Source organism: Sus scrofa, chromosome 18, assembly GCF_054392235.1.
Source record: "Sus scrofa isolate SSC_HxYL_T2T_F1_AM1 chromosome 18, Sscrofa_HxYL_maternal_Yorkshire_Landrace_v2.0, whole genome shotgun sequence".
NCBI classification, from domain to species: Eukaryota; Metazoa; Chordata; class Mammalia; order Artiodactyla; family Suidae; genus Sus; species Sus scrofa.
In genome coordinates, this window is record NC_139400.1 from 51,636,194 (window position 1) to 51,699,799 (window position 63,606).

The window sequence follows — 63,606 nt, forward strand, 5'->3', positions numbered from 1 at the left end:
TCAAAAGAAGAGATAATCCAGAATACATCACATCTAGCTCTGGAAGGTACTCAGGGCTCCGGTATGTCTTGGGCGCCTAGTCTCACTGGGTCCCCAGCCTTAGAACCTCTTCAAATTCCCTCACACACTCTACAGACAGGAAGAGGCCTTGGTGTCACAGATTATCCCATCCTGGTCAAACCAGCATTGCCTCTGTGCCCTGAAGTCTTTTCATGGTTTGTTTTTAGGTATCAGGATTAAATTGCCAGTCCCCAAATAGCCTTCAACTGACATCAAAATCATATCCCAGATTAAAATATGTGTCCTGGGTTTTATTTTGGGAATTAAGCTGGTGAGTTTAAAAGACCATGGACTTTGGGTTCAGACAAACTGAGTTCAGATTCAGACGTTGCTGGTGAGTAACTCCGGACCTTGACCAAGTGACTTGTCTTTTTCTTTCTTTCTTTTTTTTAAAGGGCCATAGCCGAAGCATAGAGGTTCCAGGCTAGGGATCCAAGCTGCATCAGGGACTCATATCACAGCTCAAGGCAACGCTGGCTCCTTAACCCACTGAGCAAGGCCAGAGATCAAACCTGTGTCCTCATGTATACTAGTCAGATTCCTTTGCACTGAGCCACAATGGGAACCCATGACTTGTCTTGGACCTTCATATTTCTCTCTTTTTTTTTTTTTCCTTTTCTTTTTGGATGCACCCATGGCATGTGGACGTTCCCCGGGGCCAGGGATCGAACTCTCGCCACAGCAGCAACCTGAGCCGCAGCAGTGACAATGCTGGGTCTTTAACCTGCTGAGCCACAGAGGAACTCCCATATTTCTCCCATTTTAAATGGACATAATACCTCCAACTTCATAGAGTTACTAAGAAGCTTTAATGCAATAATGGATATGAAAGCACCAAATGCATTTCCTGGCACACAGTAAACACTCAGTGAATGTTAGTGTCCTTCCACTTAAGAAGCTGGGTAAATTTCCAAGGCTTAGATTATCTCTGCTAGCCAAAGGCAGTTAATCATTGACTGACAAAACCAGGTCACAGAAGATCTAGGCAACAATGACGAGGTTGTGCTTCAGCCTCATGTTTCCAAGCTGACTTTGGAATCTTATGGACGAGGGCATTTTATGGATGTGAAAAACACCAACCTAACTCCGAACGTAGGAAGGTCATTATCGCAGAAGAAAGGACTGGTGGCAACAATACTCACGTCCACACACTCACATACAGACACACCTATACCACATTTACCCTTCTTTTTATCACTGGTAGAAAGACCCCATTAGAGCTGGTCCTTTGGAAAGCCACTGTCCTAGAAGTAGCACCAAATCTGTATCCTCAAGCCACACAACCCCATGAGTGAGCATCTCACTCTAGAAACCATCCTTGACACCCAGCGACAGAGGTGCCACACATCCCTGGCAGGTGCACTGCCCTGAGGTCAGGCCTCTTCATGGAACTGGCCTGGGCACAGCCACTCATTCCAACAGCCTTTGCCAAATTCCTTGGGACATAGACAGGGACAGGTACTCTTGTCATTTCATTTATGAAAAAAATTTAAAAACCTAGACTTTGGAGTTCCTGTCATGGCTCAATGGTTAACAAATCTGACTAGCATCCATGAGGATGCAGGTCCAATTCCTGGCCTTGCTCAGTGGGTTAAGGATCCGGCGTTGTGGTGAGCTGTGGTGTAGGTTGCAGACACAGCTCGGATCCCATGTTTCTGTGGCTGTGTCTGTGGCCAGTGGCTACAGCTCCGATTAGACCCCTAGCCTGGGAACCTCCATATGCTGAGGGTGCAGCCCTAAAAAAGCAACAAACAAACAAACGAACAAACAAAACCCTAGACATAAAGGGGTTAAATGATTTTTCTAATTCACATTGATTTAGTGGTGAAAACAGGATGTACAATCACATTTAAACCTGAGCCAACGTCCAAAGACTTGAGAGCAGTCCACCAGACACTGATCCCTTCTGCAGGCACACAAAAAATAGAAGAAATAGGGCAATTGTAAATCTGCTAGCGTCAATCTGGACAGCCAAAACGACATTAACGCCTTTTTTAATTCCCAAGATTATGGCTGCGCTATAAGTCAATTATTTCGAGAAAAGTTTACATGTATCTTTTAGATCTAAACAGGAAGATTTATTTGGAGACTGTAACAAATGTTTAAAAGCGGAGAAAATCACAAATGTCACAAATCTAAAAAAAACTTTTATGTGGTATGTTAATTAAATACCTGACATACTTCTATTCTTCTTTTTCTTCTTTTTTTTTTTCTAACATGTGAGAGATTTGGGCATTATTGCAGTCAGAAGAGCTGCACTTAAATCCAGGAATTTCAGGGTCCACTGAGGAGTGAAGTGGGGGAAAGAAGTGAATCATCTACAGAGGAAGAAAACAAGACCATAAAGGCAAAGGGCCTTGACTCACAAAGGCTGGATTTTGGTCCTTGTTCTGCCAAAGGGTCCTGGTGAGATGGGAGCAAGTTCCTTGACTTTTCTATCTGAAGCTAATATTCCTAACATCGTGTTTCATATTCTAAGGGCTGAGCTCCCCAACCTGTTTTCCCGAACACACAGTAAAATGCTTTGGATTTATACCAAGCTTTTATCATACGGGAAAGCCTTACTGTTGCAAATAGTTACAGACCATTTGGGAGTCATAACGTTTTCTGCTGCTGGTGTCTGTCTTTCAGGAGCTAGGTGGACAACGCAGACAGAGATGAGACAAGTATTTTCCGTTCAAAAGTGTCTCTCCCTGCTCAGCATGTGCCAGGGCCTGCCATTCCCATCATCTGCCTTGTCTCTGGGTCAAGATAGCACTTTCACTCATTTGATCCTCCATGCGCTTCCCTGAGGGTTATGAACTGAACCCCTGTGTGGGCCAGGCATTGGGAGTTCAGAGGTACAGTTCCCCGGATGTTTATCTTCCCCTCAGGGAGATAGACTTGGAACAATTACAAAATTGTTCTTCTTGGGGCGTTCTCGTCATGGTGCAGTGGAAACGAATCTGACTAGGAACCATGAGGTTGCAGGTTCGATCCCTGGCCTCGCTCAGTGGGTTAAGGATCCGGCGTTGCTGCGAGCTGTGCTGTAGGTCAAAGGTGTGGCTCGGATCCCGTGTTGCTATGGCTGTGGTGTAGGCCGGCAGCTGTAGCTCTGATTAGACCCCTCGCCTGGGAACCTCCATATGCCATGGGAGGGAGCTTGGGGGAAAAAAATGTTCTTCTCGGTAGTGAGATCTAAGAAGGAAAAGAGCAGAGCTCGGACTTCCCTGGGGGAAAGTGACTTTGAGGTTGAGCCTGAAAGGTGGGAAGGAGTTAATAGCCGAGGGGAGGTGGGGTGCTCTCCAGGGCAGTGGCAGCACACCGGCCACAGGCCAAGGTCCAGGGCCATCAAGAGCTTAGTGAGTTTCAGGAATTGCTCTTGAGGCTGAAGCAAAGTATGTGAGAAGGGAGGTTGTAAGAACTAAACTGGAGAATTTACCAGGGTCTGGAATCTCCAAAAATAACTTTACAGTTAAAGAATGTTGCCTTGCATACAAACAAAGCCACTGGGTAATGTGGGGTGGGAGGGAATATCAGGTTGGCCAGCCTCAGTGGGGACATGACAAAGGACAGGCAGAGCTGATGAAGGCAGGTGGTCTGGGAAGGACACTTGGGTGCAGCGCCATCTCACCCCACAGGCCAAGGCCCTGGGTAAAGATGGGTCCAACAAAGGATGGGGGCCCTGCCCAGCGCCACAGCTGAGTCACTCCCTGAGCTGCGGGACTTGCTAAGGCTGCTTGACCAACCACATACCTCCACTGGGCCAGCACTGAGCTGAACTACAGTCAAGGCGTCTTGGAACTGAAGGGACCAGTGTGTGATGATAGTCTAATTCAAGTGGCTCATCTTTTTTTTTTTTTTTTTTTTGCTTTTTATGGCCACACCCTTGGCATGTGGAAGTTCCCAGGCTAGGTGCTGAATCAGAACTACGGCTGCCAGCCACAGCCACAGTCATGGCCACGTGGGATCTGAGCTGTGTCTGCAACCTACACCACAGCTCACAGCAACGCCAGATCCTTAACCCACTGAGCGAGGTCAGGGATCGAACCTGCACCCTCATGTTTCTTAGTCGGGTTTGTTAACCCCTGAGCAAGGAAGGGAACTCCAAGTTGCTCGTCTCACAGGCTGCAGTGCTTTGGCCCAATTCAGTTGAAGCAAAAGCGGCCAACTGGTGGAGAAATTGAGCCCATGTGCCTGACGCTCAGGCACCATACTGCACCCTCAGAGCTTACGATTGATCATGAGTTTCTCCATGTATGTAGAATCAGCTTTCAAGGGAATTGGGCTATATATGTATGGTCAGATAGCAGGTGTTCAAGAAATACTGGTTGAAACAAATTACTTCCCTGCATCAGATTTTTCTTTAGTTTCTTTTCAAGTTCATAAACCAGATAACTCTAGTCCCATACTCCCATGAACTTGCAATTCATCAATATTCTTCTGAAGAACGGCTGTTGTGCCCATATTTTGGGTAGAGAATATTTAAATAAATGAAATACATGAAATGCATCATTATATGCATCAAAGAAAGTGAGTAAAGAGAATTCCTGCTGTGGCATAGTGGGTTAAGAATCAGACTTCAGCGGCTCAGGTCACTGAGAGGGTAGGGGTTCAATCCCCAGCTGGGCATAGTGGGTTAAAGGATCTGCAGCTGAGACTTGAATTCAATCCCTGGCCCAGGGAACTGCCATATGACCAGGCGTGGCCATAAAAAAAATAAGTAAATAAAAAATAAAAGAGAGAGAGAGATTGAGTAAAATCTGAAACAGCTTCCTTTTTAGTTAATAAACTAAACATATTGAGATATACCGTATGTTATTTAAGGGGCAGGAGAAAAGTTGGAGGTAGGTGAAGGACAAATAATAGATTAGTTCACTTCTGAGAGAGATTATGTTGAAGAAAAATCAGAATTTTTAACATCAAAACAGAGGATACAATAGATAACAATTGGATGGTAGGAATTTGTAAAATTTTGGCTCTGAATGTGTCTTTTTAGAAGTATAAAGGACACCAGAAGGAGAAGGCATAGAAAGCATTTCCTTGAGAATATATTAATCTGCTCTGTGTGTGTGTGTGTGTGTGTGTGTGTGTGTGTGTGTGTGTGTGTGAGGGAGAGAGAGAGAGATCTCCTGACACTTGAGCAAGTGCTGTTTCCATGGCAGCAGGGGAGGGGGAGGAAGAGGGAGTATGCTTTGCCAGGAAGCAATCTTTTTAGACTCAGACACACTTGTAAAGATCCATGTGCTAAAAGCTATGGAGGAAGTATTTTGAAACCAAAAGAAAAATTATCATAATATTCTTTGAGATGACCCCCCAAGAGGTCTAGCTGTCATTCCTGACTCCCCCAAATATTCTTGTGTGCTGGACTTAGCTCCTAGCTCCAAACTGAATTTTAGGTATATTTTTAAATGCTGTTCTCCAAATCCAGCCTAGGTGCAACCTTGGTCACTGTATCTCTGTATCATCTACTGTATCTCTTGGGGTTTCTTGAACTTGGCTGTAGGGTAGGACAAAGATCTCATAATCGTTGTGGCTGAATACAAACTCATGGGTTCTTTTCTTATTAAAAGTATGTCACTGATCCTCTGTGTGTGTGTGTGTGTGTGTGTGTGTGTGTGTGTGTGTATGTGTGTGTGTGTAGTAATGGGGGAGAGATACAAAGAGTTATCATGGATTATTATTATTATTATTATTTGTCTTTTTAGGGCCAAACCCACAGCATATGGAGGTTCCCAGGCTAGGGGTTGAATCAGAGCTGTAGCTGGTGGCCTACAACACAGCCACAGCAACGAGGGATCTGAGCTATGTCTGCAACCTACACCACAACTCATGGCAACGCCGGATCCTTAACCCACTGAGTGAGGCCAGGGATCAAACCCACTTCCTCATGGATACTAGTCAGCTTTGTTTCTGCTGAGCCACAATGGGAACTCCAATTTTTTTTTTTTTTTAATGTTAGACATTTGACTATATACCCAGAGTTCCTGCAGCACTAGCCCTTGGTCTGAAATGTTATCCTTTTTTGAGCTATAGTCTGATATTGACCATACAGTTCACCACCACGCAAGGAGGAGTGTGTAGATCTTTCAGCCTAGGTGCTCAGAATTGAATCCAGCGTCAGACTCCACTTTTATTTTTTTATTATTGTTATCATTTTTTTTTTTTTGGTCTTTTTGCCATTTCTTGGGCCGCTCCCGTGGCATATGGAGATTCCCAGGCTAGGGGTCTAATTGGAGCTGCAGCTGCCAGCCTACGCCAGAGCCATAGCAATGGAGACTCCACTTTTAAGACTGAGCTCCGTTGAAACAGTTTGGAGGTTCCTCAAAAAAAACAAAACATAGAGTTGCCGTATGATCCAGCAATCCATTCCTGGACATATACCCAGACAAAACTATAATTTGAAAAGATACATGCACCCTTATGTTCACAGCAGCACTGTTTACAATAGCCAAGACATTGAAGCAACCTAAAGGCCCATCAGCAGAGGAATGGATAAAGATGTGGTACATATATACAAGGGACTATTATTCAGCCATAAAAAAGAATGAAATATGCCATTTGCAGCAACATGGATGGACCTAGAGACTAGCATAAGTCAGAAAAAGGAAGACAAATACCATACATCACTTATATGTGGAATCTAAAAAATGCCACAAGTCAACATGTGTACAAAGAGAAACAGACTTGCAGACGTAGAGAACAGACTTGTGGTTGCTAAGGGGGAGGGGGGAGGGGGGGAGGAAGTTGGTTGGACTGGGAGTTTGGGGTTAGTAGATGCAAACTCGTCTATACAGGATGAGAAACAACAAGGTCCTACTGTATGGCACAGGGAACTGTATTCAATATCCACTGATAAACCATAATGGAAAAGAATATGACAAAAGAAAAAATATACATATGTATGACTGAGTCACTTTGCTGTACAGCAGAAATTAACACTGCATTGTAAATTAACTATACTTCAACAAAATTTAAAAAAAGTGTGAGCTCCATTGAGAATAATGTCACCTTAATACAAGATGATTAAGAGGGGGGAGTTCCCGTCGTGGCACAGCAGAGACGAATCCGACTAGGAACCATGAGGTTGCAGGTTCAATCCCTGACTTCGATCAGTGGGTTAGGGATCCAGCATTGCCGTGAGCTGTGGTGTAAGTCACAGATATGGCTCAGATCCCGTGTTGCTGTGGCTGTGGTGTAGACCGGCAGCTACAGCTCCAATTAGACCCCTAGCCTGGGAACCTCCATATGCCGCAGGTGCGGCCCTAAAAAGACAAAAAAGACAAAAAACAAAATAAAACAAAAAGATGATGAAGAGGGGGGATAAATTAGGAATTTGGGATTAACAGATACACACTAGTACACACAAAATAGATGAGCAACAAGGACCTACTGTATAGCACAGGGCACTATACTCAATATTTTGTAATAACCTATAAGGGAAAATAACCTGAAAAAATAGATACATATACGTACGTATAAGTAAATCACTTGGCTATACCCCTGAAACAAACAGAACATTGTAAATCAACTGTACTTCAAATAAATAAATAAAAATATAAGATGGTTCAGCAGATAACTGAGCGCAAAGCAACCTTCATTCAGCTGTGTGGCCATTAAAGATGGTGTGTGCATCTCAAGAAAGAACACCATCAGGCCGAATTCAAAGCCTGCAAGCTGGGTCTGCAAGGCTGAAGAAGATAGCAGAGGGCTGGCACACAGAAGTCAGCCAGTAAATAGTGCGGCTGCTCGTCCCCCCCTGACACACGCCCGTGATAAGAGATCCGACGATGATCCAGCCCGTCTCAACAGCAACACACTTTCTTTGCTATATTTTGAGAGAGGATAAAAACGCCAGACCACCGGATGATTGCCTTCCTCGCTAAGTACAGTTCATGGTCCTCCTGGGAAACGGATGCTCATCAAATCCCCCTGGTCACTTTCATTTCCTGAATCCGTATCTTACAGATGGAATCTATAGGAAAAGAAAAAACCCAGTCTCCTTTGAATGCTCATCATCACGAGGTGTCCATAGTTACTGGGAAGAGGAACAGTTCACACAGGCATTCTTTTGCTTCCTTTTTCTCTTTTTATTTGCATTTCCCAATGGATTGAAATAGTTAAGAGTTCAGCTTGGAAAACAAAGGCGCAATGGTTCCAAAAATACTGTTTTTCTATGGCCTGTGCTCACAGCACAATCACGAGGATAAAGTCATAAAAGATATGGCTTTGCTAGTAAGGCTTGCTTATGTGCATGACTACACTGAATTGAATGATATAAAGAAAAAAACAAAGACTTTATTATGTTTTCTAGTTTTACAATGGTTGTGCTTTCTGTTGGGTCATTATAAGTATAGTTCATTCCTAGCTGGCACTATTTCTCAGTTTTCTAAAACCACTGTTCACAAGTTCTATGTTCTGTTCCTCCTTTACAAAACAGCTTTCTTTTCACCAGGTTTCAACTGGTCTCAGGATCTGGTAGATCAGCAGGGTGTTTTTACGTTAGAAATACATGCATCTGGCCTCTTCTCACCGTCCCAGGCCGAATCAGCATCAACGCTGATCTGGGCCACTTCAGGGGCATCCTGACAGGTCTCCCTGCCTCCACCCTTGGCCCCTTAGAGTCTGTTCTCAAAACAGCAGCCAGAGAGTTCCCATCATGGCTCAGCAGTTAATGAACCCAACTAGCATCCATGAGGATGCAGGTTTGATCTCTGGCATTGCCCAGTGGGTTAAGGATCTGGCATTGATATGGGCTGTGGTGTATATTGCAGACGAGGCTCGGATCTGGCGTTGCTGTGGCTGTAGCGTAGGTTGGAGGCTACAGCTCCAACTAGACCCCTAGCCTGGGAACCTCCATATGCTGCATGTGCGGCTCTAAAAAGACAAAAAAAAAAAAACAAAACCAAAACCAAAAAATAACCCAAACCCACAGGAACCAGGGTGGTCCTTTAAACACAGAAGCCAGAACGGGCTGTCCCTCCACTCGGAGCCTGACAGGGCTCTCCATTTCACTCCGAGGGAAGGACAAATCTCTACGATGGCCTATGAGGCCCCCCCATGGCTGGGGACCCCACTGTAGGGTGACACACCTCCCAATGCTCCCCACTGCACTCACTGTTCTTGGAATACACCACGCATTGCCTGTTCCCTCTGCCTGGAATGCTCTTCCCCAGGCAAAGGCACGGTTACTTCCCTCACTTCCTTCAAGGTACAGACGTGACTGTCATCGTCTCAAAGAGACTTCCCCTGACCAGCCTATGTGCAAGTGTGTCCTGTCCCTAACTCCCAGTCCAGCGCTCCTGGTCTCCTTATTGTGCCCTCAGATTCCTTTTTTCCATAGAGCTTATCGCTTTCTAATATATTGTCCCCTTAAACACACCATGCTCTTAAAAAATTTTTTAAATGAAAGTATACTCAATTACAATGTGTGTCGATTTCGGCCGTATGGCAAAGCAATCCAGTCATACATATACATACAGTCTTTTTCTGATACTATCTTCCATCATATATTTTTTTAATTTTATTGTAGTTGATTTACAATGTTCTGTCCATTTCTATTGTACAGCAAAGTGACCCAGTTAAATGTATACATACATTTTTTTCTCACATTATCCGCCATCGTGTTCCATCGCAAGTGATGAGGTAGAGTTAGTTCCCTGTGCTACACAGCAGGATCTCATTGCTTATCCACTCCAAATGCAATAGTTTGCATCTACTAACCCCCAACTCCCAGTCCATCCTACTCCCTCCCCCTCCCCCTGGGCAACCACAAGTCTGTTCTCCAAGTCCATGAGTGTGTTTCTTTTCTGTAGGTAGGGTCGTCTGTGCCATATATTAGGTTCCAATTATAAGGGGTATCATATGGTATATGTCCTTCTCTTTCTGACTTACTTCACTCAGTATGAGAGTCTCTGGTTCCATCCCTGTTGCTGTCTTCCACCACCTTCTGTCTCAAGAGACTAGATACAGTTCCTGTGCTACAGCAGGACCTCACTGCATATCGTGATTACTCTCTGCTTGTCCCCGTAGAAATCTATGCTCTGGGAGGGCAGAGAGCTTTGTCCAATGATGTACTCCAAGCACAAAGCAGAGCCACCCAGGAAATATTTGTTGAGTGAATACATGCCTCCCAGTGTCTAGAGCTGTTCTTGGGCTCCAGTGGGCTCTCAATGCTGGTTGAATGTCTCTCCCCAGGAGAGAAATGGGACTCAGTGTCAGCATAGAGAGGACTCAGGCTGCAAAGCATGGGGACTCAGAAGACTCCTGCTTCTCCCTCAGCTGGCTTGGAGCCTTGGCTAGGCCATGTCCTAGTGGGTGTGACCTAGGCAATTCATTCAACCTCTCTGAGCCTCTATTTTCTAGACTGCAAATTGGAGATGACCATAGTACCCCCTTAAAAGGTGCTAATGAGAAGTAAGTGTGCTAATTCAGAAAGTAAGACTGGTAAACACTCAATTCATTTGAGCTATTCTTTTTTTTTTTTTTTTTGCCACACCCTTGGCATGTGGAAGTTCCTGAGCCAGGGACCAAACCCCCACCATAGCAGGGACCCAAGCTGTTGCAGAAACAATGCCAGGTCTTTAACCCATTGCACCAGAAGGGAACTCCGCAATTGAACTATTCTTTTTCTCTCTCTCTCTTTTTAGGCTGCACCTGCCGCATATGGAGGTTCCCAGGCTAGGGGTTGAATTGGAGCTGTAGCTGCTATTCTGCTCCACAGCCACAGCAGCGTGGGATTTGAGCTGTGTCTTCGACCTACATCACAGCTCACAGCAACGCCAGATCCTTTACCCACTGAAGGAGGCCAGGGCTCGAACCTGTGTCCTCATGGCTACTAGTCAGATTTGTTTCTGCTGAGCCAGGACAGGAACTCCTGAACTGTTCTTATTATGAGGTCTTACTCTTTTATTCCTCTTCCAGGGAAATGACTTCCACATTCTTTCTTACCCCTCACGATTACTGGCAAAAATATACAACACTTTTGGTGAAAAACACTTAGGAAACCCTACACTCCCCTGCAGATGCTGGGGATTCTGACTCTTGTGAATCCCCCAGAAGACCTAGCACCATGGTGGACACATAGAGGCGGCTAGGGAGCCCTATAGGCTCCTGAAGACTGTCAGCAATTGGGGAACTGTCTTAAGTCTGAAAAAAAAAAAAAAAAAAAGACTGGCTCTAGTCCATAGCCAGGATCTCTTCTGCAACTCAGCCCCTTCCCCGTGGCGCCCCGGAGGCGGGAGAAGGGCTGTGTCTGTATTTCAAAGCCCTCCTCCTTCTCTTCCCCCTTCCTCCCCAGGCTGCCAGAACTTTCGTTTGCCATGAAAGCGCAGTCGTATGGCTGGAAGTGACATTTGCTCCCTGCCCTATCCGGCGGTTTCTGCACGTGGGCTGTTCCTATGTTCAAAGCATCCAACCGTCTGCAAGTGGATTATTGACAGAGCATCTCTCTTCCCAGAGCCGCTGATCTGTGGCACCTCTGAACCTCTTGGCCCTCATGCGTACTTTTTCTCCCACCTCCCACCGAGACCCTGTGTGTTGCCACCTGCAGCTGGGTACTTACCTCCGCTGGAGTAAGTGTCTCCAGTCCCCGGTAGACACAGCCCTCCCCTACACACCAGGGTGGAAATAAGATTTCTGCTCAAAGCTAGCAAGCTCTCTCTGAGGCACAGTCACACGGAGACAGAAAAGTGATGGGCTCGTGCTTCTTTTAAACAGTGTTGAATGATGAGAAGTCAGTCTTTCAGACAGACTTTTGACACAAGGAGGATCAAGGTATGAGTGCCTTTGAGGATTCCTCGCAGAGAAAACAGCTCCTAATTGGACAAAGGAGGGAAAGGCGCCAGCTGCTGCCTTCATGATTATTTAAACACCCATCTACCATAGAAAAAAATGCCTCATTGTTTCATTACCATTGAAATGCGATTGCCACTCTATTTTCTGCTGGCCTCCCCTCTATGCAAATGGGACACAAGAAAGAAATTCGTAAGGTACTCATTTGGTTTCTGGATGTATTGTTGGCAGCCTGGAAATATCCTAGCCGGGAGTGTCAAAATGACAACACTGTCTGCTTTTCTACTGTTCTCTCTGAAAATACCATTTTTAACATACCCATACAGGCAAGCCCGATTGTGTTTTATCAGAATTTTAGTAAGAGACAAGAAGCTTGGTGGTTCCATTGTGGGCATTGGACATTCAATAAAAGTCATTTCCAAGTGGTTCTGTTTATCAAAGATTAAAAGAATTCATTAACTTGAAAAAAATTGTTTTGTTCTGACCCTGCTTAGAGTTGATGTTTATGCTGGAGGCTGAGGATTATGTAATGATTTGTACAGCACTTTCTAGTTTTCAAAAGCTTTCTGCCTCCCGTATGTCACATGACCCTCTCAAGGACCCTGGGAGGGAGGTAAAGGCAGTTTTCTTTTCCTCATTCTGCAGATGAGAAAACTGGATCTCGAAAAGACGGGGACTTAGAAATTGTCACAGGAGTTCCCATTGTGGCGCAGTGGTTAACGAATCCGACTAGGAACCATGAGGTTGCGGTCCGGTCCCTGCCCTTGCTCAGTGGGTTAACGATCCGGCGTTGCCGTGAGCTGTGGTGTAGGTTGCAGACGCGGCTCGGATCCCGCGTTGCTGTGGCTCTGGCGTAGGCCGGTGGCTACAGCTCCGATTCAACCCCTGGCCTGGGAACCTCCATATGCCGCAGGAGCGGCCCAAGAAATAGCAACAACAACAACAACAACAAAAAGACAAAAGACAAAAAAAAAAAAAAAAAAAAAGAAATTGTCACAGAACCTGCTCCATCCCTCATAGGGGCCTATTTCTACCTTGTCGTGTTGGCAGATTTCTTCTTATCCTTTGAAGCATGAACGAAACGTTTCCTTTTCTCTGAAGTTTTCCTGTGTCGCTCTGCTCACCGCCCCCATCCCATTGCTAATTGGTTTAACCAGTAGCAGTGAGTCACCATGACATGTGTCCCAGGCAGACAGGCGACTCTGTCAACATAATCGTGGGTCCTCTAGCAAGCAGCTTGCAGACTGTCTAGTGACATACAATGTCTAACTCCTGGGGTTCCTCAGGAGGCCAAGAAATAGTACCCCTCTATCTTGACCAAATGCCAAACTTATGGAGAAATAAATCAAAGAGTCTTGGCAAAGGGTGCCCCACTTGTTTATCTGATAAATGTGAAGTAGGAGAATGAGGCTGGGGGAGAGGATGCAGCTATGACCTCAAAGCCAAACCGCACAAACCTTCACCCATTTGCAGGCAGAGCTGGCCCGTGGGATGAGAGGTGGGGTTCCCACTTGGCGCCAGAATGGGTGGCCGCCTGCCCCTGGAGCACGGACAGACAGACAGCTTCCCGCCAGGGGACACTCCAAGAGGCAAGATGAGGGGGCAGCTAAGCAGACCACCTAGCACGCAGCACCCACTTATTCTCCCAGATTTGCCACCCAAATCGCACCAGGAGGAAAGAGTGTCTTCAGGTCAAAATGTCTCCTCGAGGGAGGCAAAGAAGGGGAAGCATGTCTAGCATGGCTCTAACTCTTGCCGACTCTGGGCTCCAACTCAAGCCGCAGGTGGGAGGGGCTCCTCCCACCAGAATCGCCCCGGTTCCCAACTCTGTGATGGCACCTGTGTGCTGTCAGCCTCCCTGGCTACTCCAAAATGTGAGAGATCTCAGGGCAGAGACCGTGTCGCAATCAGAGCCCAGTGCAAGGTCTGGCACAGGGCCATGCTTGTCAAACGCCCACAGCCTGGGGACTCATCCTTGGTCACCAGAGAACAGAGCCAGAGCCCAAACCCAGACTCGTGCCAAGGGGGCCCCACCCTGTGCTGCCTTAATGGCAGCTGTACCATGACCCACACCCCATATCCCCCAACCCAAAATGGAGGGGAGGGCTAACAACACTACTTACTAGCCCGGTGAACAGTAGAGCCCCTGTGTTTACACACACAGACCTCTGACGACCCCCTTGAGCTGGGTACTAATGTCCCCTCATTCCATGGATGAGGAAATTCATGCTTAGAGAGAGAGGTTAGGCACCAGCCCAAGGCCACAGAGCTAGCTAGCAGTGACTCTGCCTCAAACCTGGACTCTTAACTCTCATAGGAATTTAACAAAGACCAAGCAGCCCAGGAGTTCCCACTGTGGCACAGCAGGTTAAGATCTGGCATTGTCTCTACGGCAGTGAGGCTCTCCGGCCTGGCTCAGTGGGTTAAGGAGCCACATGGTGCATATTGTGCTTCAAGGAGATAGACCTCGAAGCCTCCTTCGGCCAAGACAAGAATGACCGCCCCACCCCCTCATTGTAATGCCCCTTCCCCCACCTTGAGCAACCTGGCCTCCTCCTTCCTGCCCCCTACTGGGAAAGGTATGTGGCCCACTCCTCACCCCACCGCTGGGGGGTGCAACCAGCAAGTGTATTCTAAGACCCCTCTTTCCCCAACCAATCAGCAGATCAGCAGGTGTATCCGGAGACCTCGCCTCTCCCTGGGTTATAAAAACAGACACAACCACACACTCACTGCGGGCTCTCCCTGATCATCGGGAAGTCCTCCTGCTGCACTAGCTGTGTCTCTTACCTTAGTAAACTCTGCTTTCTCTCCACCTCACCATACTCAATAAACTTTTCTTTCTGTTCACCCTGATGTGAGTCTGGGAATACTTTTCTGACCCGTGTGCCCAGACCATGACAGTGTAGGTCGCAACCGTGGCTCGGATTTGATCCCTGGCCTGGGAAATTCCACATGCTGTAGGTGAGGGGGAAAAAAAAAAAGGACAAAGCAACCCAAAGGCTAAGCATTTGCTTATAGAAATATCCAGGGATGTTTTCCTGGTCATCTGCCTTTGTTAGAGTCTCTGTATGCGTGATAAGGAGCTACTGGAAGCTGGTCTGAGAACTGTCACAGGATAACAGAATGGAGAGTAGCAGTTTGGAAACCATTGTGGCAACTAGACAGCTGCTCTGGCCAAGTGCTGATCATTTGTCTTGCTGAGGAGGGGGAGACCTTTTGGACAAGAACTTGTGCAATGAGCCACAAGTTGGCTCAAGTCAGGCAATGGCCTGAATTGTGTACCAGTATTTGTTTGCAAACTGTAAAAAACTGGTGCCTTAGCATCGTTTGCAAAGCACAAACATGGTAGTATCATTTCAGTTAGGTCGAGTGTGGGTGATGGAAGAAGGAGTCTAGTTTTACTAGGACTCCCATCTAATTCTCCTTGCTCCCTGGCCAGGTGACCTGGGGCAACTTCCCTTAGGACAGCTAGAAAAAAGGGCTGAGGGGCGTGAGCTCAATTCTGTCTAGGGTCCCTCCTATTCTTAGGCAAGGCTTATGGACTGTATTTGCTGTGGCACAGTGGACAAAGAATGTCATCTGCTGTTTCAGTAAACAAAGGATGTTGCAGCCAACAAGGAAGCCATCAATCACTGCCGCCCCCCCTACAGTGCACCCTGAGGGGATTCATGATGGAGAAAAACAAGATGCTGGCCGTGGATAGTTATGGTGTATATCACAGCAATAATTTCAACAAGCCCGGACTTTTGCATCTTCCCAGACCAGAAAAGCACTAAAGTTAACTTGAGCTGTCTGGTTGTTTTTTCGTTTGTTTTGTGTTTTAACAACTAACAGTAATCTTTTGATGTTCAACTACCTGGTTTATTTGTTGGTTGGTTGGTTGGTTGGTTTGGTTTTGGCCATACGAGTGGCAAGTGGAAGCTCCTGGGCCAGAGATTAAACCTGTGCCACAGCAGTAACCCGAGCCTCAACTGACAACCCCAAATCTTTAACCAGATATTCTGCAAGGGAACCCCATTTTTTTTAATTTAAAAATGCTGTATTTATTGAAAGAGCATCCTTACACATCAACATTATCTTACATCACTCTTGTGCATTTATATATCCAAAAACAGTGAAATAAATTAGTTCGAGTATTCCTAACATTTCCTACTGACAGTATGACTCTCCTAAGTCACTCCTAGTTTTCGGCAGCCTCACCTTCTGCTCTGCCCATAGCACTTTGTTTCAAAAAGCTTGTGGCTCTGACAGCATTTCTTAAAGAGTGCTCCGTTACTGTCACCAGGATTTTCTTCCAAGCTGTTGTTAGGCTTCAGTGGTGACAATCTGTCACGACTGCTCCCTGGCCAATGGTGATTGAGAGATACATTCTGATTTCGGCTAGGTTACAATATGAATAAAGATATACATTTTAGGATTGATGGAATATGGTACTTTGCTCACTTTCCTCTCCCTTCTCCCATCTCGGTTAGTGGTGGCACCAGGGCAGCAAAATGTAATCTAATCGACCAGAGCAAATCATTTCTGACATCCTCCTCCACAGAACAAAATGAATGAATTCTGTCATCATCAGAAGTTGGCACAATCTCCTTGACTTGTTCTTTAATTTAATTTTAATTTTTATTTTTTTTTAGGGCCGCATCTGTGGCATATGGAAGTTCCCAGGCCAGGGGTTGAATCAGAGCTACAGCCACTGGCCTCCGCCACAGCCACAGCAACACCAGATCTGAGCCACATCAGCAACCTACACCACAGCTCACGACAACGCTGAATCCTTCACCCATGAGCGAGGCCAGGGATGAACCCACATCCTCATGGAGCCTAGTGGGGTTCGTTAACCGCTGAGCCACGAAGGGAAGTCCAATTGTTCTTTAATTTTGAAAACAAATAATTTTTAAAAAGTGATTTCACTTTTAAAAAAACCACTCAACTGCAGTAAAGTGTATCATGCGTGACAACTAAAATTCACATCTGCCAAACAATATCACACTTCCCAGTTCACTCTCCATTAGCTGTTTTAACTTTAAGTACACAGACAAATTCCCGGGAGACACAAAGAACTGAAGCAACTCATTTCATTTCTTTGTCTCTCCAGGCCCTGCATTCTCATCCTTGATTCTGAATCCATTGTTTTCACCCAGGAGGGTGAGGGGCTGCAGGGCTTGGAGACAAACTGAAGGGATTCCAAACTGTTAGCTTCTGAGTCTGGGAGAGTCCGAGGTGGCCTGTGCAACCGGAAGTTCTCCGAGAGAATACAGATTTTATTAAAGGCTAACGAATAAAAACATGCCAACTTAAAACTAATTTCAGCCATCCTTTAACTTAGCAAACAAGGGAAAAGGGAGGCTATTTTATCACTTAGGTTGTTTAGAAATGTTGGCACCTGGTGACAATAAAAAGCAGAGCGATTTTTATATTTTACTTGGATTTAAAAAAATTATTCTAAAAAATTCCCTACAGACAGTGGACCCTCTTATTGCTTGAATCCAGGGCAGATCCCCTCGCCCTAATACCTTTCTCTTGATTTACTGCTGTTCCCAGTTATAACAGGGTGTGTGTTTGGGGTGATTGAAGCCTTCGTGATTTTAAAGAGTTACCCTTGTTCTTTGGGTTCAGTAAGTTTTAGCTCTGGGCCAAGGGAGAAAAAGAGAAGCAATCAATATTAATAACAGCCAACACTCCCTGTGTGCATGCCTTGTGCCAGGCACAGTGCCTAGTGTTTTATGTGCACGCTCTTTTCTTCCAAATGCACCCCTAGGAGATATGTTCTATTATTGTCTCTAGTTTACAGATAGGGAAACTGAAGCTCACAGAGGCCAGTAACTTCTCTAAGGTCACACAGTACGTGGTGGAGGATGGGTCTGGACCCAACAGCCTGACCTCAGGGCCCATGCTCTTGACCTTCAAGCTTGACTCCTTTCTACTCTGCATCCACCTACCATGTGTCCATCAAACAGAAGAGAGCACATCACAATAAAATGGTAACCATTTGGGAGTATCTCTCCAGGACTAGAAACTGTAATAACGCTATCAGATGTAATCCTTGCAATAGCCCTGAAAGGGGGTATTTACTACCCTCTTTTACCTGGCAGGAGAAAGACATTCGGTAAAGTCAATAGTTTTTAGATTATAGTTAGTAGATGATGGACTAGGTATTCAGACCTATACTTTTTTTCTGTGTTTTTGTGTTATCTCACACCTCCTGCCTAAGACACCCAATGCTCTATGGTGCATTGACCTAGAAATACTTAGGGCACACATATGAGAAAATTCCTATGCATAAGAAGCAAGATGCTGTCAAGCTAGATGGAGAGCTAGGGACTTGCAGCCTTGCAGTTCAGGTGGCACCATTCAGGCCACAGCAACGTTAAGGGGAAGTTGGCTTGTAGAGGTGGGTGGGTTCTTGAAAGATAGGTCATGAATAAGCAGTTGCTATGAAGCCGTATAAGTCAGGAATAAGCAGAAACCAAGTAGAAAGAAGGAACGTTGGAAAGTAGAGAGTAACCATAGGAGAATCGCAACTATGGCATGGCCTTTAAGGAAGGAAGCCACCAATGGCTGCTACTAAGGGACCAACATGATGGCCAGGCCCCTCCGCTGTTGACCTTCTAGAGCTCTGTGGGGCCACAGGAGCTCTATGTTGACTGATCACTGACCAGCTTTGTGGCTGGTGAAGCCATGTCAACCAACTTACCTCCCCAGGTACCCTTACAACAGCCCCCTGAGATCACATCAGTCCTGTTAGTCTGAAAGAGCTTGAGCAGCAGGTTGGCAATCCAAGGTCGTCACTCCCATCATCCGCTCTCGTGACGTACACAAGAGCCAGGAATTATATGCAGGGTGCCTGTGGGTAGTATTCATCCCAAGTACATAGCTTATTTAGTCTACATGGTGTTTTTTTTTTCCATTATGGCTGCACCTATAGCAAATGAAATTTCCCAGGCTAGGGGTTGAATGGGAGCTGCAGTGCCAGCCTATGTCACAGCTATGGTAACACCAGATCCTAGCTGTATCTGTGTCCTACGCTGCAGCTTGCGGCAACGCCGGATCCCTAATTCACTGAGTGAGGCCACGGATCGAACCCACATCCTCACAGAGACAATGTCGGGTTCACAACCTGCTGAGCCACAAGGGGAACTCAGCCTACAGGGTAGCTTACAAGGACGTTCTCTTGGATGCCTCTGGGGGAGGTGTGGGCTCTTCAATTTGTTATGGTCCCTACGTCGCTCTATTCCTAATACTTGTCCTACTGGGCACATTTACATTAACTCCTCAGTCCCCGTGGGCACCTGAGTTGCAGCCTCTGGCAGACAACTGCAAAGGCGGTCAGGTCGCATATGCTGCCCAAGTGCTCCACGTGGCTGGCTTCCCCTGATAGCAGCAGACCCATGCCCTCAAGGAAAGCCAGGAAGCTGCTGGTTTTCCCCAGAATCTTCCTTGTTGCTAAGGAGGAGAGAGAGAAGGAGAGACAGAGAGACAGAGAGGGAGAGCGAGCTCGTTGCCACCCCCATGGACCACAGATACCTCGAGTCACGTCATCAACGACTTATTTTCCACTGCAGAGTGTCTGCTGCTCATAACTCCCGTCGCCACTTCTAATCACATCCCAGCACCACCTACCACCACAACTTTCACCTGTCTCACTGGGTGTCTGTGTGGTTGATCTTTGTGGTCAAAACCAATTAGTGGGCACTCGTCCTTCTGCCCAGAAAACCATGAATCTGCGCACGCTGTCGGCCTAGGACAGTGGCTCTGGAGGGCAGTGTTCGTGAGCTGGGCCCTTGGGGCTGTGCTTTACTGTCAATCAGTTCTGTTTTTGTTCTCCCCAAGGTTTCTGGAGTCCAGAGGGATTCTAGGAGCCTGCGGGATCAGGAAAAGGCAGCGGAAGTCTGGCTTGTCTCGGAAAAGAACAGCCCATGGAGATAGAGAAAGGAGAGAAAAGTGGGTTTGGTATCTGAGGCAGGAAACAAGTGTTCCTTACAGGATGCGGTAAACCAGAAAAGCAAGGATTACAAAGAACCAAAACTGTGGAGGAGGCAGGAAAGTGTGGGTGAAAGCGCAGGAGATGGTAGACACACACAGGCGAGTGTGCATGTGTCTGTGTGTGTGCTTACACAATTGCACACACACGTGCACATGTGTATGTAGCAGGATTAACCCTGGAGAGCTTTGGAAAATAAAGTTAGGGGACTTCCCGTTGTGGCCCAGTGGAAATGAATCTAAGAACCATGAGGTTGCAGGTTTGATCCCTGGCCTTGCTCAGTGGGTTAAGGACTCGGTGTTGTCGTGAGCTGTGGTGTAGGTTGCAGACGTGGCTTAGATCTGGCGTTGCTGTGGTTGTGGTGTAGGCCAGTGACTGTAGCTCTGATTCAACCCCTGACCTGAGCTGTGGTATAGCTTGCAGACGAGGCTTGGCTCCTGCGTTGCTGTGGCTGTGGTGTAGGCTGGCAGCTATAGCTCCGATTGGACCCCTAGCCTGGGAACCTCCATGTGTGGCAAGTGTGGCCCTAAAAACCAAAAATAAAAATCAAGTTAGGTAAAAACAAATCATGCAGGGTCTTGAAGTTTCTACCGTGGCTCAGTGGTAAAGAACTCGACTAGTATCCATGAGGATGCGGGTTCAATCCTTGGCCTCACTCAGTGGATTAAGGATCCAGTATTGTCGTGACCTGCGGTGTGGGTCACAGATGTGGCTCGGATTTGGTGTTGCTGTGGCTGTGGGGTAGCTTTAATTTGACCCCTAGCCTGGGAACTTCCATATGCCACAGGTGCAGCCCTTAAACAAAAGAGAAAACTGTAGAGGAGGCAGGAAAGTGTGGGTGAGGTGCAGGATGGGGTGCACACCCACGAGAGTGTGTACGCGTCCATGTATGTACTTACACAGTTGCACACACACGTGCACATGTGTATGTAGCAGGACTAGCACTGGGGAGCTTTGGAAAATAAAGTCAGGTGAGAACCAATTAGACAGGGTCTCGAAAGGCAGATGAACACACTGGGACTGACTCTTTGCCGCAGGTGGTTGAGAGCTACTGAAGGGGAGAGACATTTGGGCCCAGGTTCTCCTCTAGCTGATGATCCAACGGCAGAGCATGAATGGAGGAGAAATGACCCTCGGATATTCTGAAGGCATGATGGACAAGCCTGGGGACTGGCTCAATTCGAAGGACCGAAAGGAGGAAACAGACAATGCAGATGCCAAAGTTTTAAGCTCACGGCATATGGGCACAAACCATCACATGGAAGGGCTGAGAGATCTAAAAGGAGGTAACGCCTTCTGCTTTAGAAGTGACATTTTATTTTATTTTATTTTATTGCTTTTTAGGGCCGCACCCATGGCATATGGAGGTTCCCAGGCTAGGGGTCTAATTGGAGCTACAGCTGCCAGCCTACACCACAGCCACAGCAACGAAGGATCCGAGCCACGTCTTTGACCTACACCACAGTTTACGGTGACGCCGGATCCTTAACCCACTGAACAAGGCCAGGGATTGAACCTGCAACCTCATGGTTCCTAGTGGGATTCGTTTCCACTGTGCTACAATGGGAACTCCTAGAAGTGACATTTCAGTCTTCAGCAAGAGATCTCTCTTCCTCCTGTATTTACTTGGCTGCCCAAAGAGATTGGCATCTGCAGTGTCATGGGGAAGCCTGGAGACGGAGGACGAACCTCTCTCTTACATCCCTGGGTTTCTTAGCCCCCAGGACAGCAGGACCAGAAGCTTCCACTCGACTAGCCTCCACCAAACGGCAGCTGGTCTCTCGGGGAGGGCTCTGGCCGGAACGAGACAGACGTAAACCATTTAGTCCAAGACAAGAACTCAGAGGCTCATTACTCGATGTGACTTCAGAGGAATGCTCACATTCTTTGGCTGACAAGTAGGTACTTGTCGAATTTGACCCCGTCAGCACCCTGGCAGGCCGCCACGTTGTTAGATGGAAACGGACCCATCACAGGAAGAACGCGAAGAGCAAACGATGACCCCACTCCACATTCCTTGTCGTAGACCGCACCCCTGCTCCCGGTATTCAGACAATTGGACATATCAGCAACCCCCGATCTACAGTAAGTCACGAGGCCCCCAGGAAAGGCAGTTGTTCTGAGGCTGTCCAAACCTCTGCGGGAGCTTGGGGACCTTTTTGCACCTCAAGGACCTACACGGGGGCTCCCTGGGCAGGTCCTCCTCGGAATAAACGGACTGATTTTCACATCGCAGTCATGCATGGGAGTTTCGAAGTGGCTGTGAATTTTAGAGCATAGATCAACAGCTGCCTGGTGGGCCTATATAAACCTAAATGGTAGCATGGAAACTGTCACAGGACCGCTCAGGTCACTTGGGGACAGCTGGCTTTTCTGGGTCCAGGCATCCTGAAAATCCTAGGTGGTTCCCTGTGGCTCGCAGCACAGTGAGCAGTTGTTCAGTCTGCTGGCTTCACGCACACGGGGCTAAATTGGAGGCCCAGCTTTGCTTCTACCAGCTGCTCTGATCCCAGGAAAATTAACTAACCTTTCTAAGCCTCCTTTTCCCCAGCAGCAAAATGGAGATAATAGTGCTTTTAGGGTGTTGTTGTGATGAATAAATTATAGATAAAGGCTGTGGTAGTTATCTATTGCTGCATAACAAATGAGCCTTAAAGCAACAATAAGCATCTACATACCATCATTTCTGAGGGTCAAGAATTTAGGAGGGGCTTAACTGGGTGGGTCCAGCTTGGGATTTCTCTTTTTCTTTTGTCTTTTTTTTTTTTTTTTTTTTTTTTTCCAGGACTGCTCCCATGACATATGGAAGTTCCCAGGCTAGGGGTCAAATCAGAGGTATAGCTGCTGGCCCACGCCATAGCCACAGCCATGCAGGATCCGAGCTGTGTCAGAGACTTACATTGCAGCTTGCAGCAATGCTGGATCCTTTAACCCACTGAGTGAGGCCAAGGATCAAACCCGCATCCTCATGGATACGAGTCGGGTTCTTACCCCACTGAGCCACATGGGAACTCCCGGGATTTCTCATACAGTTCAGAGATGAGCCGGGGCTGCAGTTATTTGAAGGCCAGACTGGGGCTGGGGGATCCGTGTCTAAGTTTGCTATGTGGCTGATAAATTGGTGCTGGTTCTTAGCAGGGGGGCCCTGGTTCCTCTCCAGGGGGGGGTCTCTCTATAGGACAGCTAGAGTGTCCTCAAAGCATGGCGACTGGCTTCTCCCAGAGCAATCAATCCAAGAGGCTAAGGCAGAAGTCACAGTGCCTGTAATGACAGTCTCAGGAGTGACACATCACCACCTCCCCTGTCTGCTGTTGGTCGTATAGGTCAGCCCTGATGCAGTCTGTGGAAGGGGACTGTGCAAGGGCTTAAATACCAGGAAGCAAGGATCAGCAGGCTATCTGGGATGCTGGCAACTGTAAGGGCTTGCAGAGCACCTAACTAAATAGTAGCTGCTAACAGGATGATTAGTTTTATCCGCTTCTAATCACTCTTATTAGAAAAGACCCATTTGTTTTCCTTTGCTCTTAAGTGGCCAATCATTGCTTTTCTCCTCTCAGATCTAGTGGCCCGACAGTCCCTTGGTGATGTCAAAAGGGCGGCACCCCACAGCCTCAAGAGAGGGACTCAAATACCTTCAGGACGTATTCTGAAACTTTGGCCTCCTCTATTTCTTTCCTCATTGATGTAATTAGAATCCCTCACACGGCTTCTCGGTTTCTCTGATTATCTGGATGCGACAGTCAGCCAGGATCTGCAGGACGGAAGCAATCACTGCAGCAGGAAAAGATGCTGACTTGCAGTTTAGGGTCCAGCTCTGCGAGGCAGAGAGTAGGGACCCGGTCACCCCCAGGGACAATAGCAGAGACTGCACTGGAAATGGAAATGAGCCCTTAGGGGGCAACTGGCAGAGTGTTTATCAGCAGCAGCCCCAAGCGCTTGGTTAATTGTAAGCCACTGGCAGGGTGACTTTCCCTACATTTTCACAGCAGATGCCCTACGTTTGGTGAGACTCAGGTTGGCGATGACGGGATGGCGGAGGACAGGTCAGTGGCAGAAGCTGCCAGTCATTTCCCTATATCAGTTCTTCCTGTCTTCCATAGAAAGACAAGCCCCAATCACTAGCTAGGAGCAAGGCATCCCAGAACAAAAACTGCATTTATCAGGCCCCCTTGACAAAGTCATGGCCGATGGGATGTAAGTGGGAGTCAGGTGTGCACCTTCTGGAAAGGGAACATGTATTTCTTATCCCCTTACTCCTTCCTCCTTGCTGGAATGCTGATGAAATGACTGGAACTCCAGGAGGTATTTTGGACCATGAGGAGACCTTGAGAAAGGAAGCCACTTGTGGCAGAGCAAAAAGATAGAAGAAATGTGATAGCTCCCTTCCAAATCCAAGCTGCCTGCCTCTAGATTTCCGAACATCGGGAAAAAATAAGATTTTGGAGCTCCTGCCATGGTACAGTGGGTTAAGGATTCAAGAATGTATACATGTATGTGTGACTGGGTCACCTTGCTGTACTGCCAAAAAAACTGACAGAACACTGTAAACCAGCTATAATGGAAAAAAATAAAAATCATTAAAAAAAAAGAAAAAAGAATTCAACTGCAGCAGCTCAGGTTGTAGCAGAGGTACAAGTTTGATCCCCAACCCAGCACAGTGGGTTAAAGGATGTAGTGTGGCCACAGCTGTGGCTTGGGTTTCAGGAGCTGCAGCAGCTTGGATTCAATCCCTGGCCCAGGAACTTCCATATGTCACAGGTGCAGTCATGAAAAAAAAAAAAAAAAGAAAGGAAGAAAGAAAAAGAGAGAGAAAGAAACTTTTTTCCCACTACTTTTTAGGCCACACCTGTGGCATATGGAAGTTCCCAGGTTAGGGGTTGAATTTGAGCTGCAGCTGCCAGCCTGCACCACTGTCACAGAAAAAACAGGATCCGAGCCGCGTCTGCGACCTACACCACAGCTCACGGCAACACCAGCCAGATCCAAGCTGCATCTGCAACCTATACTGCAGCTCATGGCAACCCCAGATTCTTAACCCACTGAGCGAGGCCAGGGATCAAACCAGAGTCCTCATGGATACTAGTTGGATACTAGTAGGCTCCTTACCGCTGAGCCACAGTGAGAACTCCAAGAAAGAAACTTTGAATTTTTTAAAAGCCATTTTCACTTTGTTTCTTTCTGTTATTTTATGACAAACCTAACCTTGACCAACACAGCTTCCTATTTTAATGGCCATTATTACAGTTCTTGCACATGATCTGCCCTTGAGGCATGCATTTCCCTGCTGCAGGAAAGTCTGCAGAAATGATCCCAGGAGGAGGAAGATAAACCATCATTCCTAATTTCATGCCACATGTCTTGAGCTCTCCCTACTAAGAGCAAGGCACTGTGAGGAGTTCAGAGATAAATGGGTCTTATTCCCTGGAGCTCAATTACCAAATTATATGGAGGAGGTCAAGCAGTCGTGTAGAGAGCTGGTTGTGAGTTTCTCCCCCATCCTGGGCTTCCTGTCGCCAACTTTTTGCTTGTTCACACATTTGTTCAACCACTCTCATTCATTCATTCAGCAAATACCTATAAAGCGCTCCCACCTGTCAGACACTGTGCCCGGGGCTGAAATCAATAGTGAGGCCCTGGAACAGATGTGCAGTTAGCAGCACAGCAGGCTGCAGTGTGGCCTGGGTATACTTTGGGTGCCTACGCCTTAAAAAATTAAAATTGTGATAATAGGATTAATTTCAAAAGTGACATATGTTCAATAAACAAAGAGAAGAAGATAATCACAGTTCAGGAACAAATATTGACATTTGCTATTTTTCAAAAGTCTTAGTATAGGCAACCTTTCCTTTTTTCACACGGGAATATGTAATTTGGTAACTTGCTTTTTTTCACTGAATATTATATTGGGAAACTTTCACCATGACGATAAATACACTCCCACAACAGCATTTTTATCAGGGATCATGTATTCCATTGAATGGGTCTGATGTAATTTATACAATCCCCTATTGCTGGATATGTAGGTAGGTCTTAATTTTCACTGTTATAAAGAACTACTCTAGTGAATATCCATATGGCTAAACATGACATATACTTATGGTTATTTCTTTGGAATTCATTCTGAAAAGTAGAATTGCTAGGTCAAAATACAGGTACAATCCCACGAGTGTTGATACAAATCTAAAACTAAATCCAAATGTAAGTGGTTAGGCAAATTTAGTCTCCTTGCAACAGGCTCAGGGTGCCACTTAATGTTCTCATTTTCACTTAAAGACTTTGGAAGACTCCCATCACGTGATGCATCGCTTACACCTTTGCATGAATCATTTCTTAGGCTCCCCTCCCCAGAGCCCCAGTAAAAGCAGAGCCCCAGGACAAGGCAGGGCTCTGGCAAAGGGCTGTACAGCGCAGAGAACTCTACTCAATATTCTGTGATCATCTATGTGGGAAAATAATCTTAAAAAGAATAGATGCGTGTACGTGTAAAACTGAATCACTTTCTTGTGCAGGAGAAATCATCACAACATTGTAAATAAACTGTCCTTCAATAAAATTTTTAAAAAATCAAAAAAAAGAGAGAGAGAGAGAGAAAGCAGGCAAGCAAGCAAGAAGGGAAGAAAGAAAAGAAAGAAAGGAAAGAAAGAAAGTTGGGCTAGACCTGGTCACAACAGCCTTAGCAAAAGCCCTGCTCCAAGGATAGACCTGCCTCCTTCCTGCTGAATGTTCCTTGAGCTGATAAAGTAGATGCTATGCACGCGGGGAAGGCAGATGGCTCTGATTCAAGCTCCAGGTCCTGCCGGAGACAGTCAGAGGAGATGACGGTTCCTTCCCTTCTCCAGCTTCGCCTTCTCTCCCTTTGCCTGCCTGTCCTTGTTCTTTGTCCCTAATTATTATTTCCCAAAATGAAAAGAGCTTCGCTGGATTTGCTGTTTATAAAAGGATGTAAACTCTTTGCAATACTTTTAAAGAACTACAGAAAAGGAGAAAGAAATGAAAATTATCCCCAAATTTTGCTGCCCAGTAATACGACTGCTATTAATAAATAGATGAACATCCTTCTAGATGTCTCGCTGCATAGACGACAGCTCTCATTTATTGTTTAACCTTCCAGAAAATTCTGAAATGGGCAACATTCTCTCTCTCTTATAATTATGGAGGCTGAAGTGCTAGAAATGTCGAGTTACTTGCCCAAGGTTACGGAACTAGTAAGTGTGGCACTGGGATTTGAACTTGATTCTCTTACTCCAAAGCCTGCAAATCTTAACCATTCCATGACCTCTCCAACTCTTTTGCTTTCCTCTTTCTGTTTATGAATTTGCACAAATGGTGTCCTTTGATGTCCTTTGTTTCTCTGTCTTACTTCAAAAAGGTGCTGGGGGCATCTTCACAAAGATGCTTAGACAGTGGATTCTAAAGTTTAAGTCTTGACGACGGCCTTGAAGTCTGTGACCCTGGGCCTCCTTAACCTCAGGCCATTTTCCTCATCTACCAAATGAGTAATATAACACCTAATCCGAGGAGGCGTTCTGAGCATCGAATCAGACAATATATGTAAAGCACCTGCCACCTGGTCAACACTCATTAAAAATTGACTCATTATCTTTCCAGGCAAGAAATATGCATCATCACCATTTGAATGGCAGCTCATTATTCTGAAGTGGGGGTGTCTTGTGATCTATTTAACGGATATTAAATAATGTCTTGCCTTGGCAGAACATTTTCGTGTCTCCACGGCTCCCACTTGTCACTCATGTGCATTCCAACACTTCCATCTCGCACACTTGTCCAGCTGCCTCCTTAGGATAAATTCCTTGAAGAATTGGGTCCATGTGGAGGCGCATCACAAAGATGCCCCGCCGAAGGGCTGTACCAGCTTACCTCCAGAGCGAGTGCCTCTAAGAACTAGCAGTGCTGGAGATGGACCAGGAAAGACCCCCACCAGCCCTGGCTTCTTCCCTCCCTATTAGCTCCGAGAGGCAAGTTGCTTTCTCTCTAGAAATGTCGAGTTACTTGCCCAAGGTTACGTCCCAGTTAACCCTGATAAAACCCTTCTTTCCTCCCTTTCTTCCTTCCTTCCTCAGAGTTACAAAGGAAACAAAGATAGAGCCGTTTGGTGTTACAGCCAGGAGCCCCACACCTTCTGCTACAGAAGTAAAATGAAAGGTGCCAAGGTTCTGTTGAAAACAAAACAAAACAAGATTTGCTGAAACCCAGTTTTCTGCTCAGCTCTTGTGTGTGCATGTTTAGTTTAGAGGGCATGTTCACACAAAGGCACACACAGATTTGACTCTTTATATGGGGAAGGCGCATAGCTAAGGGATTTGCACACTTATACACATGCATAAACATGTGCATCTGCATATATGGCATATATAGATGACATGGGACCAAAATTTTACAGCAGAAAAACCTAACCCCTTCTTCTCAAATCCCAGTCTGACATTTCCTACGGAAGTATTGAATGTACTTTTTTTTCATGTTCACATGTTCCAAATGTGTTGGAACACTAAATATTTTCCTGATTTTCACAGACATCACAGATCTCTAGGTGTCATTTTCGTAACAAGGCTGTACCTTAAAACAAGAACAGGTGAGGGCTGCAGTCAGGGGCGGTGGGGGGCCCCAAGGGCACTTCACAGCTGATGATAAGGTGAATACTGGCAGCGGATTTCACTGTTAGGTCTACTCCCCCCACTCCCCCCGCCCCTCAAAAGACCTTCTGAATACAGAAACTCAGCTCCTCCTTTCTTGGACTTCATAGCCATAGGAGAGGTATAAAAAGGTTCCAATTATTTTTTAAAATTCAGTTTTACTCTAAATTTTTTAAGGAAAGGTGCCATGCCGGACTCAAGTTGGGCTGATGAAGCTGTAATCAGGTCATTGGTCGGTTTGCCTCCAGCGAGGCTGGGCTCTTCCCAACAGTATGTTCCCTAGAGTTTTCTGGTTCGAAGTCAAACCCCTGAGACACTGCCTCACGATTAAGGAGACCACACAATTAGGCAAAGGAGCAAGCTCCCCACCCTCTCTGGTTTGTTTTTGTTGTTGTTGTTGTTGTTGTTTTGCAACGAAGTTGCATTTGCACTTTGTGTCAATTCTAATAAGGCTAGTTAGAAGCCAAACTATCCTAGTTAGAAGCCAAACTATCCCACCCTCCAGCCAAACGTTAACAAGGAGATAAGTGGGAGGCCCATATTATTCCCATTTTGAAACACATTGACAATTTGTAGAACTGCAGCTTAAGCTGTGGCAGAAACCCCACCATCCCTAATACTTCACCAGACTCAAGGAAGAGCACAGCCTTATCTGGGAACCTGAGTCCCAGCCCTAAGGCTAACTGGGCCGCTGTGTGAGTGCATCCCCTCTCCCAGGGATGACAATGATACCTGAGCTTCCCATCTAACTCATGGAGTGGCCTCGGTAAGAACCAGTTGAAGTAACATCTAAGTGTTTGGGAAAGAAACACCGCAAGGTGTTCTTTCCAGGTGGCCCGGTGTCTTTGCGTTGCTTGAGAAGATGGAGAGAGAAGGCAAAAGACCGATTTCATTCAGCCGGCTGCTCCTATTGTCCCGAGCAGACGCGAGGCTAATTCTCTCTCTCTGCAAGCCAGTCAGTGCTTTTACCTCCTCCTGCTCGGCTCCAGCTCCAGCTTCCAAACACCTCAAGGGAAGGAGGGAGACTCTATTCCACTCAGGTAACTTCCCCCTCCCCAACCCCGGTTCAGAAATCCTTATGAGGTGGGAGTTCCTGCTAGGTCTACACAGCCCCTTGCACAATCAAGGAAATGAATTGCCTCTTCGATCTCAGAGAAGATAACCTCCTTCTCCCCGGCCTGACCTTGAAGGTTGTTTAGATTCTTCCTCTGCTACTGTGTTTTCTTCCCTCTCTTCCTTGTGGAGGAAAGGCAAGAATTTATTTTGTATGCAGTTAAGAGGAATCTCAAGCATGTATCCCACAGGCCATTCCACAGATAATCCTGCAAGAGCGGAAGACACAGAAGAAGGCTGAGGACAGGCTTCTAGGTAAAAGGACTTTGAGTGTGGTGAAAAATGCAACATACCACAATGTCACTTCCAGGAGTCCCACCTGAGGCCCAGAGAAGAACACAGGGGGAGGGTGGATAGAAGAAAAATTCACAACTGCAGGGACAGAGGCCTTGAATTGGAGCTCTGAACGGTCTCCTCTTGTCACTGGTCCAGCAGGGATAAGGGTCCAGCTGTTTTCTAGAATCTTCCTTTGTAAGACTTGAGAATGCTCTGAAGGCACTCGGCAAACACGACTTACAGGCATGTATTACCACCAGCTGTATTTCACAGAAAGAGAAATTCAAATAGACTCTTGTTCTTTTTTGCATCTTTTTGCTCCTATATAATGAACTCTTTATCACATCTCAGGAGGGTTTCAGTGGTGCTAAACGACAGTATTGAAAAAAGTCCCAGCACTGTGATTTCTACAGCGAAGCTTTTATTCTTTGCTTCCCAGGACAAAGAAGCCACTTTCCAGAAGGTGGGCCATTTTGAGTTTGAGTAAAAATTGGTCAGCTGGGAGGCCGGGGCTGGAATTTGCCGCCCTCACAGTCGAAGTTGGCTTATACCAAGGCAGAGAAAGGACTTCTGAAGATCAGAATCCCACTGGCCTCTTACCACTGCAGTGGCAATGCTTTCCCTGCAGTCACTGTATGTGAGGTGGGGTCTCCAAGCCCAGAGGGACCAGCAAAGTCTTGGAACACAGCCCACCTGCAGCTCCATCAGCCCTTCCATATGCAGGCCTGGGCATCAAGTCTGGGCAGGAGGCCTGCCCCTAACATTAGCGGGGCCCAGACCAAGTATACAAATGGACACCCCCAGCACATGGCCTGCCCATCCCTCTTTCGCCCTGGTTCCATCTTGCCCTGAGAGGGACTTTTGCACCCAAGCTCCATCCATGCCCCCGAAGGGCTGCCTTTAGCCACAACTCAGGTCCGTTGGAGAGAGCTCTCTGGGGTGTAGCCCATCCTTGGGAGGGCTCCAAGGACAAGATCCACAGAGGCATTAGAAATTCTGACCGTGTGAGCAGAGAATTCTGAGTTTCTGCATAACCAGAGCATGTTCTAGAATCTTAAGCCCCAGCCAGACCTGTTGAATCAGAATCTGCATTTCAGCAAGATGCCCAGGTGATCTGGGTAAAAGTTTGAACAGCACTACTGATGGGGAAGCAAAGCCGGAGCTTGTAGGAGGCAGAAGGGAGCTCTCTCTTCCCAGCCTGCTTTTCCCAGTGGCTTTCAGAGGTGCCAGCCCTGGATGCACCGGGGGCCCCTCTAGAGAGCCTTAGAATGTGACACCTGGACCCCACTCCAGAGATCTTGATTTAATTGGCCCAGAGAGGGACTTGGGCAGTAGGTACTGCTTAAGAAGCTCCATAGGTGATACTAACACGCCGCCTGGGCAGAGAGTCACAGGCAAGTCCAAGAACCACCACCGTGGCTTCCCTTTTGTCCTGCCGCGCGGCAGTGTAAACACATCCAAACCCATATCTTTGAGGGCTCTGGAGCAAGTCTGCTCAAACCAGCAGTCAAATCTCTGTCAATTGTACACATAGTCCTAATCTCTCATAAACTCCCAGAAGTTGAGGCCATATGTGAAAATAAGAGAAACTAACGCATTCTTAATTCGGCTGCTGCTGTCCATGGCACTTTGCTGGCTCAGCTGATTTCTCTGCAGGGACTGAAATTTGGGAGGAATATTGGATTCATACATTTATTAAATAATTAATTGTCCTAATAATAGTTCCTATGTGGAATATATTCAGTTGGTCCTTTCCGGTCATTTATTAATAAATAAAGAGATGTTTATCAGGTCCTACTGTGTGTCAGAACTGATGGGGCTGCAAAGATATTTCAGCATGACAGACTCTGCCTTCGAGGATCCCTCCACCTCCTGGGGACCCACCAGTGCCTAGAATTCAGGAGAGTCACTTCCTATCTGTCCTTCCACTTCTGAATCTGTAAAAAATGAAATAAAATCTAAAGTCTTTATGACCAGTGCTTGGGGTGTCTGAGGGATTTCAAACACCATCGCTTTTTTTATATTATAGTTAGCATTTTTTCACCTTAAAAAATAATCTGAACCATATAAATCTAACTCCCTCAAGTCACCCAGTTTCTTGCAAAAGAACAAAGCCGCCCTGCCCCCAACTTTCTGAATGAGGCATACATGTAACTTTAAATCATGGAGGGTCCCACTGTTTTTCCCCACTGTTTTGAAATACTGCATGATGGCGTAATAATGGAATGGACAGAGATAGGAAACTTTTTATTATGCAAATCAAGGGAGAATTTTTTGGCACTCGATTTTCTTCTAGAACGTGGGGGGCGGGGCTGTGGCGAGTGTGTGTGTACTTGTGGCCGTGCTTGCATTTTCTTGCCTGTTAGGGACCAGGGGGAGGCAAGAAGAGAGAGAAGGGGCAAAGGATGCCTGCTCCTGCACAGCCCATCACCTGTGCCTCAGGCTGTACTGGGGCATTTGAATGATTAAATGCTAGTGTAGCCGGCAAAATGTAGTGTACAAAGAGTTTCTTGCAAAGTTAAAGCAGAGTCAGAAAGACAGTGAGAGAGCCAGAGAGTCAGCAGGGAAACACGAGGCAAGATGGCTTTGCAAGGCTGCTCGGGGAGGGCGGGGGGGAGAGCGCAAGGGCTGGAAAGACCAGGAAAGCAGGTGTGGAAGCCAGCCCGTCCCATGTGCTGGAGAGGAACTACTTTTTCTCCAGGAGGGGCCCAGGATGCCTTTGCTGAAACCAACAGGCCTTCTGCCGAAAGAAAAAACAAATTCCAGTGTAAGAACAAATCAATTTGACAGCATCTGAGCCTTTCTATTGCGCCAGGGGTAGCCTTACTGTGGCCACCTTCGGAGCGGTTTAACCGATGTCAGGCGGCCTGCCACAGCCGAAGAGGCTCCGCGACAGAGCATATGGCGGGCACTGGGTGTAGGTGTGGCACCCCTGCCTCCCTGGCACAGGCACTCTCGACCCACCCCTCCATCACCAGGTGCCGGGGGCTTGGCAGGTGTCTCCTCGGCTCTGGTTTGCAATCTTTCATCATGGACCTGCTGCCCACGCCTCATTCTGGGGCTGCAGACAGACGTTTGGCTCATGAGTCTGTAAATACCAGCCTGCCATCCCCCTCTTTCCATACTCATCATCCTGAGAGGCAGAGCTGACCTTCAGCAGACCGCAAGCACCGACATGGCAGGTGAAATGGGTCCTTGAAGCCAGTGGGATGTGAGTAAAAGGCCCACCTCCCTTCTCTCCCCATTTCTGGGCACTGGCCTGCTGAGCCCATCTCCCTGGATAATTAATTGTCTTTGTGACCGTGGGCCTCCTGGGAAAGAATAATGGCACGTTTTCCCAAGTAGCTTCTTTGTGAAAATATAATGTGTCAGGAAGGAGGGAGAGAGACGGAGGCACAGGAGGGAAACTTTGCAGTTGACACCATCAGGAGCTGTTTTCCCATCTTTGGCTGGAGCCGAGGTCAATGAAGCCTTGTGTGGTCGAGCTAAGCTGGGTGGGTGAGCAGCTGGGGCAAGCAGGCAGGGAGCTGGGAGCCTGGCCGGGATTCAGACACACACGGTTTGCTCAACCTGTGTGTTTTATAAGAGGGTGGCAGCAAAGGGAAGTGGGAAGTGAATGACTAATAAGGAAATAATTGTGAAATAGAACCTGCCTGGGTTTGGAAGCCGGTATGACAGCGCCAGGTGGGAGAGGAAGCAAGCCTGCGATCAGGATTGACGAGCTGTGTTACTCCAGGGCGGCACTGACTGTCCCCATCTAAACTCTAGAACAGGTGGCCCTGTGTCGAGTGACCCACATGGGAACAACGTGCTTAGACAGACGTGGGTTTGACACTGCCAGGGCAGGAGCTGAAGGGCCTGACACATAGGTAACCGAATGCGAGCAACATAAAAAGGATCAGGAAGTGAATTCTAAAGAAAATACAGCAACACCATAGCAGAACCTGTAGACAGTTAAAGTGAAAAATCCATGGTATTCTAAAATCCATGTTTTTCTCCCTCCCTAGTGAAGGTATTTTCATCTTGCATATATTTTCTAGCTTGGCACACACATACGCATTTTCACAAAATCCTCAGTGCACCCAGAATTTCATACTGCTCTTTTCATTTGTCCTCGTGTCAAGAGCAATTTCCCAGTGTTACTTCATACTCTTCTCACCACTGATAATTGCTATAAAAGATTCCACCTAACAGCTATCCCATAATTGACTGAAATATTTCTCTCTTCTGTAAGTAGATTGCTTTCTTTTTGAAAAGAGCTTTATGGAGATTATGCTTGGTTTACAATAAATGACACACATTTAAAGTGTACAATTCAAAGTTTGATATGTATGAAGAAATAAAATTTCTATTTTAAAGCAGGACAAGAAAATGTAAACATAAAATTTCCATTTTAAGGCAGGACGCGAACATTTAAACATGAAGTTCTCTCTGCATGCGTTTGTTTGGGCCTCCATCCTCCTTCCCCAGTGTGCATCCATATTACACATGGACCAGGGCTGCTGCTCAAAGATGCCAGTGCCTGCTTGACCATAAAGACCAATTTTCTTTTTCATTCTTCCAACTCACAATGGACCTTCTTAAAATAATACCCTTCCTTACCAACTCTGTAAGGGATCAGGGGTCATGGTGACTCACTACTTGTTTTGTACCTGCTTCCCTGAACTACCTATCCTTGGCAAACTTTACGTAAAATATAAATATGTCATTCTGATGTATGATCCTTTGTCTTGAAAATGTACACGACTATGCCTTGGACTTCTAACAAGTGAGGCAGTTCTCCAGAGCTGAGAATCTGTTTGCTGGGTTATAATCTTCAGGCTGGCTTGAATAAAATTCTTTTTTTTTTTTTCTTCTGGGCTTGAGTGTTTATTGAATATTCATCAACATACATTGCCTATGAAAGCATCACCACTACCCATAAGAAAAGATACCTATCACACCGTAAAATTTCCTCCTGCTCCTCTGTAATTTTTCCCTCCCCTCCAGGTCATTTCCTTGTGGTGGGCTCTTATTTCTGTGGTCCCCACTACTTCCTCATATTCATGTGGTTATGTAGTCCTCTTTCCTTGTATCTGGGATGCCCTGTGATCTGTTTGAAAGGAATGTAGTCTACCAGAAAACTACTAGAGCTCATCAGTGAATTCCATAAAGCTGCCAGATACAAAGTTAGTAATAGAGAAATGTGTTGCATTTCTATACACTACCAATGAACTATAAGAAAGAGAAATTAAGGCAACAATCCCATTTACCACCTCACGATAAATAATAAAATATCTAGGAATAAACCTACCTAAGGAGGCAAAAAGACCTGTACTCCAAAAACGATAAGGCACTGATGGAAGAAATTAAAGATGACACAAACAGATTGAAAGATATACCATGTTCTTGGATTGGAAGAATCAATATTGTTAAAATGACCATACTGACCATAGTGCTCAAGACAATCTACAGAGTCAGTGCTCTCCCTATCAAATTACCAAGGGCATTTTCCACAGCACTAGTACAAGATATTTAAAAAATGTGTATGGAAACACAAGAGACCCTGAATAGCCAAAACAGTTTTGAGAAAGAAGTATGGAGCTAGAGGAATCACCTTCTCTGACTTCAGACTATACAACAAAGCTACATTCATCAAAACAGTATGGTATCAACACAAAAAACAGACAGATAGATTAATGGAATAGTACAGAAAGCCCAGAAGTAAACCCACACACTTATGGTCAACTAATTTAAAACAAAGGATGCAAGACTATACAGTGGATACAAGATAGTCCCTTCAATAAGTGGTGCTGGGAAAACTGGATGGCTACATGTAAATGAATGAAATGAGAATACCCTTTAACACCATATGCAAAAATAAACTCAAAATGGATACTATAAAACTCCTAGAGGAAACTATACTGGATACTATAAAACTTCTAGAGGAAAACATAGGCAGAACACTCTTTGACATAAATCACAGCAATATTTTTTTGGATCTGTCTCCTAGAGTAATGGAAATAAAAACAAAAACAAATGAATTGGACTTAATTAAACTTAAAAATTTTTGCACAGCAAAGAAGACCCTAAACAAAATGAAAAGACAACCTACAGTCTGGGAGACAATATTTGCAAGTGATGTTACCAACAAGGGATTAATTTCCCAAATATACCAACAGTCCATACAGCTTAATATCAAAAACAAACAACCCAATCAAAAAATGGGCAGAAGATCTAAACAGACATATCTCTAAAGAAGAGATACACAGGGCCAAGAGGCACATGAAAAGATGCTTAATGTCACTAATTATTAGAGAAATGCAAATCAAAACTGTGTGAGATACCACCTCACACCAGTCAGAATGGCCATCATCAAAAAGTCTATAAACAATAAACACTGGAGAGGGTGAAGAGAACACAACACTCCTACACTGTTGGTGGGAATGTAAATTGGTGCAGCCAGTATGGAAAATGGTATGGAGGTTCCTTAAAAATAGGGTTACTATATGATCCACAATCCTACACTTGGGCATATGTCTGAAGAAAACTATAATTTGAAAAGACACATGCTCCCCAATGTTCATAGTAATACTATTTACAATAGCCAAGACATGGAAGCAACCAAAATGTCTATCAACAGATGAATGGATAAAGATGTGGTACATATATACAATGAAATATTACTTAGCTATAAAAAAGAATGAAATAATACCATTTGCAGCAATACAGAGGGATCTAGAGATTATCATATTAACTGAAGTAAGTCATATAGAGGAAGACAAATTTCATCTGATATTACTTATTTGTGGAATCTAAAAAATGATAGAAATGAACTTATTTACAAAACAAATAGACTCACAGACATAGGAAAAAAATTTATGGTTACCAAAGGGGAAAGGGAGTGGGGAGGGATAAACTAGGAGTTTTGGATTAATATATACACACTACTATACATAAAACAGATAACAAGGACCTACTGAAAACACAGAGAACTATACTCAATATCTTATAATAACATATAATGGAAAAGATCTGAAAAAGAATCAATCTCTCTCTCTCTGTGTATATATATATACATACATACATATAAACATACATACATATACACATAACTGAATCACTTTGCTGTACACTTGAAACTAACACAACATTGTAAATTAACTATACTTCAATTTTAAAAATGTGATGAAGGTGATGCCGTATTAATTTGATAGTTTCAGGTTTAAGCCTTAGAAAGTACTAGCTACTCATGCTTTTGCAGCCTTAAATGTGTCTTCTTGGAACCTGGTCGCCATGCCATGAGGAAGCTCAAGCAACCACTTGGAGAGGCCCTTTAGTCAATCAGTAACCACCCACCCATCTTTGCCTTCCATACATCCCAGCACTCCAGGCCACACCATGTGAAACATGTTAGCTCAGTCATCCCACAAAAGCCTGAGAAATAGTAAGTTATTATAGTTTAAGACACTAAATTGTGAAGTGATCTGCTACACAATCATCAGTAAGTAAACTAGGCAAAGAATATAAGCAATTATTGTTAGATAGGTTCCCATTCTTTGGGAATCCCATAAAATAGTACCAGAGAGACAAGGCAGGATCTTTTCCAACTCTATGTCACTCTCCATTTATTATCTAGCTATTGCCTCCTTTACAACTAAACTTTTTGGTAAAGCACTTTTTTTTTTTCCTTTTCTTTTTAGGGCCATATCCATGGCACATGGAAGTTCCCCAGGCTAGGGGTTGAATCAGAGCTGTAACTACCAGCCTACACCTCAGCCACAGCAACGCGGGATCCAAGCCACGTCTTCAACCTACACCACAGCTCACAGCAACACCAGATCCTTAACCCACTAAGCAAGGCCCGTGTCCTCATGGATGCTAGTCAGATTCGTTTTTGCTGAGCCATGATGATAATTCCAAGTGCCTATATTTATAGTCCATCCTTCCTCACTTGGAGTTTACTCACAGTTGAGCTTCTGATGATATCACTTCTTGAAAGTGCTCTCACTGGGATCACCAGTGAACTCCTGTTTGGTTGATCAAGAGGATGCTTTTCAGCCCTCATCTTATTTGGCCTATCAGCTGTGTTTCTCTGTTAGACACTCCCTTCTTTAACTTATCTTTTCCCTGCATGCATTGAGTAGAACGGATATTGATTCAGCCACAGTTAAGAGAGCTAAAGAAATAGTTGCTTAAAAAGCACACTATTTTATTTCACATTCATGCCCATACTAGAACTGGGATTTGGGCTCTGCTCTGTGACATTGTTAGAGGCCCCAGTTCTTTCTATCTTGTTATTCCGACACTCCTAGGTGTTCCACCTGTGTGCATGGTCCAAGTGACGCTTCACCACAGCTTCATTCCACCATTGGAAAAAGGGAAAATACAGAAGGAGGACTTGCCCCTTCCCTTTGAAAGAATAACCTGTAGGGAGTTCCCTGGTCGCTTAGCGGTTAAGGATTCAGTATTGTCACTGCTATGGCTTGGGTCGGTCCCTGGCCCAGGAGTTTTTGCATTCCGCAGGTGAGGCCAAAAAAAGAGAGCGAATACTTTGTAGTTGCCCCCTTCACTTCTGCTCAGATCCCATTAACCCAAACAGAGTCACATGGTCATATCTAGCTGCAATAGCAGCTGGGAAAATAGTCTGTAGCTGGGTAGCCATGAACCACTTAAAAATTCTACCACCATAGAATGGAGAATGGGTGCTGGGGCAACAAGTATACTCTGCCCATTCCCACTTTGGTGACAACTCCTTTTCATTCTACTTTGTTAGCTTCTCTTCCTCAACCTGATCCTCAAATGCTGGCACCCCATACTCTACCCTCTGCTTTTCTCACTCTACATATCCTCCTTGATATTTCAAACCTAAAGGATGTCCTCCGTTTTACTCTCCTACGGCCCTCTTGAATCCTCCCCTCCTTTACCTGCTGTTTCTAAGGAAAAAGAGATCTGTTTTGATGTTAGCATTGCTTATCCATAGACAGAAGGTATAAGAGGAGAGGGAGGTTAGAAAGGGCTTCTCAAACTTAGGAGGATTAATTTTTTTTAAATGGTTTCCCGTTTGGGGTTACCAGACCACTATTTTTTAAGCATAGAAAAGTACAAGAAAATTCCATGGAGAAAAGCCATATGAATCTGAATTCCCTGGGAATGATTAATGTACTGCATGGCACATTATAAATTCTCTTATCTCATGGAATCTCCATAACAAATCCATAAAGGCAGTACCTTCTGCATACTCAGATGGGTGAGGTCACCTGCCAGAGTCACACAGCCAGGAGAAGCAGAGTCAGGACATGAGCATATGTGTCACGTGGGTCTGTACCATGTTCCCCCCGCCGGATCTTCTGGACGTGGCTGGTACTGTCACCAGAAGGAATACTTGGGGCAAAACATTCATAAAGGAGTCTAGTTGCCTGGGGGTGGGGGCATGCTCTATGGATGGGGACGGGTTCAGCTGCTGGTCTGTGGAGGAGCAGGGAGAGTGGAGAAGGTTGGGAGAGATGATCATTAAAACAAAAGTCCTAATCCCAGGGTGGGGGGCCCACAATCAGAAACTTGCATTGCAGGTCAACATCAGCTCCTGTATGGGGACCCCAGCTCTGCGGTGTCGGTATTACGGTCGAATGCTCCTCCTCCTACCTGAAGCTGTCGCCAGACTTTCCCTTAGCTGGTGTCGGTGGCTGTACCAGGTTTAAGATCTCCTGATGGCATCATTAACAGCTGGGCTTTGAGGGGAATTTCCTCTGCTGCTTTGAGCTTGTGTAGATGAAGGGACGGTATAGCCAATCCAGGGCATCCAGAGGCTCTTATGGTTCTGGGCATCACTGGGGCGTCCCTCCACCTGCCTCCTGTTCAGAGGATGCAAGGGCAAACTGAACGGAGGGTCAGTGGCATGTTTGGGGGCCTGGGAGGGAAGCAAGTGCCTTCCTCACCGTTTATCCTGATGTTGTACCTTCAATGATCTCACCTACATTCCTGAGGATGAGAATGGGGTGAGGAAGGGTCAAAATAGGGCTCAGGGCACCCCATTCACCCTCTCCAATAAGCAGCATTCATAAAACAATCACGCCCAGGGTCCTTCCTCCTAGAGTGGCCGAGAGGCTTTCAGAAATCATTACCACATGCATCATGCCTGCTTACTGTGCATCAATTACAAAATAAGAAGGAGAAAGAATAAAATTACCCATCACTTTGCCACCAAGACATAATATATGCCATCCAGACTTCTAAGCATTTAGAGATATGAGTATTTTAAAGATGGGGTCAGATCACAGATACGTTCTGTTAACCAGTGTTTTTTTTTCACTCATTCATGTTCTGTAAATATCTGTGACATTAAATACACTTCAACGACATTGTTTTCAATGATTGCGTAGTGGAATTCCCCGGTGTGTACCATGATATACTCAACTAATCCCCCTTCTGACCATTTAGGTCATTTAAAATCTGTCCTTTATAAATAATATTAGGACAAACACCTTTGTGATTTCCTTAAATTTCCTGATATGGAGCCAAATAATTTTTAAAGCTTTTAGTATAAAGTCTTCTCCAAATACGGTATATCTTTAATGCTCAGTTTTTCAGAAAAGATCTAAATGAAAGCCCATTGTTGGTATTCATTTGATTATACATTTCAACGTTATTGAGGTATACCAAGTGCTCCATCATTTTAAAGGCACAATTTGATGATCTTTATCAGGAACACACACCCATGAAATCCTCACCTCAATCAGACACAATGTTTCCATCAGCCACAAGTTTCCTGTTGCCGATTCTAGTATTTTCTAGTATTTCTAGTATTTTCCTCCCTCCACCAGCACTGCTGATCTGTTTTTTGTCACCACACAGGTTAATTTACACTTTCTGGAATTTTAAATAGTTGCTCGTATGGCCTGTACTCTTTTGCTTCTGGCTTCTCTGCCTTAGCATGATTTTTAGGGTATCAGTAATCTGTTCTTCTTTATGGCTGGTATCCATTTCATGGTTATGCCTTATCTTGTTTATTCTTTCGCCCATTGATGGACATCTGAGTTGTTTCCAGTTTTTAGTTCATATGAATAAAGTTACTCTAAATATTTGTGTACTAGTCTTTGTGTGGACATATGTTTTCCTCTCACTTGTGTAAATACCTAGGAATGGAATGCAAGGTCATATAGAAGGTGGATGTTGAATTATTAGAAATATTTGTTATTTACTCCATGGACTTTATTTCTTAGAGCAGTTTCAGGTTCACAGCCAAATGTGCAGAGTTCCCATGTAACCTCTGCTGCCACACACCCACAGCCTCCCCTGCTATTAACATCCTGCATAGGAGTGTTATAACTGATGTGTTATAACTGATGCACCTACGTTGACACACCATTATCAACCAAATTCACAGTTTACACCAGGCTTTACTCTCAGTGTTGTACATTTTACGGGTTTTGGCAAATACATAATCACATATATCTACCATTATAGTATCACACAAAATAATTTCACTGCGGTAAAAACCCTCTGTGCTTTGCAGATGCATCCTTCCCTCCCCACTCCCACCCCCGGCAGCCATTGATTATTTATTTATTTTTTGCTATCTTCATCTCTCTCTCTCTTTTTTTTTTGCTAAAAATTTTTGACTGTTTTTCAGAATGTCATAGAGTTGGCATCATAAAGTGTAGAGCATTGTCTTCAGATTGGTATCTTTCCCTTCATATGCCATTGTTTCCTCCATGTCTTCTCATGGCTTGATACCTCATTCCTTTTCAGTGCTGAATATTATTCTATCGTCTGGATGTACCAGAGATTATCTATCCATTGACCTACTGAAAGACATCTTGGTAGCTTCCAGGTTTGGGCTGTTATGAATAAAGTTGCTTTAAAGATCCATGTGTAAGTTGTATGGACAATTGTTTTCAGTTCATTTGGGTAAATACCAAGGAGTGTAACTGCCGATTCACGTGATAGGAGCAGGCTTAGTTTTGTAAGAGACTGCCAATGATCTTCCTAAATGGTGTAGCATTTTGAATTCTCAGCAGCAAAGAATGAGAATTCCTGTTGCTTCACATCCTCCACTAGCATCTGGCATTGTCCGTCTTCTAGATTTTGGCCATTCTAATAGGTATGCAGTGGTATCCCACTGTTTTAATTCGCATTTCCCTAATGACATAAGAAGTGGAGTATTTTTTCACATGCTTATATGCCATCTTTTGGTCTTCTCTGGTGAGGTGTCTTTTTAGGTTTTTTTGCACAGTTTTTAATTAGGTTGTTTGTTTTCTTATTTTTGAGTTTTAAGAGTTCTTTGTATATTCTGAATGACAGCCCTTTGTCAGAATGCCTTTGCAAATTTTCTCCCAGTTCTGTGGCTTGTCTTCTCAATCTCTTAACAGTGTCTTTAAATTCTAATGAAGTCTGGCTCACCAATGATTTTTTCCATGGATTATGCCTTTGGTGTCATATTAAAACTCACTGCCGTGCCGCAGGACATCGAGGTTTGCTTTTCCTGTGTTAACTTTAGAAGTTTCATAGCTTTGCATTTCACATTTAAGTCTATGTTCCATTCTGAGTCCATTTTGATGAAGAGTCTATGTCTAGATTCACTTTTTTGCATGTGGAAGTCTAGTTGTCCCAGCACCATTTATTGAAAAGACTATCTTTTCTGCATTGTATTGCCTATGTTCATTCGTCAAAGATCTGTTGATTGTATTTATGTGGGTCTAATTCTGGGCTCTCTGTTCTATTTGTTTATTCTTTCACCAAAACACACTGTCTTCATTACCATAGCTTTGTTTTTTATTTTATATATATATATTTTGTCTTTTGTCTTTTCAGGGCTGCTCCCGAAGCATACAGAGGTTCGCAGGCTGGGGGTCGAATCGGAGCTGTTGCTGCCAGCCCAAGCCACAGCCACAGCAATGCAGGATCCGAGCTGTGTCTGCGACCTACATCACAGCTCAGGCAATGCCAGATCCTTAGCCCACTGAGCAAGGCCAGGGATCAAACCTGAAACGTCATGGTTCCTAGTCGGATTCGTTTCCACTGCGCCACAACGAGAACTCCAAACATAGCTTTATTTTATTTTACTTATTTTTTTTTTAATGGCTACACCCATGGCATATGGAAGTTTCCGAGTCAGGAGCTGAATCTGAGCTGCAGTGGCAACCTACACTGTATCTGTGACAACACCAGATCCTTTAACCCACTGTGCTTGGCCAGGGATTGAAACTGCACCTCCGCAGTGACCCAATCCGCTGCAGTCATACTGTTAACCTGATGGGCCACAGTAGGGAGGGTAATTATCATAATTTTATAGTAATTCTTTTTTTTTTTTTTTGTCTTTTTGCCTTTTCTAGGGCCACTTCCTGCGGCACATGGAAGTTCCCAGGCTAGGGGTCGAATCGGAGCTGTAGCTGCCAGCCTATGCCAGAGCCACAGCAACGCCAGATCCGAGCAGAGTCTGTGACCTACACCACAGCTCACGGCAACGCCGGATCCTCAACCCACTGAGCAAGGCCAGGGATCGAACCCACAACCTCATGGTTCCTAGTCGGATTCGTTAACCACTGTGCCACGTCAGGAACTCTTAAAGCAAGTCTTAAAGTCAAGTAGTGCCAGTCCTCAGACTTTACTCTTCTTCTTTGATATAGTGGTAGCTATTCTGGGTCTTTTACCTCTTCATATAAACTTTAGAATCAGTTTGTCAATATCTACAAAATTAACTTGCCAGTGAATGTACTTGACGTCACTGAACTATAATTTAAAAGAGGTTAAAATGGGGAGTTTCTGTTGTGGCGCAGCAGAAATGAATCTGGCTAGTAACCACGAGGATGCAGATTCCATCCCTGGCCTCGCTCAGTAGGTAAAGGATCCAGTGTTGCCATGAGCTGCGGTTTAGGTAGCGGATGCAGCTCAGATCTCATGTTGCTGTGGGTGTGATGTCGGCCGGCAGCTACAGCTTTGAGTCAACACCAGCCTGGGAATTTCCAGCAATTGTAGCTCTGATTTCGACCCCTAGCTGGGGAACGAACCTCCATATGCCACAGGTTCAGCTGGCCCGAAAAAGCAAACAAAAAAAAATGGTGAATGCTATGTATATTTTATCACAGCTAAATAAATACATAAGAAATGAAGGAAGAAATTAAGAGAGGAAAAGTTTTCCTTTAACTTCTTAGGGTCTGAAAATTAAACTGACAAAGCCAGATTAACAGGGGAAAAGCACAGTTTATTTAATATAAATTCTGTTAGGAGACTGTGGACTGAACCACCCACCTTGGCCAGGCACAATAACAGCTCCTTGCCTGACTCCTCTCACAGCAGGAGGCCCTGATAAAGAATCAGGTGCGACTCTGAAGACTGAGAGTCTGGGATGGGCCAATAGGAGGGAGGAGATGACCAACTTCCCAGAATCCTTGGTGCTGGAATCCATCTTGGCTGAGCAGTGCACCTGCCACCAAGAAGGACCCTGACCCAGACCAAGTATGGGCTGAGTGAGATGATTGGCCAAAGGCAACCTGGAAGCTATCTCCATTCCCACAAAACCTGAGACTGCGAGCCACATGGCAGAGCAGTTCTCCTGGGTTCGCTTACCCTGCTGCTCTCTGCCCAGGCGCCCCTTCCCAATAAAGTCTTTTGCTTTGTCAGCATGTGTGTCTCCTTGGACAACGCATTTCCAAGAGCCAGACAAGAGCCCATTCTGAGAGCTCTGGCAGGGGTCGCCCTTCCTGCAACAGTTCTCCATGATATGGGAGGCTTCTTATCATGAAGATTATGACTTGTTTTAGGGAAGAAACATTGTAGGGGGAGTAAGAGGGACCTTCTTGCTTTTGCCTTTTTTCTCAAGCTCTTTCAGATTAAAATATTTAATATTTTACCATTACCGAAGGTGCCACATTTTGGAGTAGACTGTCCTGATCCCTATCAAGGGCAAGTGAGAGAAAGAGGAAGGAAGAAAGGAAGGGGGAAAAAAGGAAAGAAGGAAGGCAAACATCTGTTTTCCAACACGGCAGCACAACTTGGTGTTATAAAAATCTATTAAAAAATAAGCCAGCCCATCTTCAGCCCTAGAACTGCGAATTCTCAACTGAATAAGAAAGTGTTTCATTTCATTTCATTTGCATATTAATGTAATGCAAATTCCAGAATGGCAGAAAGTGAATGGCAGGGAAAAAGTGCCACCAGCAGTAAACACTCAGTTAAGAAGTTGAACACAGCATGTCAGTGTGAAGGGCACGAAGATAACAGATGAGGAGACATAAGGTCTGATAAAATACAGAGTCAGTTTATTCCAAAGATCTAAGGACAGACAGAAATGTTACAACAGATAGCTGGCAGTGGGCTTAGTGGGCATGATGACAAGATGTGTCTTTGTTTAAAGTCCATGAGAGTTGGTGCTGGGGATGGTAGTGATATGAAAGGCGGGAAAGCACTGATGCTGTTGTGTCCAGGCTGCACGGAAAGAGCTGGAGGAAAGGCAACTTTTGACACCGTGCCCTGGATGCACCTGCAGCAAACTGAAATGCATCCTTAAAAGCCCACACTGCAGGAACGATTTGTTTCTGCAGTTTGATTGAAGGTTGGCGTGTTATTTAGGTTTCCTTTTTTCCTGAAAAGAGAAAACAGCTTTGTTTTGAATTGCTAAGCAGGGACAAAGACTTCACTGTTAGATGCTGGCACTGTCTGTAGATGCCGTCTGTCCCGGTCTGCCTAGTTGAAATTCATTAATATGTGAATTAACGTGCTACCTGTTCCCTGGCCCGCCTCTCTCCTGGCAGCCGTCTCCAGGCGCTGTTCTGGCGGGTCAATCTATCGGCTGCTCACTAAAGACTTGGAGGGAGAGTAGACTGAGGATTAAAGAGGTGCAGGGGAGTCGACAGCACGCTTGAAGGGGAAGGAATGGGAACTGGGCGGGGCCTCTGACGTTGACGCAGCCTCAGAGGCCCAGCCCCGCCCCGTGAGAGAGCGAGAGGAGGGGGCTGGGACCCTTCAGCCACGTCCACCAGGGGCCAGTGACCGGGCCCCAGCTGACACTGGAACTGCGTATTTGCATTTGGGGACTGGGATTATTCCCTCTCTCTAGCCGCTCACCTTTCAACCATCCAGGGCATTCTTTTCTGGGGTCTAATTGCGTGCGGTTAGTATAGTATGCGACAACGCCAGTTCTGAAGGCTATCCTCACAAAAGACTGCAAACCGGGTGGCCTAAAACAACAGACATTTATTCTTTCAGAGTTCTGGAGGCTGGAAGTCTGAAATCAAGGTGTCGGCAGGGTTGGTTCATTCTAAGCGCTAGAGGGAGAGGGGCGCTGCTGGCAGTTGCTGGCACTCCCTGGTTTGCAGCGGCATCCCTCCAACCTTGGCCTTCCTCGTCACGTGGCCTTCGTCCCTTGTCCCATCACTGCATCTTTTCCTGAGGGTACCAGTCGCATTGCATTAAGGGCCCACCCTGCCCCAGGATGGTCTCAAATTAAATAATTTCATCTGCAATGAACCCCTATTTTCAAGTAAGGTCACATTCTGAGGTACTGGGGTTAGGACTTCAACATATCTTCATGGGCGACACAATTCAACCCCTTAAAAGTGACTAAAGCTGAAGTTTTTCCCGGAGCATTAAGCTATCATGATGAAAGTGCAGCATTGCTTTGCAATCCATCTCATCTGTTCTTATCAAAAAACAAAAACAGGATAAGCAGAGTGGGGGACGGGGAAATGTGATTCTAATCGGAGGAAATATACACTGGGTTTAAATAGCTTCTCTTTTCAAAGGACTTTTCATTGTCAACTCATTGTTTGTCATATACACGAGAACATAGGACAAAGTTTTCTCCCGATTCCTGGGCTCTGTCAGCCATGAGTGGTCAGAAGGCTCATCCTTTGATGGTGATAAATTTGATCCTGTAATTATTATTTCTAGAGTAAGAAGGATCTCCCCTAATGTGATCCTGTTTGTTGGGTATTTGGGATTTAGAAATGTGTCCCTACCTTAGATAATGTTCAGTGCCTTAACTTTAATTCCCATGTGTGATCTTGGGATGTGTATTTTTCTTTTATTGTCTCTCATATTGCTCCATGCAGGGTTGCCACAAACTTCAATTTGTTAAAAAAAAAAAAAATGTAGTCTCTGTGAAGCACAATACAGGGAAGTGCAATAAAATGGAGTAGGCCTGTAATCTTCAAGTACATTTACATAAACAGATTTGACTGGGGCACCTGGATGGACACCATATAACTGAATACTCCTCATTATTTCAGCCGCCTTTTGGTCTTGGGGTTTTTCACCTTTTGTGGATGTCTTGAGCGGCTGTTAAATTGTCACTGGCTAGTGAAGAAAGAATGGATGCTTTTAAATAAGTCACATTGGAGTTCTCATTGAGGCCCAGTGGAAACGAATCTGACTCGTATCCATGAGGACGCAGGTTTGATCCCTGGCCTTGCTCAGTGGGTTAAGGATCCAGTGTTGCTGTGAGCTGGGATTATCGTTCACAGATGCGGCCCGGATCTGGCATCGCTGTGGTTGTGGTGTAGGCTGGCAGCTGTAGCTTTGATGCGACCCCTAGCCTGGGAACCTCCATATGTCTTGGGTGTGAAATAAATAAATAATTCACATAGGAAGGGGTCACAAACCCAAATACCACGGGGGCTGGCAGCTGACATGAATGAGTGCAGGGCATGTGGAGGGCGGTGAAGTTGGGGGCAACACAGAAGCCCAGACTTGGGCTAAAGGGCCCCCGTCCAGACTCTGTGCCTTGTAGGGATGTGAGCCACGTGGGACTAGATCTTCCAGCTTTTCAAGTGAAGCTGGAAAGGAAGAGTTTATGAGAAATGTCTTAATTGGTCTATAACAGCGATTAATTGAAAAGAGAGAGACAGAATACCATGAGGCGCAAAAGAAACATGTCCCTGGGCTTCAGAGAGCCTGAAGTTTTCTGCTTAATGTCTAGACCAGAGAAAGCGTGTAGGTGAGTCAAATCATGGAGAGGCGTGTAGTGACCAGAGAGGCCAAGATGAAAAGGACACATCCTGGCAGGTGCTAGCATGCATGTTTCAAGAAGCAGAATTAATTTCAGCAAAAGAACATCATCCATCACATGTATTGATTTGAATTTTGCTGGCTTTTGTTTGTTCTTCTTATTTGTACATCTGTCTTTGGTTTTTTGTTTGTTTTTAGGGCTGCACCTGAGGATATGGAAGTTCCAGGGCTAGGGGTCAAATTCGAGCTGCAGCTGCTGTCCTACACCACAGCCACAACACGGGATCCGAGCCACGTCTGCGACCCACATCTCAGCTCCCTGCCACACCAGATCCTTAACCTACCGAGTGAGGCCAGGGATCGAACCTGAATCTTCATGGACACTAGTCAGATTCTTAACCCACTGAGCCGTGACAGGAACTCCCGCCTTTGGTTTTATAGTTGTATAAGAATATGCTTGTCGATGTTTCAGAAAAGTCCTAATTTAAATAATTCAAATTAACAGTAGGGACCTCTGAGACATGATGTCCTATCTCATTTAATCTTCGCATAAATTCCTAGGAATATGTGTCATGATTTCCACTTTAGAGATGAGAAAACAGACACAAAGAGCTTCAGTGACCAACCTGAACCCACGCATCTAATGAAAGGCAGAGCTGGGATTTTTATTTTATTTTTGCTTTTTAGGACTGTACCTGTGACATATGAAAGTCCCCAGGCTGGGAGTCAAATTGGAGCTATAGTCACTGGCCTACACCACAGCCAAAGCCATGAGGATCTGAGCCACATCTGTGACCCACCCCACAGCTCACAGCAACACCAGATCCTTAACCCACCAAGTAAGGCCAGGGCTGGAACGCACGTCCTCTAGTGAACTGGTCAGCTTCATTATCACTGAGCCACAATGGAAACTCCCATAAGTGCTTGGAACAAGCTCACTGTTATCTAAACTGCCAGCATTCGGATCAGGTCTGTGGTTGGTGAGGAATCTTCTGAGAAGGCAGTGAGCTTGCATCCCTGATGGGCAGATTAGCTTTCTCTCTGTTCTGGGTCGCACAGAGCCTCCCTGGCTCTATCTGCGACCATGTGAATGGGTACCTGGCATGTGAAAGGCTTAGTACAGGTGCAGCCACACACCTGGGTCGGTGGGACCTGAAAGAGGTACCCAGCTAAAGACAGGAAAAACCAGGAAGGAAATGCAGAAAAATGTCAACTGTGATCGTCTCGGTGGCTGTAGCCTTAGGGGAGAGTAACATTTTCTTCTTTATACTTTTCTACAAATGAAAACAGTATATTGCTTTTGGTATAAAGAAAAATTACGTTTGAATAAAAGAAAAAATAATTTATGAAAAAAACCACTCCTGCCAGTGGGGAAGGAGTACTCTTGCCACACACAGCCATCTGTTACATCTTCCGAAGTGTCCCGCAGTGTGAGAAGACAATAGGAATCACAGATTGCATTCCGAGTAAAATCGGGACCATTGTGACAGCTGGAAGTGTTCCAAGGCCCTCGTGAAGGTGGAGGCAGCGACACACTCCTTGCTTTCTTCCCCACTGACTCATATCCAGCTCAGAACGCATACTGCTCCCTGCCCCGCAAGCCGAGGCTCCCCACCTCCTACTGATTGGCACATGCACAGGAAGGTCCTTAATCCACTGTGGTCGTCCTGGGTACCTGGCTCCTTTTGCCACCTGTGTTGCTGCTACTGTCAGTATCTGCTGCCAGATGTCCCCTTGGTGGGCTCATCCTCACGCGGCTGCTGCAGTGTGCGCATATGGACACCTCCCCTGGCAGCCCTTTAGAGCCAGCAGTGGCTCCTTCCTCCAGGTAGTAGCATCACTTTCCACAGAGGGGCCACACCCCCACATCCACAAGCCCCCAAGCCCCTCCTGGTATGGGGTCTGCAGCCTAACTCCGCCCTTCAAAGCCCCCATCTCAAATTCCTGGGCTCCGCTGTCCTGCTCCAACCTATGTCCATTTAGAATAACTCCCAACCCTCCCTAGACGGGTCCAGAAAGACCAAATCAAGAACCAGGTGGGGGCTGTCTTTTCAGCAGCCTTTAAAACACGGGGGGGGGGGGCAGTATACTGAAGAACACAAAAGCCTGACTCTTCCTTGTGAAGGAAGAGGAGGGTTTGCTGTTTTCTTCTTTTGTTCAGGAGGCTAAAGCAGGATACATCACTAACTACATAGATAACAAAATAAATTACTCCAGCTGCCAGGTGTACGGAGGTGTGGGTGAGAAGAGGGGACCACTGCCTCCTTCCAATATATTCTTCCAAGGTTGTGTCCCTTCAACAAATTTGTTTTGTTTTGTTTTTTGGCTGTACCCACATCATGTAGAAGTTTGATCCCGGGCCAAGGATCAAACCCATGCCACAGCAGTGACAATGCTGGATCCTTAACTACTAGGCCACCAGGAAACACAACAATTTTAATTGTAAAATGCACATATCATTGAATTTCTATCTTAACTGTGTACAGTTCAGAGGCATTAAGTACATATTTTGTGCAATCGCCATCACCGTCCGCCTTCAGAACTTTTTCATTTTCCCAAACGGACGCTCCGCTCATTAAACACTAACTCCCCCACCCTCCTCCCCCAGCCCCTGGCCACCACCCTTCTACCTTCTCTGTGACTTTGACTACTCTGGGTGCCTCACTTAAATGCCTTTGTACAGGATCTGTCTTTTTGTGATGGGCTTATTTCACTTAGCATAACGTTCTCAAGGTTCATCCATGTTGTAGCATGGGTCAGAATTTCCTGCCTTTTCAAGGCTGAATAATTTTCCATTGTATGTATAAACCACATTTTGTTTATCCATCTATGCACCAATAGACAAGAATTGCTTCTACCTTTTGGCTGCTGTCAATAATGCTGCTATGAATATGGATGTATAAATATATTTTGAGTCCCTGCTTTCCATTCTTTTGGGTTTCAACTACTTTTTTTGAAGATTCTATATCAACATAATGGTCATTAAGTCTTATGCTGAAAGATCTTAGGATAAAATTAAGAAGTGAGATGCAGAGAAGCTGGTCCCCCCAAGAGCAACTCCTTTTCTTTTCTTTTCTTTGTGTTAAAAATTGTTTTTTAATTGATGTATAGTTAATTTACATTGTTAATTTCTGCTGCACAGAAAAGTGATTCAGTTATGCATATATACACACACATTCTTTTTTAATAAATTCTTTTCCATTATCACAGGTTATTGAATATAGTTCCCTGTGCTTTACAGCAGGACCTTGTTATTATCCATTCTATGTATAATAGTTTGCATTTGCTAACCCCAAACTCCCAATCCACCCTTCCCTGACACCCTCTCCCCTTTGGCAACCACAAATCTGTTCTCTGCGTCTGTGAGTCCATTTTTGCTTTTGTTGTTGTTGTTGCTTTTTAGGGCTGCACCTGCAGCATATGGAAGTTCCCGGGCTAGGGGTCAAATCAGAGGCACAGCTGCTGGTCTACACCACAGCCACAGCAACTGGGGATCCAAGCTGCATCTGCAACCTACACGACAGCTCAGTGAGTGAGCCCAGGGATTGAATCCACATCCTCACGGGCACTACTGGGACTCGTTTCCACTGCACCCCAACAGGAACTCCCCATTTCTGTTTTGAGGATAAGTTCATTGGTGTCATATTTGAGATTCAACAAGGGCAGCTCCTTTTCATGCTCATTCCTCAGCTGATGGTGGCAATTCGGTGAGTTAGCTCTGCCCCTGACAGTGAATTTCGCAGTGATTGGCCACGTTGGTCATTGAAGATGGGCCAGTAAGAACTCAGAGAAGACGTAAAGAGAACTGGGATTTTCACTTTGTCCGGGAGTGGACTCAGATGCCTTCCCTGATCTCAGGTAATCTTGACGGATTCCCCCTGGAAGATCAAATGTTGACTAGGTCTCTCCAGGGCACATGAGGATTTGGGCTTGTCCCCTTCCAGGTGGTGTGGCCTCAACCAAAGCAGGAGGAAACCTCACTGAGGTGTAACTATAAGGCAGGGAAGAGGACATGAGCTGTCTTCACACCTTGGCTGCCTGGCCCCAAAGAGGGACATGATTTCCATAAACATCTTTGGACCATTTTTTTTTTTGGTCTTTTTAGGGCCAAAGTCACGGCATATGGAGATTCCCAGACTAGGGGTCCAATCAGAGCTGCAGCTGCTAGCCTACACCACAGCCACAGCAACATGGGGATCTGAGCTGCATCTCCGACCTACACCACAGCTCACGGTCATGTGCGATCCTTAACCCACTGAGAAGGCCAGGGATCCATGAGGATTCATGGACACCAGTTGTCAGGATGAGAACTCCCTTATTTTTTTTTTTAAATATGCCCTGTGTTTTTTTGTCAAACCAAGTAATTAAAACATTTTTAATACCCCCAGCATTAACAAAAAGTGGGACCACATCTGTTTTTATTTTTGTTTTTGTTTTGGCTGCCCCTGTAGCATGCAGAAGTTCCAGGACCAGAAATTAAACCTGAACCACAGCAGTAACCCAAGCTGCAGCAGTGCCAACACCAGATCCTTAACCACTGAGCCACCAGGGAACTCCCCTTATTTTTGTTTTTAAAAAACAAAGTCAGGTGTCTGAAATCTAAAAGCTGCTAACTCTAAAAAATATTTTTAATGAAAATATATATAAAAAAATTAAAAATAATAAAAAAAGAAAAGCTGCTAACTCACTGAAATACTTCATAGGGATTTCCTTATAAAACTCTGCTTTTCCCCAAACAACCAGGACAAAGAGAGGGAACAGGATCTTTGGAGGCAAACTTTCACATGACTGTTACTTAAGATGCCAGGTTAAAAGTCAACTCGATTTGAAGGCTAAATTTTAATAAACACTATTTTGATATGAAAGCAAACTGAATATATTATAGAGAAGAAGACAAATTTTCCATCCAGAAGACTGAGAGGAAATTGAAACTTAAAGCAGGCCATGTGGGTCCTGAGCCACTCTATGGAGGACCGAGGGGGAAGGTGGACCTTAGAGACATGCCTTAGGAAACAGCAGCCAGCCTGCCGATAGATGGCATGTGTCAGCGTCCTTGGCAAAGAAACTTCTATTGAATCTGAAGTTGTTTGGGCTCCTTTGAAAATACTGGTATTAATCCAAGTCTATTATTGCCATTGCATTTTCATTTCCTCTTCTCTCCTATGTTTATATTTCTTGTTGCCCACACTGGTCCTGAATGGTTTACCTGCCATTTCACATACAAGCAACACTTCAAATATTTTTAACTGCAGTGAGGTCACATCCCCACATTACTCATAGACCTTTTGTTCATTTTGAGTCAGAGGAAAAATTCTCCTGTTCTTCACGTAGATCTTAAGGAGGGGACTTGACGAGAAAAATCATTTGAGTTTCTCCTTTAATATTTATTAAACACCAGACTGTGCTAACATTTATCTGGGAGTTGAAGTGATTTTGATGGAGTTATGGATGGAGGGATATCCGCCCCAAGTATCCCTCTTTTTCTCTGCTTTTTATTATTCTCCTTCCACACCCCTTCCCCCAAAGAGAGTTGCCTCCCGATCAGTCCAAATTCATAATGGAACCTTTCTGAAATGCCCATGTGGAGTCTGCCCTCTTGCTACATGGCAAATCTGTCATCCCGCGGTTGGTCCTTTTTCTTCACCTACATAATGAAGCTTATGATTTATTATAAACTTGGTCCAAGGCCTAATTTCTGTTCATAACATTCTGTCATCATTGGATGAATGGTGCTGTTTAAGGGCCAAGATTATAATGAAACACTGGCTTGACAGTTCTCAACGGCAGGACTTAGGAAACACAGGAGATGCTGTCTTCAACTGTGAACAAAGACGTTTAGAAGACTCAGTGCCACAGCTTCGGAGCTGTGGGTGGAGGTTGCCTCCTTTCGTTCATTGTGCTTATATTTCCAAGCCAGGGTCCTTGAGATCAATCCAACGTCCTTATTTCAAACCTTCTAAAATACTACCTCCTCCAAGAAGGTCACTGAAATTAAGTCGAAGTGAAGTAATGACCTTCCTTGCTTATTCTCTTGTTGCCCTGGAGCAATTTCTCACCTCACAGCACCCATACTGGAACCAGCTACTTACTTCATCTCCAGAGGGGGTCCCTTATCCATAAATGTGTTTCTCTAATGTTTTCTAGAACAGAAACGGCTGAAGACACCGCATGGAGCTGGCACGGAAGATGTGAAAGAAGAGGAACTTTGCCTTATCTGACTCTGTATGTTCCAAAGGGCCCAGTACTTAGTCGATGCTAATCATCAGGTGGATGAATTAAGTTAATAATACACAGGCTTCTGGTTTATCACCCAAAAAGTCTCTGAGGTGCTTCCTAAGACCCCCCACCATGTTTTAGGGCTACTGAAGACTCATGTCTGGGTTTCAAAACGGAAAAAAGCATAAATACAAGAAACAACTTGGACCTTGGACAAAACAGTAACAAAGCCAGACAAACCCAGCTCTGAAATAAGCAGTGGCAACAATCCAGCCATTGATTTCCGGACATTTACAGGAATGATGAGATTCTGGCTTTGATAATGATTCCAAATGGCTGCTTCTTAGTCACTTAGCTTCTCCAAGCTAATATTTTTTTCTAACCCCAAACCACAACAGTCAGAACCACAGAAAAATACACTGGTAACAAGAGAAGTGTGCATTTCTCAGAGCGTGTTCCACCCCAGTGTCGGTCCCAGGAGCCATCTGTGTCAGAAAGGGTTCGGGGACCAACTGAATTAGTCAGCATCACCTACCACCTTCCCATGTGGGGCACCATCACGTACAGTTGCATATTGAGAAGTTGACTTCCGTAATATATTTGACCGCAGAACCCGATTTTCATAGGGTGACTTGTAAAGAATCCCACTTTAAGAAAGACATCTGTGCCTGAAGTTCATTAATAGCATTTTCATGCACATGGAACAGAGATTTGCAACCTGCAAGAAATCCGTGCCAGAAATGACACGCAGACCCTTGGCTAACCAACACATTTTCCCTTCTTCTCGTGAAAGGTGACCTTGACCGTCTCCATGGGAGTCATATTTAGCCACATGTCCTACAAATGAGGCTTGACAGGTAGACCAGAAGGACCAGAAAGTGGGAAGCTTGAGGCCTAGCCTTGCACAGCCTGGCCACTGTGCGGTAGAGCTGCCAGCCCCCAGCTTGGATTGAATGTACACTCAACCTAGAGACAGAGCAATGTTCTGTCAGTCGGGGATAGACTCTTGGCCTGTCACAGGGGTGGGTGGCAGCCCTAGAAGCACATCTGCCACTTAGGTCAGCAGCATATCAGAGAATGGCGCATTTGCTATAAATACGGGTTTGAGGGCCTATTCGTGGTACTTGCTATTACTTTGAACTAGGTTTACCACCTAGCCTATTAGATGGGGAAATGTGCGCAGTTTTCTCTACAAAATTCAAAATTCTCAGGGGTTATAGAGGCTTCTGGGGCAAAATAAATCCCAGACATTGGTGTGTGAAACAGGTTTCTCAATCTTGATTGCAGGGAGTTATGGCATCCTACTCACTGTAGCACTGTGATTTTCCTGGTGCAGTCAGGTGCTAGACTTGTGGGTTTTCTGATGTATTTCTCCCCTTCCTTCTGCTCTTCTGCCCTGTGTCCTCTCCCCATCAGCCAGTCTGACACCCAACTTGCCTATGAGATGAGGAGACCCTACAGAAAGGTGAGAAGTAGTTTCAAGAGTCAGTTCTTGAAATACCGGCATTTTTAGCAACATGGATGGACCTAGAAACTGTCATGCTAAGTGAAGTCAGCCATACAACGAGACACCAACATCAAATGCTTTCACTGACATGTGGAATCTGAAAAAAAGGACAGAATGAACTTCTCTGCAGAACAGATACTGACTCACAGACTTTGAAAAACTTATGGTCTCCAAAGGAGACAGTATGGGGGGTGGGGGGATGTGCTGGAGTTGTGGGTTGGAAATCCTATAAAATTGGATTGTGATGATCATTGCACAACTATAAATGTAATAAATTCATTGAGTAATTTAAAAAAAAAATAAAGAGTCAGTTCTTTTTTTTGGCCACGTTCACAACATGCAGATGTTCCCAGGCGAGGGACGGAACCAGAGCCTTGTCACAGCAGCGACAATTGCAGGTTCTTAACAGCAAGACCACCAGGAAACTCCAAGAGTCTAGTTCTTAATCTGATTTTTAAAAACCTACGCCTCAGGAACCACAGGAAAAACACAGGGCATGAAAAATACACTTGAAAGAACACCTGATGGAAGGACATACCTACCCCCACCCCCGCTCCCTCACCCAAACCGGAACCTCCCAGCTGGGAAAAGCAAAGCCGAGCGGAACAAGTGGGTAGAGACTGATGGGTCCTGGAGGCATGCAGTGCCCTGCCCTCTAGGCCAGACTGAGATTCAAAGAGGGGGAGGGAGGGATGATAGAAAAACCCAGAAAGTGGGAGGAATGGAAACGTAGATTGGCGGAAGCAGCAAGATGCAGAGGAGATGCCTGCAGACTTTATTGAGTTTTTTTCCAGCGCCGCTGGCTCACCAAGTGCCCACACTCACACTAAACTCGCACAAAGTGAGAACAGGGATGGGGGGAACATGGGGTTGCTCAGTGGTGAATCAACAACCCAAAGAGCAAGCAGCCGCAATTCAATAGTCTGAAGGGGAAGAGATGCCCCGTGTGGGGTCCCTAGAGATGATTCAGGCAGATCCGTAAGATGCAGCAGAGTCGGACACCAACCCCCTTCCAGACTCTGACACTGGCCTCCTTGTCCCCTTCTGTTCCCCAGTCCTGGTCCTGGTCAGTGCCAACACGTGCAGATGCCCATGAAGACCAGAGGTGGCTCATATATTAGTGGTACCCAAGTCCTTGGGAATGTAGGCAATTTCAAAAAAAGGGGGTGGTGGGAGAGGAGGGAATGCTGCATTTATTGAGATTCAATTTCTGCCTCCCACATTCCCAAAAAAGAGGCTTAGGATAGACGTTCACTTCTGCTGAAGAAAAGCAGTTTTATTTCATGCACACTTATACTCGTGCTTCATATGTTAGGATAGACAGGAATTTAATCCTAAATTACATAGTTACTTCTATTCTGACAAGTTATTATTCACCAAGTTATATTCTGAAGGGTGATAGAACGAAGGTATAGCCTTACAGAGCTCAGAGACGGACACATATACACAACACACACAGGTACACACTAGACATATGCATAAGGACAGACACATACACTAGAGACACACAGACACACACACACCAGACATCCCCCCCACACACACACATGCACACACAAAAACACCCCCACTCCCCTAAATGCATTTGAAGAACAGGTAACAGTAGCCCTTATATGAAATGATCTAGCCGTAATTACTAGAGCAGAATGACCCTCAACAACTGCTGCGAGACCTCAAGCACAAGTTTCCTTTTTAGTTGTCCCTTAATCCATCTTCTCGGACTCTGGACTCAATCCACATCCCGGCGGGACTCCATCCGGAGCTCCTCACTGAAGTCTGAAGAGGCAGACTTTGGCTCAATCGCCAGTGAGAGCAAGAAGGAAGTACAGGCCCTAACGTGACTTTGAGGATTTGCTAAATCTGTAAAAGTGGCCCAAATCCGAGATAGAGAACCTGTGCAGAGGGCTGAACCATACACAGTAAGACACACCTGTCAGTATTTTTGCTACCTGCCACTCGCAATAGAAACACTTGAAACACACACACACACACACACACACACACACACACACACACACACTTCCTCATTTAAACCTATTTAGTTTGTCCACATCACCCCTTGTCTAATGGTTTCCCCATGAACACAAGTCTTGTAGGCATTAGCTAGCATCTCCCCCAGGTGGAGAAGCAGTGCTGCGTGTCTTTGATTTTCTAAATCGTATTCCAGCTGCTCCAGGGCAGAGGCGTGTTGGTCTCCACTACGATGCCAGGGACTGATCTTGTTCTATCCCCCCACATCCGTACTTTCCACCCTGCCCTAATTTTTAGCTTGCCACGTGGTCATAGGCATGGCTGAGACCCCTTCTGGAGCATGTCAGCACCCTGGGGATGATGGGGAGACAGCACAGAAGGACCTCGACATTACAAGGCCAGGCTGCTACGCCAGCGTGAACAGTCACAGGAAAAAGTTACACTCTGGTTTCGGGTATTGTTATGTGTGGGTCTCTGTCGAAGCTGCTTATAATATACTCTAATTAATACCATATTCAAAGTGTTTGAGATTTTTTTTTTTTAAATAACTGTACCTGTGGCACATGGAAGTTCCCAGGCCAGGGACTAAATCTGAGCAATAGCGGTAGCAACCCTGGATCCTTTAACTCACTGTGCCAGGCCGGGGATTGAACCTGCACCTCTCAAGTAGCCTCAGCTGCTGAAGTCGGATTTGTAACCCACGGCACCACAGCAGGAACTCCAAAGTGTTTGACTTCTGTTTTGTTATTTGGGCCACACTCACAGCATGGGGAATTTCCCTGGGCCAGGGATCAAACTCACACCACAGCAGTGACAAGGCTGGATTCTTAACTTGCAGAGCCACGAGGGAACTCCTGTGTTGGAGTTTTAGTGTCCTTTTGAGAACAAGAGAGAGCGAGCCTTGGGTCTGTCTAAGATGGAGAGTTAGAGCTGAAACCTCCTCGTGAAAGCATAGCCCATCGGGGCTCCACACTTAAAAAGCCAGTTAGCCGCATAAAGTCCATTCCAAACGGAGAAACAGGGGAAGCTGTCTGACTTTGACTTGGCTCCGGATGGGGAGACGCACCTCATGATTATCCCCTAACTCCACTGGCACTGGGGCTTTAAATTTCCATTGCTTCACATCTGGTAAAAGAAAAGAACACACAGCTGGCCCTGAGCGTGTGATGCCCCTAAGACATCGGGCAGAATCAAAGGCAGACCCACCCCGAGGGGCACATCTTTAACCCAGACTACGTAGTCAGAGACCTGCTGGAGTGAGATTATGAAACATAAATATCAGACAACGGTCCGCCACAGGCAAGAGTCAACAGACAGAGCACAACATTCAGGAATTGGCGCTCTGGTCTTCATTCCTTGCTCCTCTCTGATGTCACACACTTGGCCTGAGCCTGCGCACACTCCCAGGGCCGCCTGGGGCATAGGGACATTTGTGAAACTGGAACCCTGGGGTCAGGGATCTCGTCTCTGGGTGCAGCAGGCGAATGGCCAGCTGAGGTCCTGGTATTGATCGAAGGAGCTCAAAAGGAACATGGCATGACCTTCTTGGACTGCAGGCTTCAGACTCCTTTTTTTTTCTTGGAGAAAATTTTACACACACACACACACACACACACACTCTCTCTCTCTCTCTCTCTCTCACATTTGCATAATTCAACTTTCCCAGGGATCAAAGCCTTTTTGCCATTCAGAGGGTAAGTATGGAAAGGAAAAACAATAGATACAAAATAAAAAGTAGTGACTTGGAGTTCCCTGGTGTGCAGTGGGTTAAGGACCTGACACTGTCACTGCTGTGGCTCACGTCACTGCTGTGGTGAAAGTTTGACCCTGGCCCCAGAAATTTTGCATGCCATGGGTGTCGTCCCCAAAATGACTGGGGCCACAATCGATTATTTCATGATCCTCTCTTACAGACCCTTTGCAAAGGACATACACTCTTCTGTAATAATTAGGTTGGACAGAGCCATGGGTTCTGAGGTGGAGGCTCTTGTCCCTTCTCTTTGATGTGCCCCCTCCTCTGTCTTCTCTCCAACTCCTGCTGGCCCTTTACTATTCAGCTCAAGTGCCATCTCTTTCAAGAAGACACCCCGGGCCCCCTGGTGGTGCATAGGTAAGAGTCAATAAGGATTTCTCCAAAGAAGACAGATAGATAGATGGCCAACATACAGATGCTGATGACAAGATCCTCAACACCACTCATTATTAAGAAATGCCAATCCAAACCGCAATGAGGTATCACCTCACTCCAGGCAGAATGGCCATCATCAAAAAGTCTACAAAGAATAAATGCTGGAGAGGGTGTGGAGAAAAGGGAGCCCTCCTATGCTGTCGGTGGGAATGTAAGCTGGTGCAACAGTACGGAGGTTCCTTCAAAAACTAAATACCGAACAATTCCTACTCCTGGGCATCTAGCCAGAGACAACGGTAATTTGAGGAGTGTTCTGAACATCCATAGCACATCCAAGAGGCTTTGCACAGTTGCCATAGGGCATCCTGGGGTGGAGGTTCTCCCAGCGTCTGTGTTACCTGGCACAGGTGTCCTTCCAATTCGGACTTGCTCCAACTCCTATGCCTCGTCCCCTCCTGTGTCTCGGGGTCTCACCTTGAACGCCCCTTCCTCAGAGACACCTTTTTCATCCCCCCAGTTAGGGTGAGACTGCTGCTGTAGGCTTCCAGGACAGCTTATCCATCCCCACGGCCAAATGCATCACTCCGTGTAATTACTTGTTTCGCTACAGATCTTCCTTGCTGCCCAGTAAGTTCCCGGGGGTGAGGGAACTCTGGGGTGTTTTCTGAACAACAACCAATGCCCAGTGGACATCACCTGGGGGGCCTACAATTCAATCCGGTTCTGGCATTAACTACCCAGAGTTAGCACAGACTCCCACAGGTTAAGGGCTCAGTCCCACAAAACTACGCCCATTTTAGATGCCAGGCCCAGGCTCGACTCATTCTTCTGACTCACCAGATATAAATCAGGGTTCCCACAACCCCTTCCTCTGTTTGTTCATTTGCTAGAACAGCTCACAGACCTTAGAAAAACACATTTACTGGTTTATCATAAAGGATACAGATGAGCAGCAGATGAAGAGGTAGATAGCATGGGGTCTGGAAGGGCCGTGAGCGCAGGAGTTTTTGTCCCCGTGGAGTTGGGTATGTCCCTCTCTCAGCAGAAGCACGTGGTCACCAACCCAGCAGGTCACCGAAGCTCCGTGAGTTTTGGAGAGCTTGATCTCCACACAGTCCTACCACGAAACTCCAAGGGTTTTGGAGGCGCAGTGCCAGGAAGGACAGCAAGGACCAAAGACTTTCTTATCATACCACAGGAAGGTGCTGGCCACGCTCACCGCTGGGTACCCCTGCCTGGCACACAGTAGGCCTGCAGTCACTGTTTGTTCCTGTTCGAATAGTGAGCTAACAAATGAATGCATTGCTTCCTCCAATGTGTGGAAGAAGCTCCCCCAGGTGCAGAGGTGGCAGAGCTGAGCCCTGGCCCGGGAGCCCACTGGGGTAATTAAAAGCGGCTCAAGCCAGTTTTCCAGGAGCGCCCTGGTGGATCTGGAATTGTGTCTCTCTTCACGCCAAGAGAAGCAGGGGTTCTGGTTGGCTCCCTGAATGGCAGGGCCTCATGGCACCCTAGGGAAGCAGCTGTCTTTGGTGCAAAGGGGACAAAAGCCACCTGGTCCCCAGTTTCCAGGCCAGCCTGGCAGCCCCTCCCTCCTCCTCCTCCTCCTCCTCCTCCTCCTGGGAAAGGCAGCCTCAGATGGGGCTTCAAAGAAGCCACGGCTGGTGCCCGCAGGAACCTCCGACAAGGAGCCTCCCGGCAAATTCATCCATCGGAGAGAGACCCAAAGCCACCGGGAATGCCAATCCCCAAATTGAAGAGACCTCTTTTTCTCAGAAAGAGATTCTCAGAGGTATTGGGGTAGAATGGGATCAGCATAAGTCCGGCTAGAGAATGTCTATCAGGAGGTTGGGGGATGGGGGCAAATAACCATATTCATGATTCGGTTCAGTCGCTTTCCCATCTGCTGTCTAAAAAAAAATCAAAAAACAAAACCAAAGGCAGACACACTAGCTCTGCTCTTGCCAAACCACAAACGTGACTACCATCGTAAACGAGAAAGCTGGATCTTATTGCACTGACATTAATGCTCAGAGGGTTAAAAAGATAAGATAAAAGAGTATTCAGAGGATATCGTTTGACTCTATTATCATCAAAAAAATGTATATTAAATATAAAGGAGTTAAAATGGTGAACGTTTTCATATATATATTTGTCTCTTAAAATGTCAACATCTATCTTTACAATTCAAAGGCAAGATACGACTTACAATACACAAATGCTAAAAGTTCAACATTCTTTTTAGCCACACCCGCAGCATGTTCCCGGTCAGGGATCAAACTTGCACCACAGCAGTGACCTGGGCCGAGGCAGTGACAATGCCAGATCCTTAACCCACTGCACCACAAGCGAACTCCAAGGCAAAATTATTTCAATAAAATCATTTCAGGACAACAAAACTCTTCATGATTCTAGGGTCCAATGTCCATTGAGTTGCCAAGGTAAGAAATGTGTCACGCTTCTCCTGGTATATCGAGACCCATAGAAAAAAATGTTTATAAGTAATGTTAGTTGTTTAATATTGCAAAATGTTCCCCTTGGCCATGTACATCTGTTGTAAATACCATGACAAGCTGAGCACCCCCAGAACCAGAACCAGGAATTGAAACTCAAAAAGAAACCAGGATGTCCATGGCTGTACTGGGAACTGATACTTTGTTATGCAAGGATCCCCGACATTTATGCTGAGAGGAAGGATTTGACCAATTAATTGATTCGTCTTTTCTGTTATCTGAGTATTTATGCAGCTCAAATCCTCCTTGCACCCCAAAGTCGTCCGTGTCCACCTGAAGCCCTAAACTGACCTTAGGTGGATGCAGACCGATGTAGAGGTCGGGAGCCTGGGGTGATCTGGTCACAACAGCAGCTCTTGAGAGTTACAGGTCACCCTCTGCCAGTGTAGACGGTTAGATCATCAGGCACAGGATGCCTGTGTATTCTTTAATGTTTTTCTTTTCCTTCCTTCCTTTCTTTCTTCCTTTCTTTCTTTCTTTCTTTCTTTCTTTTCTTTCTTTTCTTTCTTTCTTTTCCTTCCTTCCTCCCTTCCTTCCGGTGTGGTTTGTGCTACTGGGGCCCTTGAAAGCAGGAGTGGACAGATTTTTTTTCTGTAAATGGTGAGAGAATACAGTATTTTTGGCTTTGATCTCTACTGCAATTGTTGTACTCAGTTCCACTCTTGAAGTACGAAAGCAGCCAAGGACAATTTCTAAGTCATCAAGTGTGGTCCTGTTCTCATAGAATGTGGTCGGGTTCTCATAGGATGTTATTTGGTCTGGTATGCAGGCTAGCTAAATAACACACTAACTGACTGACACACGACTAACACACGAACTGATACACTAACACACTCACTGACACACAACTAACACACGAACACACAGGGCCCTGGGCAGGGGCCTCTCTTTCCTGGACCTAAAGGCAGCCCTGACTGTTCAGTTCTACAATCCCACGAATTCAAGCATTCCTAAATCAAGGATCCAAAGAAATGTGAAACCTTTGTGTTCACCAGCCAGAAAACTGCTGGTGGTCATGGTTACGTGGCCAAATCCCTTAAGCCCTCTCGGCCTCAATTTCCTCATCTGTCAAATGGTCACCGTGCCATCCATCTCAGACAATGACGATGCTAATGATAACACTTTCATCGGCAAAATGCTTCATAGTTTTCCACATTGTTTTCTTTTTCTTTTTTAATTTATTTTTTATTGTTATTTCCCCCAACACACTTTTTTCCCCCACTGTACTGCATGGGCATCCAGTTATACATACATGGATACGTAAATTGTTTCTCCCATGGTCGGGCTGCGTTGTAAGTATCTAGACATAGTTCTCAGTGCTACACAGCAGGATCTCATTGCTAATCCATTCCAAAGACAATAGTCTGCATTTATTAACCCCAAGCTCCCAATCTTTCCCCCTCCCTCCCCCTCCCCCCGGGCAACCACAAGTCTATTCTCCAAGTCCATGATTTTCTTTTCTGTGGAAAAGTTCATTTGTGCTGTCCATTGTT

The 63,606-nt window shown here is 45.6% G+C and overlaps 1 long non-coding RNA gene across 1 annotated transcript; it reads right to left on the minus strand.

Moving 5' to 3' along the window:
* Nucleotides 1–45,073: 45,073 nt before the first annotated feature.
* LOC146395041 (uncharacterized) lies at nucleotides 45,074–46,220 on the minus strand. Its single transcript, XR_014833221.1, has 2 exons — nucleotides 45,901–46,220; nucleotides 45,074–45,418 (listed from the first exon to the last, which is right to left on the minus strand). It is a non-coding gene; the product is annotated as an uncharacterized LOC146395041 (long non-coding RNA).
* Nucleotides 46,221–63,606: the final 17,386 nt, after the last annotated feature.